The sequence below is a fragment of the Ylistrum balloti genome, unplaced genomic scaffold (genome assembly GCF_031769215.1).
Source record: "Ylistrum balloti isolate Yb309-2 unplaced genomic scaffold, AGI_CSIRO_Ybal_v1 Utg370944, whole genome shotgun sequence".
NCBI classification, from domain to species: Eukaryota; Metazoa; Mollusca; class Bivalvia; order Pectinida; family Pectinidae; genus Ylistrum; species Ylistrum balloti.
Window position 1 is genome coordinate 3,607 of NW_026782532.1, and position 72,089 is coordinate 75,695.

General features: G+C 35.0%; 2 protein-coding genes across 2 annotated transcripts; one reads left to right on the top strand and one right to left on the bottom strand.

Moving 5' to 3' along the window:
- Window positions 1-13,602: 13,602 nt before the first annotated feature.
- On the bottom strand, window positions 13,603-35,798 carry LOC132559582 (testis-expressed protein 9-like). The gene is made up of 13 exons (XM_060224212.1): window positions 35,775-35,798; window positions 35,350-35,469; window positions 33,162-33,259; window positions 32,330-32,393; window positions 31,828-31,895; window positions 30,819-30,858; window positions 29,045-29,196; window positions 24,759-24,958; window positions 23,686-23,768; window positions 22,150-22,323; window positions 18,833-18,967; window positions 18,190-18,324; window positions 13,603-13,856 (listed from the first exon to the last, which is right to left on the bottom strand). The coding sequence occupies exons 1-13, from the start codon at window positions 35,796-35,798 to the stop codon at window positions 13,782-13,784; spliced, it is 1,368 nt and encodes a 455-aa protein (XP_060080195.1). The 3' UTR covers window positions 13,603-13,781.
- A 1,410-nt stretch (window positions 35,799-37,208) lies between these two features.
- Window positions 37,209-51,062, top strand: LOC132559583 (uncharacterized). Its single transcript, XM_060224213.1, has 8 exons — window positions 37,209-37,462; window positions 39,624-39,657; window positions 39,980-40,065; window positions 40,710-40,838; window positions 41,184-41,300; window positions 44,417-44,501; window positions 45,447-45,651; window positions 46,315-51,062. Exons 1-8 carry the CDS (start codon window positions 37,209-37,211, stop codon window positions 51,060-51,062), a joined length of 5,658 nt encoding a protein of 1,885 aa, XP_060080196.1.
- Window positions 51,063-72,089: the final 21,027 nt, after the last annotated feature.

The following is a 72,089-nucleotide window of genomic DNA, read 5'->3' on the forward strand; positions in this document are numbered from 1 at the left end:
CTTATCATAATACTTGTCTGCCGTCCTTGGGTTTTGAGCCATGTGCTTGGCTAGCACCCTCTGCTGATGGCGGCTTCCTCCAGCGTCCCGCAATGTTGAAACCGCCATCTTCCTGCACAACGTGGCCGTGAGGGGTGGCAGATCCTGACCGATGTTGATGGCATGTCTCTGCCACTCCTTCTTGACGGCCTTGGCCATGGTCTAAAAAAATAAAGATATAATCAATTTTTTGAAAACCCAGGTTTACGTTGGAATTAAATCATTTCTACAAATACTGATAATATAATTAAATCTTGTGGTCGTTAAATTTGTAAACCTTTCTCTTAAAACTGCCTTGGTTGATCTGCTTTCTGAAAGTAGAAAGAGAAGCTCCCTCTGAAATATAACTTGTAAACAACACTCACCGTCCCGGAGAGCTTCTTTCCTTTGTCGGTGGTGAAGACCAGCTCCGACGCACCGGCAATGCTCCCCTTGGCCACGTTTGTTCGAAGGTCCTGAAGAAGGGACGGTATCACCAACAACGGGCATTCCTTCCCCGACCCCGACCCCGACCTACAGGTCGAAATTTTGTGATCCGAGTTTTGGGACCGAAAAAAATAGCACTCAAACTAACATATTTTTTTTGTTTCTTGTCAGAATCGTAAGATCTCTTAATACGATGCATAGAATATCATAACGCACGATTTAAGTGCCAGAAAGTGGAGTTCTATACCTTGCTTAAATATCAGGTCGATGCTCACAGGACCGAACTCAAACTTTTGTTTATAGATCACTCAAAACCGGTTCTATCTCCTTCTAATTCTAATAAAACATGCATTGGCCATTAATAAACAACATATCGAACGATTATCAGCTTTGAATTAAAATTGACAAATTCTATAGAAAAATAGTCAAGTCGAAATTTTGTGAGCGGACTTTTTTTTGCCGGACCGAAATAGGTAAAAGTACAATTTCGGTAAAAGTAGGAAAAACAGAGAATTTTTCTATTGCAATTCTTAAAAAAAATTGTTTTCTGCGTGTTTTGACGTATAGTAGAGTTCTGAGGGGTTTCTACTTTTTCTGGAATGGGACTCGACCGGAGGTCCCAATGTGAGCATCGACCCCGCCGGCTTCAACCCAGAAAATCGCCATTTCTCAAGAACTGAACGTTAGAAATTTCTGTAATTTTGGCACATTTCTCACCAGACCCATGACCAAATGTTCCCATAAAATCAACGAAATCAAATGATTAGTTTTTTTAGAAATATGGAATTAAGAAAAGTTGGGAGATTTGGGTTCGGATCCAGGTAGGGTCGACCTGACGGGGTATACCAACTTACCCATCATATTCCCGAAGGTCCACCATGAAATTTAAACGATGAATTAGACCAAAATACATGCCACGAAGCTTAGTTCTATGAGTTTAAATGTTTCAATCTCGATTTCTGAGCTCCTAAAGTTAGTATTTAAGAAATAAAAAAAATGAGTCCTGAGCCCCTATTTCGACCCAAAAGCCGGAAATAGCGGGATTTTGCAGGTTTTACCCTTAGCAATTGGTTTTCCACCTTTTTTGCGCTATTCCAGAGTTTTCAGAAATCTTCGAAACATCGGCTAAGTCCACAGGTCGAAAATGTGTGAGCGGACTTCTTAGGAAGAAAAGAAAAGTAAGCAAACTAAATTTACTCAGTTCTTTAATATATTTACATTTACTCTGCATTGTCAATATATAACACTACCAAGACCAGATCCTTGTTATGAGACCAAACCACGGGCGTAGTGATATGTTAACAATTGATTGTTGACGTCACTTCATTTGAAAACGACGTCACAAAAACGTCTCCGCGGCAACTACCATTCCGTAAAGAAAACAACGCATCCCGGTCAGATACCTCTTATCTTTAGTCTTACAATAATTTCATATATGATGTGCAACTATTGATTGGTTAATTTTTGAAAAGAATATAAGAGTTTTAAGGGATTTTGTCATGCACTACTTTTTTTTGTAGGGAAAGTCACGAGATAAAATTCCATTGGCAATTCCTTTGGCTGTTCTACTTGTGGAACATACATCGAAAATATTGAATTAAAAAGTTTTTTACAACCGGAATTATTCAATTTGTCTGCAATCCTGGTCCGTGTTATAGGACCATAACACGGAACAGAATGCTATTTAATGCTTAATTAAATCACAGAGAATTGTTTCCTATATATGTATATAGCAACAATTCACAGAAAGATATGATATGGATAACAACTAAAAATGTAACCAATGGAACATACTAATTCATGAGACATAACCTATGAAATGTGTGAGTTTGAAGTGTTATGGTAAGTCGATTGAACATATATTCAGGGAGTAATGTCGATCCTTATTATATTGAAGTTATTTAGATATTTTTTTTATATCATTCAAGATACAATTGTGTCTTATTTAGATATATAAGATATCTCAGGATATATATGATATCTCATAAAGTATATAAGAAATTTCATATAATATATATCATATAAGATATCTTATTAGGAATTGCACCTGATGTCATATAAGATATCTGATATCGTACATAACATATCTAATATGCTATATAAGATATCTGAAATAATTCTCTACTTTATAAGATATCTTATATAAATGTGAAGTTTCGTCAGATGTGAAAAGGGAACTCTCCCTCTCAGGGAACCTACATGTATGTAGTCTGTTTCAACAAGACTCTTGATTCGTAATTAAGGTGGCAAAGCGAATTCGTTAACAGAAATTGGAATAAAATTTACGTGTCGGCTTTAAATTTTGATTTCGCATAAAACATGAAAAAGTTTTCTTTAATCACACTTTAGGATCATCAACATGAAACCAGTTTATCCAGACGTAGGAGAGAAAATAGTAACGCCTGTATTTGGGAGCATTCAGTTTGTCCTTTCCGTTGCCACGAAATCTCGTTCTATTTCAGATATCTTATACAGGTATGAGACTTGAGTTTATATAAGATATCTCATATAGTATATAAGATACCTTATATAATATAAAAGAAATCTTGTATAGAAATCAATTAAGATGTCTAATTAAGTATATATCATATAACGTAACAATCTTATGTAATAAATGAGATATTTACCATAACATGCTGAGTTATTTCACGTTGCGCTCATGACATAGACCGTGTATGTTTCCGCTGTTAGGAACAAAGCGAGTGTCCTTTTATAAAGTTTGAAAATTAACTAACTCGAGTTGGATAAACATGATAATCCACAGCCGCAGATATATACGATATCTTATATAATATATGAGATATCTAATATATTATATGAGATATCTATAAAGTACATAAGATATAAGTGGAATAAAATTTTTTGACAAAATCCTATATGACATATGAACGAACACGTTCACGTTTTCTTACACCAAATCAGTCATAAATGTTTTGACGTGCTTCACGGAAGTTGACGTTTTAGATGAGATTTGCTGACGGACTACATTTTTCTGACGATGTAGTTGACGCCGTTAGTCGGCTTTAAATGTGGAAACTCGACTTTTTTTTGTTGATAAGTACATTCATTTGAATGTATCTAAAATTATTTACACAAATTGTCATTGCTTCAGATGATAGAGTCATAAACTTTTATTTGATTAAGTTCCGACAGTAATTATCAAAGTTGTATTTTTCACGTTTAAAATGGTCTTTAAGTTCAACTGGCTTAAGGTATTAAAAGCGACCCCTCTTTTTTTTCTTTTCAGTAAAATCATCTCCTGGTCTTAAAAAGTGAAATTCTCGAATTTTGAAAAAAAGTTGAATTTTACAAAATGTCGAATACCGGATTTTGAATATTTCCAACGATTTACGTCACTAACCCATGTGAAAAACATCATTTTTTTCTTATTTTGTGTTTTGTATCAATACAGGCACTCTATAACATTCACAGCATAAAACAATGTTTGGAATATATAGATAATATCACAGAAAATATGTTATGAATAAAAAAAAGAAGCTAAAAGATGTTATGAAAATCAATTTTTCTGACTTTACACTATTCAGGGGCATAAAGCAGAACATATAATTATGTTGCACAATCAACATATAATTATGAATTTTTGTAAAAGTTTTACAGTTTAAGGTCAATTTCAAAACTCCCAAGTTGGTGTTGCTTTTAATCAATTCAAACACGCAGTTGTTGTTTCCACTATATTTTCTTAGCTTATGTTTGATCAGCACTTAACTATTCCCCAAATCGTGCACTGTGTCTTTTTGGACAAACCCGATAACACAATACGGCCGTCATTATGGATTTTGACAGGGGAAAATCGCAAAAATGTCATATCGTCAAAACGTCACTGCTATGGGCGTGATTCCTATATTGCATTCATATTGACTTAATATTACATCTGGTAATACCTAATTACTTTTCCTGAAATATCACAAACAATAACAAGTAGAGAAAACGAGATCATTTTATTTTATCAGAACAATGTACGAAAAGAGATTAATTCGATATTTTTCAATTTTATGAATTAGTTGTATACGAATTAAATGATACATGTATGGCGTTTGTTAAATGAGAAAGCATTGCAACATTTTTCCTTCATCACTGTACAACTGATTTCCTTTGAATTTCATACATTGATTGAAACTAGTTATAAACCATTAAAGATTTTGTACCTTGATTGTCCATGTTTCTCATGTACGCCACATTGATATTACTAATGAAGCATTCAAGAAAATATAACAACATACAAAATCAGTATTTTATCATATTACACACTGGAAATATCTCAGTTTTTTGTCACATAAACGAAAAGGAAAAAAAATATCAAGGAATTCCATATTAAGGGAACTCACACAATTTAACTAAGAAATGAGAGTGAAGTGAAAAAATGTTATAACAGTCATTCACGGTAACCGAAGGTAGAGAAGCGAAGAAATTCCTTTTCTTCCGGAAAGCGAATGAAGGTTACTTAGATTTCTATATCATTTTTATAAGTCATACCAAAGAACTTTCTTTGATTTCCTATCCTGCAATTGAATATTTCAATTAAATTTATGGAGAAATGTTTTTTCTCCTCTGATTTAATGAAGAATAAACAAATTCACGGAAATTATATCCCCCACTTTCCCTGCATATTGTATATTAACATTCCCAAGGAAGCCAAGTTTGGGGCTGGTTGGCCCGAAGAAACTCACATCCACTTATGTTAACACTGACCTTGACTTTTGACCTCTGATGTTGAGCACTCTTAAGGAGGAACCTAAGATGAAGTTTGATGTTGATCCGTAAAAAAAAATTAAATAAATCAAGTCATTGGAAGAAACTGGTTTTTTTATCTATTAATAGCAACAGTGACCTTGACCTTTGACCTCTGACGCTGTAAAGAAATTCAAGTAATCACTGTTCGAGAGCAACCTGTGTGTTAAGTTTAAGGTTGGTCGGCCCAAGAAAACACGAGTTATTGTGTAGAAATGTTTTAATTTTGAATACAATGACCTTAACCTTTGACCTCCGAAGCTGTAAAGCAATGCCAAGCTAGCACTATTTGTGAAAATCCTGTGTATGAAGTTTGAGCTTGATTGGTCAAAAGAAACGCAGAAGTTATTGCACGGAAACGAAGTGTGACAGACAGATTGACAGACGGAAAGACGGGCAAACTCAGATTAGTATCCCCTGCTTCGTTAAAAGTGGGGGATAATATTTAGATTATCTAACATTTATATTTATGATTCAAACGACTGAACATTTTATACAGTGTATTCCTTTTCTGCAGTGTATGGAGAAAATTATCTTCCAAAGATAGAATGGATATTCAGGTTTCTATATGATATCCATTACCCACACGTTTGATGATAAAACTGCCATAAATTCTTATCTGAACTCAGGGAAACTGTCGTAGAACTTGGACAACTCAAGGAGGCAAAAACATGTGTGAGATACAGGCCTTCTTCCTAAACCAGTGACGTTCACGAAGGAAGCAGTGATCTCCTTTCCTACAAGCAAGTCAGATCCTGTGGAAAAGCGCAAAAATTTACCAAGTGATTCACTGTTAAGTTCTCGCACAAATCTTTTGAGATGATTCGCAGTGGTTTGTTCTTCAGCAACCATTTTCTCTGGAAACTTCAAGATCTTAATAACATGTCTTGGGGTTGGGACGAGGTCACAATAAAGTTGGTTGAGTTGATTTTCTCTCATCTGAAGTTGCTCTAGATAAGGCTTGAAACAGTCAATAATGAACATAGGCGTTTGAACTATTTCTTTATGGGCTATTTCTTCCAGAAGTTTTGTGATGTTGTCAGCTGTTGGACGGTTTTTAGATTCATGAAGGTCAAGGACATCAAGGAGGTCGTCTTGGTCGACGGAGTTGAAATCTGAAATCGCTTTCTTCAGTGTAATAGCTTCATCTTCAGGAATCACCCCAAAGAATGCATCGAGGATTGGTGAAGTTACTTTCTCAAACAAGCACATCTGTAAAAACGGCAGGGAAAGCTGTATTGGGAAATAACCACACGACTTCCATCCAAATATGATTATCTTTGCAACTGACTCCCACTGTGTCTCCCCGAAGTCATGTCGGAGGAAGGGAACTTTGAATTTAGTACCAAGTGTACACTGGTAATCCAAAAGTCCGCCAAGGCATCTCGGGTTACTCCACCACCATCTTCTGCTGCTTCGTACTTACCATCTGGCATGATCATTTGGACAGAGATGATATCTTTTATCGGGTCAATATCTACAAATGCGCTGATAAGTTCCCTTAGTAAATGACCCCGATGAAGTTTTATTGAAACTTCTTTTGCCCTCAAAGGAACTTCTGTTGCCTCATCTGAGCAAGCTGGATCAGGGAGAAAATCTTCCTCTTCTCCCAGTGGAATTTCAGCTATTTCAATTGCCTGAGAGAGCAGATCATTTTGGGTGTCCTTGTGTCCACGATCTTCAGACACGGAAGTTTGGCTGCTAGATGCGACGACGTTGTTGTCTGTGATAGCTGTTGCCAAGTAAAATCTTAATATTGGCATTTTAGTTGTTTCAAGCATTTCGGATACAGTCATATTCTCATCGATTGGACGATCCGAGAAATCCCACAAATTAAATTCAAAGTTATTTTTTGGTCCTTTGGTGGACACGTCATTTGGAAAAAACAATGATATGGTCTCATTCATAATATCTCTTTTGCGCGCTGTTTTGGGAACCTCCAACTTTCGCGTGCCACCTCCTTTCTTTTTTCTTACCTGAGTGCTACGCAAATGCGTCTTGTGTATCCAAGCTCTATTTGTCGCTTTGGCTTGGCGGCATGACGATTTTCGAAAGGACGATTGGGATTGCTCATCTCTTCTTCTGTAGTAGTTGTTTTGGAGCCAGTGTCCCTTCTCGTACCAGATGCCTGATCAAGTTTATGTTGAAGAGTTTTCAGGAGAGTATTTTTTTCTATTTTGAGGCTTTTGCTGTTTTTGTAGGTGAGATCTCAGCCTAAGCCTATCCGTGAAGTTGCAAGTAGTTGGTCAATTCCTCATCGCTCATTAAATTGACTAGATCTGGAGTGATCTGAAACATAAGACCATTAAAGATGTCTTATTGAAAGCTGATTGGTGCTGCAAAGACCAATATATTGGGCTATGATAGGTAAGTTGAATTATATACATACATGAATAAGAAAGGAACTCTTCGTCTTCGTTTTTGTTATTTTGATAAAAGGATAACGGTACGCATGGAAGCCGATTAGTGTCGACTATGTCACCAAAGATTTTATTTTGTTATCTTGTAAATAAGAACGAATATCCCTAAATAACGTCTTTAAATCGCTAATGACAACTGTAAGACCAACATATCATTGTGGCATTTTATCCTGTAGCATCAATGCACTTAATTGCTTTAAATACCAGGTAATCAATAGTTATTCTGAAAAAGACGCCAATTGGCCTGAACGGTCTCCCGAGTTTATATTAACTTTCACTAAATGACCAGGTCTTTTTCGATTAAAGGGCATTGACTTCAACAGAAACTATGGAATAGTTCAGTTTTCAAATCCGTCCCCCATCTTATTAATATAAGGATACCTACAGAGTTTTGGGACAATCGCTTCATCAATACTTGAGTTACTTTGATTACATTTTCGGGTCATCGATGGATACAGTCGACTTGCCATAGAAAATGTCAAATTGTCGTGCAAATTCATTGTGGGTAGTAAGTGGGGCAATGGCATGCGAGTTTTTATTAACTGCTTTAGTTGAATGATAACTGTCTGAATCTACTGGTTGGTGACCATTTTTTCTTTACTTAAAGGTCAACTTTAGTGGTTTGACATGTTGGGTAGAAGTCATTGGTTAGCCTGAAACAGTAACATCGGTGAAAATTTTACGCAAATCGGACCAAGAGTTTTCTCTTTTCAACGCCAAAATTTGTTGTTCACTCAGAAACATGACTTTTGACCGTGTGACGTCATAAGAAGAACACCTAATGATAAAAAATAGGTTATAGTAACAGTTCCCTGTGAATGATTTAACAAAAGACAAACTGTGTGCAAAATTTATTATATGATTATACCCCAGTTTTCAGCGAAAATACAAATTCCGTATTTTCTGTATATGTAACAGTATTACCTAGCTAATTGTGATACCATTTTGGTGGAGAAATGACATCATTGTGTATGTGACGTCACAATGGAAATCAAAGTTGACTTGATCAATCGGCATGCACTTCAGCCAAACATCGTTTCACGGCGTATCAACTGGGAACTCATTCAAGGTCATGCATGTAAGATTTCCCTGTATCAAATGAACATCACCAGTACAATTTTGATTTCCAATAATAGATCACGTGCAATGATATTTACATCAATCGCTTGAGTAATTTTAGAATTAAACCTTTTCTGTTCCTTCTCCTTAGCTCTTCAAAAGTTCATAATTAACATCATATAGGGATTCTTATAACCAAAAGCTTTCATTCATTGAAAATAATAAACAGCAAAAGTGCCAATTTACGTATTAACCACCTCCCTCTCTAACTATACTAATTTTTTTATTACAACTTTCCAAACGGTTTGTGATTTGTTTAGCTTCAAGTTTTGATGCAACATTTTGCTAAATCTTTATTGCATAGAACCCATGTGCTTGTAATTCTCATTTTCCTCTACGATATATTCATAGTTCAATGTACTTGTAACAGAAAGTGCATACTGTTATTCCTTCAAATGTATGGAAATCTCGTAATCTCAACAGCTGACGTTGCACGTTTAAATTTATCCTGACGAACACACCTAACAAGAATCCTGAATCCGTAACTAATCAAATGCAGATTTAAATGTTAATGAAATACATGATTCTAAGGTTGATGATCGCTTAACACTTTAATAATCTTTACCCATATATAATGTTGCTTACCTTCTCGTCCCACATTTTCTCTGCCCCGGCCATGGATATCGACTCGAGAATTTCGTAAAAGTCTTCTTCGTTCATTGTTGTTTGTTCCGAAATACTGTCTCAACGATTGTCCGCGGTTTAAATACTCAAAAATCTGCATTATTATGTGTTTTTTTCGCGTTATTACGAGTTTAAAATCTTCGTTATTTCGTGTTTTTTCGCGTTATTACGAGTTTTAAATTTACGTTATTGCATGATTTTTCGCGTTATAACGAGTATTCAGTTTGCGTAATAACGCGTTTATTCGCATTATAACGCATTTTTGTCGCGTTGTTACGTAAAAAAACACGTTACTTTGAGTTTATTTACGTATTCACATGTTTATTTCGCGTTATTGCATGTTTCCACGTTTTATTTTTTCTGCTTTGACACCCTTAGGCTTTCGTAGTTATTAACATGGCATTGAAAAATAAATTTTACACCACTTGGTGTTAGAACTATACTCACTAAAGCTACTTTCCCGTCGAGATTAAGTGGAGATTGAAAATGTGTTCGGAATTGAAAAGATTTGTTATTTGGAAAATAATCTGCATTTGCATCGCTGTGAATCACCACGTAATGTGACATCTTAGACTTTTGCTGCTTCTTTGATATCTTTCTCCAACACCCACTGATTATATTTAGAGGGCCAACCGTCAAATTTTACAAGCCATTCTGACCTCTTCTTGTACGTTTACAAATCTTTTTCTCTATAAACCATAGAACATCTTCATTTTTGTCGACTTTTTGCAATTTAGACTGATAAAAATTACCCATGATGGGTTCGGTAAAGAAATCGACCAGTTGATATTGAGGTATGCCCTGTCTAAAAAATCGTTTTTGAATTTTAAATATTTTCGACGTCCATTTCTGTTGATAGGCTCGCGTAAACAATTGTTTTGTATGGGAAGTACGGACAAAGCTTCCAATTTTGAAACGAAATTTTGGTTTGTGTAGGATCTTTACTATTCTGGTTGTTTTTTTCTTTTTTAAATACATGTAGGAAAAAGATAGTTTCACATCTGCTGGGGCTATTCCTTTTAAAGATCGGTGAGGTGTTGCATTGTAATTTTTAACAAAATCTTGTAATTTGTCTATGTATCTATAAGTTCTATGTTTGGGTTGTGAAGTAGTGCTCGTCGTTATCTTTACACCATTTTTTTAACCAGCGATTATTAAATTCACTCCCTTTATCAGTTCGTTACCTTTTTGGAACCTTACCTATTGTAAATACTTTCTGAAATGCATTTAATATGTCTTTTCCTGTTTTTGTTTTGACAGGTTCAATCCAGAGAAATCGACTGAAGACGTCAATGACTACAAACAGAAATCTTGCTCCTGCATTCTGTTTGGAAAGTGATGTCATATCAGACAGATCAGCATCGTATTGTTCATATGAACCACTAACCTCGACTCTTGCTCGTTTTAAGGATTGTATAAACTATAGAAAGAAGCCATATCACAACCACGGTTTTAGTATTCACTCTCTGTCCTATTTTTCATAGAATCTGGAGGGTAAGGTAATACCATATGCTCGTTTGTACACTGCACAGAGAAGTTTTCATGCTTCCAATAGTTCAAATTTTTCCACACTTGAAACAGGTAATATTATCACTGATGCCTTCAAAAAAAACCATCACCAGCTAATTGATAAGGACTCTGACGTAGTTTAGTGTTCAACTGGGAAAATGTCATCAAACGGTCTGTGTAACTTGTCATATGCTGATTATAACGTTGACTATCTGCAAGTAAACCAAAATAATATCACTCAGTTTCACTGATACTTTTGATATTCATCAGTTTCACTGATACTCTTGATATTAATCAGTTTCACTGATACTCTTGATATTCATCAGTTTCACTGATACTCTTGATATTTTTACTGACAGGAAATTTCTCAAAAGATGTAACTTTTATCTTAAACCTTGTAGAAAGATAAAATCTAGTTAAGCATGCAAATGTTATGACATGGTATTGATGGCTTTTATAAATGACAGACCAATCATAATGCAATATGATTAGTTTTCCTGTAAAACTTGTCAATATCTTCATTTAAAACACCATAAATTGCCATATGATGACAGTTATATGTATACATTTGTTACACATGTTACTATCTAATGTGCTGTTTCTGGACAACAACTGAAAGTATCTGCTTCAAACAAAAAGCTATTTTGAGTTATGAAATTTGAATTTTGTAACTGAAATATTTGAAAGAAGTACTGAAAGGATCTGCTTCAAACCTGACTATACAGAGTACGAGTTTTAGACAACTATTATTAGGTATTGAAGAAAGCCATCAGTATAAAACCATTGATTTTCGTGAGTGATTTGTTTCTGTGCGACCCTGGATATCCTTAATCCAAGAATTCATATGTCTACAAACTCTTAAAATCAGTGTGAGAACATTTGTTAAACTACTCTTAATCCAAAAAAGTGATTTTTTTAAAAAGCATGAAAACTGAGTTACTAAAATATATGATTTTACTGCAGTTGGCATTTTGGATTTTGAAATGAAGTGTTTCCTGCTGTTTTTGAAACAAAAATCTTCTTGAAACTTCATAGATATGCTCGTTAATGAAGCTGGATTAAATAGATATGATATCGACTTGGTACAAATGTCAATTATATATGAAGTAAATGCATTGGATGCCAATCGAGAGATACATAGGCCTCTCATTCTTGAATGTCAATTCTACATTCAGACAACAATTAAACATTTTGTTCAAAGGGGATGGATTTTGACTGTCAAGTATTGTTACAACCACCATCATCACACTGTTTATAGTTAATCATTTGATTAAATCACTTGTAAAACACTTGAATCTCCTTTGTCCCTTGTTGTTTCAAACCAAGGAAGAGACTGATGAGGAAAACAAAATGGCCAATATAGGTGGCCATCTTGGATTTTTGACAGGTCAGAATTATTATCCTTATTTCTTAAGAAGTATGTTTATTTCATATATTTCCCCATAGTTCATTCAGTTGGATTTTAAGAGGTGAAAACAATATCATTAACAATTATCTCTGTTCGTCAATTTCATCTGTTTGATCAATTATTTCATGATCCATTCCCTTGGCAACATCAATTACAATAAAAGAACCTGAAAGGAAAGAAATAAGAGACCTGACAATAATATTTTTACTAGACAGACAAATAACACATTGTTGGCTTCCATTGCTAATAACATTTCCAGCTCAAATTGCACGAGAGGAACTAAAAGAAAAGTTTAAAATGTTTATTTTTTTAAAGATTATAGCCATATTGTATTTCAGATTGACCCAACAAAACAATATTGGTTTGGACCATCTCGGGACTAATTTGAGGCAAGTTTGAGTAGAATTCCACTGATGGACCCATTAAGTTCAGATTATAAAAATCATGTTACCAAATAGCAACAACATTGAAGATTTAAAACAGTGGAAAAACAATTCTTTATAAGGTTCCCTTTCTTACCCATCAATCATCAGCTCAGTCAATGAATTGGAACATGAGAAGAAGTTTAAAATGTGTTTTTGCTAGATTACAAAAACAAGAGGCCTTAACGGTCATCTGACATAAAATACAAGATTTCAAATTTTGAACTTGATAAGCAGTCGAAAATGTGTTTTCAAGATGGCGGCCATGTTGGATTTCTGACCAACCCAAAATTAACAAAACTTTGGTCAGGATCATGTCACGATCATTGTAGGTAAGTTTCAGCTCAATGAGACATGTAGAACTTGAGAAGAAGTTGAAAATGTTTACGATGTACGACTTACGACGCCAGACAAAAGGCGATCGCAACAGGTAATCAGACCCTTCGGTCAGATGACCTAAAAATAACACTTAGTTTAGATTGTTTCTGGCAAGTTTGAGCTGTATCCAACTGGAACTTTAGGGAAATCAAAATACTAACATGATAAAGTTTATTTATATTTAAAAGTGTGAGTAGAAGTAAATGCTAGTAACACCAGAATAACAAGGATGTCATCAAGAGATTTGTACAAATCATCTCTAGACCTTTGAATTTGTGGTTGCCAACCTCATGTATTAACACGAAAATAAATACCACTCGAAATATGAAATATAACTGATTTACAGAAAAAAAAAAAAATATATAAAAAATTCTTATAAAGAGGAAAGGAAGGACTGCCAAACACATCAATCTTATTTCAATATTCCCAGCAATGATAACATGAAACACGACCATATACTGTTACATTATTAATTTTAATAATTATGACATGACACAAATACAAAATACAGTAAAACTCATATTAACAATATCTTTCCTAGCTCCTTGAACATGTAAAGTTCCACAAACAACTTACCAAATAGTTGAGGTGTATAAATTATCATACATATACATATTTATGAACGATTTTAATTTTTTTTCGTAATGTTTGAATATGATTCCTCCCGACGCCCCCTGAGTTACAGGACTAACTCCCCCACTCTAAAGCCTTTACAAACTCCTCCTCAGAAAATGACAGCATCTTTGCAGCTTCTATATGCATCTGAAATAAAAACATCCAACCATTTAATTGAGATAAACATAAAATTTCATTTTTCAAATTCAAATACATGTTTAAATAGGCAATATACACCCGCAAATGTTTTGTTTTTTTCACAGACTTATCAAATATGGAGAGTTACATAACAGATACTGGGCATAAATTTATCAAAATTACTGAAACAAACCAGAACTGTCATTCCATGGATAAGTAATACCTCCTGCAGACACAAAGACATCTATATACCAAATTCGATCAAAAATAGATGACGATAATTTTCGGCATTCCCTGATGCCTCAATATACAAAATTAGGTACAAATTAGACCATATCTAAATTTCCACTAAGCTGTTTATATATCCTACAGTAGGTTTTAATCAGTTATACTATTCCACTATAGGCAAAAATCAAATCTGTTGAATGACAAAGAAATAAGGGTCATTTATAGTAAAACTTGTTTACAGATATCAGTTACCATGGCAACCAAAATATTGGGAACTATAATATATGTTAAATGGTACTTTTCAATGAAAGTGTGAACTGAATAGCAAGTTTGTGAAATGGTTACTGAAGGTGACATATCTCCATATTTTACAGGCCATTCAAACAAAATTTTAAAAAAAGATCTGTTGCAAACTGAGCGAATGCTTAGGTAGACAATATTGTGTTCATTTATTTTTCTATATAAAAGGGGGATAACTCTCTGGAAAGGAGATAACAATCCAAAATCACTTCAGGAGCATTTCTCTGTATTGTACTGGCCATGTTGTATACTAAATAAATGCATAGCTGGACATTGTTTGTCTATAAAGAGAATGGTTGAAAATGGGATTCCATTATTAACACCCCCTAACTTCAATGCAGGGGGTATAAAAATACAACTGTAAAATAAAATGTAGATCTGGTACTAATACTTCATAGAGACAAATTCTCAGAAATGGAAGGTAATAAACAAAGACTTAAAAAGGGAATTTTTTAAAGAATAAATACTTAATAATACTTAAAGAGTAAGTATATTAGAATTAAAAAAAAACAAAAGTACTGCAACTAGAATTTTTTTAAGTTTAAATAGATGTGTTTAAACATGTATAAAAACAAGTAGACAGAAAATTACCAAGAATGGTCAGTATCAAATATGGCACAAAGTAATTATCAGGTAGGGTCAGGTAAAAGTCTGTATACACAGGTATTATTATATATAGACAGGTACAAGTCTGTATAGACAGGTATTATCATATATAGACAGGTACAAGCCTGTATAGACAGGTACAAGTCTGTATAGACAGGTATTATCATATATAGACAGGTACAAGTCTGTATAGACAGGTATTATCAGTTATACACAGATACAAGTCTGTATAGACAGGTATTATTAGGTATTGACAGGTACAAGTCTGTATAGACAGGTATTATCATATATAGACATGTACAAGTCTGTATAGATAGGTATTATCATATATAGACAGGTACAATTCTGTATAGACAGGTATTATCATATATAGACAGGTACAAGTCTGTATAGACCAGAATTATCATATATAGACAGGTACAATTCTGTATAGACAGGTATTATCATATATAGACAGGTACAAGTCTGTATAGACAGGTATTATCAGGTATAGAGAGGTACAATTCTGTATAGACAGGTATTATCATATATAGACAGGTACAAGTCTGCATAGACAGGTATTATCATATATAGACAGGTACAAGTCTGTATAGATGGGGATTATCATATAAAGACAAGTACAAGTCTGTATAGACCAGAATTATCATATATAGGTAAGCACAAGTCTGTATAGACAGGTATTATCATATATAGCTAGGCACAAGTCTGTATAGACAGGTATTATCATATATAGACATGTACAAGTCTGTATAGACAGGTATTTTCAGGTAGGGAAAGGTACAAGTCTTTTTAGACAGGTATTATCAGAAATAAACAGGTACATGTCTGTATAGATCAGTATTATCAGATATAGACAGGTACAAGTCTGTATAGACAGGTATTATCATATATAGACAGGTACAAGTCTGTATAGACAGGTATTATCATATATAGACAGGTACAAGTCTGTATAGACAGGTATTATCAGGTATAGAGAGGTACAAGTCTGTATAGACCAGAATTATCATATATAGGTAAGCACAAGTCTGTATAGACAGGTGTTATCATATATAGCCAGGTACAAGTCTGTATAGACAGGTATTATCATATAGAGACATGTACAAATCTGTATAGACAGGTATTTTCAGGTAGGGAAAGGTACAAGTCTGTATAGACAGGTATTATCAGAAATAAACAAGTACATGTCTGTATAGATCAGTATTATCAGATATAGACAGGTACAAGTCTGTATAGACAGGTATCATCAGATATAGAGAGGTACAAGTCTGTATAGATAGGTATTATCATATATAGACAGGTACAAGTCTGTATAGATAGGTATTATCATATATAGACAGGTACAAGTCTGTATAGACAGGTATTATCATATATAGCCAGGTACAAGTCTGTATAGACAGGTATTATCATATATAGACATGTACAAGTCTGTATAGACAGGTATTTTCAGGTAGGGAAAGGTACAAGTCTGTATAGACAGGTATTATCAGAAATAAACAGGTACATGTCTGTATAGATCAGTATTATCAGATATAGACAGGTACAAGTCTGTATAGACAGGTATTATCATATATAGACAGGTACAAGCCTGTATAGACAGGTACAAGTCTGTATAGACAGGTATTATCATATATAGACAGGTACAAGTCTGTATAGACAGGTATTACCAGGTATGGACAAGTACAAGTCTGTACAGACAGGTATTATTAGGTATGGACAAGTACAAGTCTGTATAGACGGGTATTATTAGGTATGGACAAGTACAAGTCTGTATAGACAGGTATTATCAGAAATAAACAGGTACATGTCTGTATAGATCAGTATTATCAGATATAGACAGGTACAATTCTGTACAGACAGGTATTATTAGGTATAGGCAGGTACAAGTCTGTATAGACAGGTATTATCATATATAGACAGGTACAAGCCTGTATAGACAGGTACAAGTCTGTATAGACAGGTATTATCATATATAGATAGGTACAAGTCTGTATAGACAGGTATTACCAGGTATGGACAAGTACAAGTCTGTATAGACAGGTATTACCAGGTATGGACAGGTACAAGTCTGTATAGACAGGTATTATTAGGTATGGACAAGTACAAGTCTGTACAGACAGGTATTATCATATATAGACATGTACAAGTCTGTATAGACATATTATCAGTTATACACAGATACAAGTCTGTATAGACAGGTATTATTAGGTATGGACAAGTACAAGTCTGTATAGACAGGTATTATCATATATAGACATGTACAAGTCTGTATAGACAGGTATTATCAGTTATACACAGATACAAGTCTGTATAGACAGGTATTATTAGGTATGGACAAGTACAAGTCTGTATAGACAGGTATTATCATATATAGACAGGTACAAGTCTGTATAGACAGGTATTATTAGGTATACACAGATATAAGTCTGGATAGACAGGTATTATCAGGTAAGGACAGGTACAAGTCTGTAAAGACAGGTATTATAAGGTAAGGACAGGTACAAGTCTGTATAGACAGGTATTATAAGGTAAGGGCAGGTACAAGTCTGTATAGACAGGTATTATCAGGTACGGACTGGTATTATCAGGTATTGTATAAATAGGTTTCAAAATAGATTTTTAATACAGACGCCATATGCTGGAAAGGCCTTTTTGGGTCATTGCCATCACCAAAAATTAGGTGTAGGTTGGTATCATGTATCAGATAGTATGGTATTCTGAAACATTGTGAAATGAGTTTGGGTCAAGTTACCATAATGGTGAAATGACCCCCTCCCCCTTCTATGATAAAGTGAAGGCGCTTTATTTTTAATTGATGTTTCTTCGCTGAATTTTGGATCAGTTTACTTAATTATATTCCTCCATATATAATAAGAAAATAAATAACAATGGTTGGAAAATTTAGGGTGGGGGATTGGGGGAGGAGGGAATTCACTTTACCATAGCTATGGTAATTAACTTTTTTCACCAATTTATTTCTCTTCTAATTACCTCGATTCATCCTTTCAACACATAGATAAGAAATAAATATGTCGTGTGTAAGGGAAATTTAGGATGGGGCAGGGGGTATGCTTTACCATAGTCATGGTAAATTGAATTATTTCACTATTTTCTTGATAATTTTATTTCCTAATCACCCCGATTCATTCTTTTCATTTATTTTTTTTTTACCAAACATGATGTAGCTCGGGAGCATAAAATATGTACAAACCTTTTGTCTTTTAAGAATATCAATGAGTTTAAGTTGTTTTTTAAAGCCAGCCATGAGTTCATTTTTCTGTTTCTCTAGTCGCTTGTTAACTGATATTAACTGGTCTACTCTGTGTTTTTCCTGTTCTGAAGATTCCTGTAAAAGTAAGAAAAAATTCCTATTTCATCATCAACAAAAAAATTCACCATTATTTCTTTTGTTTATTTGATTTTCAATTTGTGTTTGGAAAATAAAATAGCAGATTTAAAAGGTAATTCTGTGTATGATTTAGTTAGCCAATCAGAGTCAGTGTTAGTTGTCTATCAGCCAATCAGAGTCAGTGTTAGTTGTCTATCAGCCAATCAGAGTCAGTGTTAGTTGTCTATCAGCCAATCAGAGTCAGTGTTAGTTGTCTATCAGCCAATCAGAGTCAGTGTTAGTTGTCTATCAGCCAATCAGAGTCAGTGTTAGTTGTCTACCAGCCAATCAGAGTCAGTGTTAGTTGTCTATCAGCCAATCAGTGTCAGTGTTAGCTATCTATCATAGCCAATATCATAAATGCATTGAAGTCTGACATTTCCAGCAATATCTGATGATCAATAAAGAAGTAGAACTTTATACAGGATACCAACTGGTTCCCTAACCAGGGGCATCATTAACTTACTTTAGATGAAGATTTCGACCTTAAAAGTTGCTCTTTCTGTTTCTCGATCTCCTCTAAAGCTCGATTGAGCCGAACTTCAGTGGCAGACTGGGTCGAGGATTGCTGCTTCTGACTTCTCTTTAATTGTTCAAGTTCCTGGAAACAAAAATGAAAATCCAACCATAAAAGATACTTTTTGCGAAAAACTCGGATGACACAAAGCATTTTTGGTCATTCATTTCTGGGGAGATAATATAATGATTTCAAACAAATGATTTCATTTCAATTGCTGGGTACATCACCCTATGAACAACAAGGGTCAATCGGGGCAGAATCTCATTGGTGTAGCTGTTGGCTACCTCACTGAGCAACATACTGGAGGCCCACCACATGTCATCCAGAGCAATTAGGGTAAAACTTCTAGCTAAGGGACACACCTGCAACAGCACAGACCAATCCGTTTCTCAGCTTCCTGAGAATCCCTAAAAGTCTTGGTAGTAAGCATAGAACCACAAACATTTTGTATTCCACGGAGGATACAAAGGTCAATGCCCTATCAACTGAGCTATCATTATTACCCCAATCCCTCCTTTTAAGTAACAGATAACCAACATATCCCCCAATCCCTCCTTGTAAGTAACAGATAACCAACATATCCCCCGTATCCCTCCTTTTAAGTAACAGATAACCAACATATCCCCCAATCCCTCCTTGTAATAACAGATCCCCCCAATCCCTCCTTTTAAGTAACAGATAACCAACATATCCCCCAATCCCTCCTTTTAAGTAACAGATAACCAACATATCCCCAAATCCCTCCTTGTAAGTAACAGATAATCAACATATCCCCCAATCCCTCCTTGTAACAGATAACCAATCCCCTGTATCATTCCTTTTAAGTAACTGATAACCAACATATCCCCCAATCCCTCCTTGTAAGTAACAGATAACCAACATATCCCCCCAATCCCTCCTTGTAAGTAACAGATAACCAACATATCCCCCAATCCCTCCTTGTAAGTAACAGATAACCAACATATCCCCCCAATCCCTCCTTGTAAGTAACAGATAACCAACATATCCCCCGTATCCCTCCTTGTAAGAAACAGATAACCAACATATCCCCCCAATCCCTCCTTGTAGGAAACAGATAACCAACATATCCCCCCGTATCCCTCCTTTTAAGTAATAGATAACCAACATATCCCCCCAATCCCTCCTTGTAAGTAACAGATAACCAACATATCCCCCCAATCCCTCCTTGTAAGTAATAGATAACCAACATATCCCCCAATCCCTCCTTGTAAGTAACAGATAACCAACATATCCCCCAATCCCTCCTTGTAAGTAACAGATAACCAACATAATCCCTCCTTGTAAGTAACAGATAACCAACATATCCCCCCAATCCCTCCTTGTAAGTAACAGATAACCAACATATCCCCCAATCCCTCCTTGTAAGTAACAGATAACCAACATATCCCCCCAATCCCTCCTTGTAAGTAACAGATAACCAACATATCCCCCATATCCCTCCTTTTAAGTAACAGATAACCAACATATCCCCCCAATCCCTCCTTGTAAGTAACAGATAACCAACATATCCTCCCAATCCCTCCTTTTAAGTAACAGATAACCAACATATCCCCCAATCCCTCCTTGTAAGTAACAGATAACCAACATATCCCCCAATCCCTCCTTGTAAGAAACAGATAACCAACATATCCCCCCAATCCCTCCTTGTAAGTAACAGATAACCAACATATCCCCCCAATCCTTCCTTGTAAGTAACAGATAACCAACATATCCCCCAATCCCTCCTTGTAAGTAACAGATAACCAACATATCCCCCCAATCCCTCCTTGTAAGTAACAGATAACCAACATATCCCCCCAATCCCTCCTTGTAAGAAACAGATAACCAACATATCCCCCCAATCCCTCCTTGTAAGTAACAGATAACCAACATATCCCCCAATCCCTCCTTGTAAGTAACAGATAACCAACATATCCCCCCAATCCCTCCTTGTAAGTAACAGATAACCAACATATCCCCCCAATCCCTCCTTGTAAGTAACAGATAACCAACATATCCCCCAATCCCTCCTTGTAAGTAACAGATAACCAACATATCCCCCCAATCCCTCCTTGTAAGAAACAGATAACCAACATATCCCCCGTATCCCTCCTTGTAAGTAACAGATAACCAACATACCAACATATAACCAACATATCCCCCAATCCCTCCTTGTAAGTAACAGATAACCAACATATCCCCCCAATCCCTCCTTGTAAGTAATAGATAACCAACATATCCCCAATCCCTCCTTGTAAGTAACAGATAACCAACATATCCCCCCGTATCCCTCCTTGTAAGTAACAGATAACCAACATATCCCCCAATCCCTCCTTGTAAGTAACAGATAACCAACATATCCCCCAATCCCTCCTTGTAAGTAACAGATAACCAACATATCCCCCGTATCCCTCCTTGTAAGTAACAGATAACCAACATATCCCCCAATCCCTCCTTTTAAGTAACAGATAACCAACATATCCCCAAATCCCTCCTTGTAAGTAACAGATAACCAACATATCCCCCAATCCCTCCTTGTAAGTAACAGATAACCAACATATCCCCCGTATCCCTCCTTTTAAGTAACAGATAACCAACATATCCCCCGTATCCCTCCTTTTAAGTAACAGATAACCAACAATCATAACTAGTAATGATACAGAAAACTGTTATATGGAGACTTCAACACTGAACTATGTCTATCACTACAGAAAAAACATTTTTCTAAGTGTGGGTTATCCCCCCTTAGCACAGCTCTATGATACTGACACCTATATACATATATGACTTAGATTGACCTTTAACCTGAGAATTGATAAAGTCACCCTCCAATAAAGGACAAGAAGTATGTTGAGACTAGTTATCATCCATTTCACAATTTTCTTTTAATCTTACTGATAAATTCTTTTCAGACGAAACTAGAAAATGTCTAGCAGGCAGAAGTTATCAAATGTGACCTTTGACCCTTTAACACTGACTGAGGGGCATCTTAATACATTATGGTGTTTAATTTGAGGTTATGATATTATGGGGTTAAAATAAATATCTGTTGAAAGATTCACAAGATTCGACATTGAATTGGAAAAGGATAGGATAGGAGGTGACACCATGCCACTTGACCCACAAGACGAACATGGGTAACATTATATGTCCTGCCATTAAAAAGGCAATAAACACCATCCAGCTGCCATGATATAATATCTCATTTGAACTCATTGTGAGAATATATGGCATTTGACAATGAGTACTTTAAGAATTCTGACCTTTCTGAGAGCCGCCAGCTGAGATTCAGAACTGTCTGATTTTGTCTTAGCATCCTCAGCCATCCTCTTGTACTTATCTATTTGAGTCTGCTGTGAGGCGTTTGTTCGGTGAAGTCTGCCTCGTTCATCCTCTAGTTCCTTGATGCGACTGCTGATACTGTTGTTTTCTTCATCCTGTGTTGTAGAGAAAGATAGCCATATTACTAGTATATTGAATATATTTAACAAGATCAATACTAATTAGCCTGTCATTTCCAAGCAAACTATTTTTTGTGGTATCTTTTTCCCTGGGGATGCAATGAACTCACAAAACCAGGTACCACGAAAATAAAAAGGAGAAATTGAATTTTTTAAGTAACATAATTTTCTTTCAAACTTGTTAAAGCAGAGAAGAGTGTGGCAAAAAAAATTTACAGTGTCATATTAAATTAATAGTTTTAAAAATTCAATATGGCATGAACAAAAGTTGAATATTCTATTCATCAGATAAGTAATACTCCTTAGAAAATAAAAGAAAACTTAATTTTCTTTTCTTATAGGACAGTTGAACATCAGATCTGGATATGGGGTTTTCTCAGTACAGTATATAGTGCTGTAACAGCAGTTTCTTATGACATCACAATAACATTATCAATTGTGTCCTCTGATATTGATGTAAAGCAGACTACTAATAGCATTAAAACTAAATGAAACACGAGGCCCATGGGCCTTAACGGTCATCTGACATAAAATACAAGATTTCAAATTTTGAACATGAGAAGAAGTCGAAAATGTGTTTTCAAGATGGTGGCCATGTTGGATTTCGGACCAACCCGAAATTAACAAACTTTGGCCAGGATCATGTCACGATCATTTCAACTAAGTTTCAGCTCAATGAGACATGTAGAACTTGAAAAGAAGTTGAAAATGTTTACGGCGGACGACGTACGTCAATGGACAAAAGGCAATCGAAATAGGTCATCACACCCTTCTCTCAGATGACGTAAAAACTGGCCTATAAGTTATACTGGTAAGCATCTGACAGCTTTAAGTGAGGGACACATTTATCTGTTTGGTATTTGTGTAAAAATGATAAAAAAATGTCTTGGAAAGTATGATTACCAAACTTTCTTTTGCGTACAATCTATTTCAACAATTTTGTCAATGGTCACAATTTCTGAAATGCTTATCACTGTGGTTTAAGATAGGCATATGTATCTAACAGTGCTTACAGTAGAACAACAAAATTTCACTAAATTATCGTAAAAAAAATGACAGGAAGCTATTTTTAATGGGTTATAACTTTTTACTACTTCCATGAAGGGATATAAACGTTAAAAAAAGGATTTCTGGCAAAATAAAATCAACAAAAAAGTCTCTTACACAAAAAATGAATCCTCACTGAAACAGGATTTTGGAAAAACCATGAAAATTTCAATCAAAGAAAAAAATATTTTGTAGTGTTCAGTCATGCAGTATATTTTAGATCAAATCTAGGAAAATATTTGTTTTGATAAGATTACATGAAAATTAGTTAAAACCAATCAACATGGTTACCTTCTTGTTACATTCCTGTGCCAGACGGTCTAGCTCCTCCTGCATCACTCGTAACTTGGCCTTCAGGAACCGTATAGTTGCCTCTATTCAATTAAATATGAGAAATATTTTATACATAATATTAGCAGCGAAGAGTTCCAGAGGGATAATGAAACCCCCTAACAGAAAAATCAAAAAGGATATTAACATACTTTATCAAAGATTCCATATCACACCCCCTGTCAGAATGCTACAGAGGGATATTGACACCCTCTATCAAAAACTACAGAGGGATATTGACACCCCTATCACAAATTACAGAGAGATATTGACACCCTCTATCAAAAACTACAGAGGGATATTGACACCCCTATCACAAATTACAGAGGGATATTGACACCCTCTATCAGAAACTATGGAGGGATATTGACACCCTCTATCAGAAACTATGGAGGGATATTGACACCCTCTATCAGAAACTATGGAGGGATATTGACACCCTCTATCAGAAACTACAGAGGGATATTGACACCTTCTATCAAAAACTACAGAGGGATATTGACACCCCTATCACAAATTACAGAGGGATATTGACACCCTCTATCAGAAACTACAGAGGGATATTGACATCCTCTATCAGAAACTACAGAGGGATATTGACACCCTCTATCAGAAACTACAAAGGGATATTGACACCCTCTATCAGAAACTATGGAGGGACACTCAGAAAACCAGAAATCAATTAATTTTATGAAGAAGGGCTTTTTGCTTGTGTTTTGAATGGTGACCTGTCATTATGTTATCAATATTTGCAAAAAAAAAATCAAACAAAAGAGAGATAGGTGAGGTTTTTTTTCTTCAAATATCCAATTTTCACTATCTTCGCTAAAATTACGTCATAAATTTCAGTCCAGAAAGATAACCTTCCCCTAATTAAAGTTGTGACATACAGGTCTTGTCTAATTTTGAAATAAAATTTGATTTAATTTAATAACCCAGACACATATTTGTCTAAAATGTTTAGATTCTTATTTCAAAACACATGGAAGACTTCTATCAGAGTTCTTTTAATAGTAGAATCTGGGTAAACAAACCTGAACCCATATCTGCTGCAGCCTGTGGAATGATATCATCATCCTCATTATCATCCTCGCTTGTGTCCAGTCGTTCTTCTATATTTGTGATGGTATCGAGGATTGTCTGTTTAGAGAATTCTTTACACTCTGTGATAAATGCTTCATCAGGTACAGCGACATTATCAGACACATTGGATTTAGCACTCCGACCCCGAGATCTACATATACCAACATTAAGAAAATGAAGAGATAGGTAAGTTCATTTTGTATATTTAGTCAAATTCTACAATTTCATATTTTGTCTTCAAAGAAGCCATTTATGAGAATTCCTTGTGGGCATGCTTTGACACTACAATCCCTATATGTAAACCTCTACAAGTAATTTCAGGACTGCTGAGACAGCCTAACTAAAATCTAGAGCCTTACATAATGCATGTTAATTACATTACATCTCGTGCTGGTACACATAGAGCCTTACATAATGCATGTTAATTACATTACATCTCGTACTGGTACTTTTAGAGCCTTACATAATGCATGTTAATTACATTACATCTCGTGCTGGTACACATAGAGCCTTACATAATGCATGTTAATTACATTACATCTCGTGCTGGTACACATAGAGCCTTACATAATGCATGTTAATTACATTACATCTCGTGCTGGTACACATAGAGCCTTACATAATGCATGTTAATTACATTACATCTCGTGCTGGTACATATAGAGCCTTACATAATGCATGTTAATTACATTACATCTCGTACTGGTACACATAGAGCCTTACATAATGCATGTTAATTACATTACATCTCGTACTGGTACACTTAGAGCCTTACATAATGCATGTTAATTACATTACATCTCGTGCTGGTACACATAGAGCCTTACATAATGCATGTTAATTCTGTTACATCTCGTGCTGGTACACTTAGAGCCTTACATAATGCATGTTAACTCTGTTACATCTCGTGCTGGTACACATAGAGCCTTACATAATGCATGTTAATTACATTACATCTCGTGCTGGTACACTTAGAGCCTTACATAATGCATGTTAATTCTGTTACATCTCGTACTGGTACACTTAGAGCCTTACATAATGCATGTTAATTACATTACATCTCGTGCTGGTACACATAGAGCCTTACATAATGCATGTTAATTACATTACATCTCGTGCTGGTACACTTAGAGCCTTACATAATGCATGTTAACTCTGTTACATCTCGTGCTGGTACACATAGAGCCTTACATAATGCATGTTAATTACATTACATCTCGTACTGGTACACATAGAGCCTTACATAATGCATGTTAATTACATTACATCTCGTGCTGGTACACTTAGAGCCTTACATAATGCATGTTAACTCTGTTACATCTCGTGCTGGTACACATAGAGCCTTACATAATGCATGTTAACTCTGTTACATCTCGTGCTGGTACACTTAGAGCCTTACATAATGCATGTTAACTCTGTTACATCTCGTGCTGGTACACTTAGAGCCTTACATAATGCATGTTAACTCTGTTACATCTCGTGCTGGTACACATAGAGCCTTACATAATGCATGTTAACTCTGTTACATCTCGTGCTGGTACACTTAGAGCCTTACATAATGCATGTTAATTACATTACATCTCGTGCTGGTACACTTAGAGCCTTACTTAATGCATGTTAATTCCATTACATCTCGTGCTGGTACACATAGAGCCTTACATAATGCATGTTAACTCTGTTACATCTCGTGCTGGTACACATAGAGCCTTACATAATGCATGTTAATTACATTACATCTCGTACTGGTACACATAGAGCCTTACATAATGCATGTTAATTACATTACATCTCGTGCTGGTACACTTAGAGCCTTACATAATGCATGTTAACTCTGTTACATCTCGTGCTGGTACACATAGAGCCTTACATAATGCATGTTAATTCTGTTACATCTCGTGCTGGTACACTTAGAGCCTTACATAATGCATGTTAATTACATTACATCTCGTGCTGGTACACATAGAGCCTTACATAATGCATGTTAACTCTGTTACATCTCGTGCTGGTACACTTAGAGCCTTACATAATGCATGTTAACTCTGTTACATCTCGTGCTGGTACACATAGAGCCTTACATAATGCATGTTAATTCTGTTACATCTCGTGCTGGTACACTTAGAGCCTTACATAATGCATGTTAATTACATTACATCTCGTGTTGGTACACTTAGAGCCTTACATAATGCATGTTAATTCCATTACATCTCGTGTTGGTACACATAGAGCCTTACATAATGCATGTTAACTCTGTTACATCTCGTGCTGGTACACTTAGAGCCTTACATAATGCATGTTAATTACATTACATCTCGTGTTGGTACACTTAGAGCCTTACATAATGCATGTTAATTCCATTACATCTCGTGTTGGTACACTTAGAGCCTTACATAATGCATGTTAACTCTGTTACATCTCGTGCTGGTACACTTAGAGCCTTACATAATGCATGTTAATTACATTACATCTCGTGCTGGTACACTTAGAGCCTTACATAATGCATGTTAATTCTGTTACATCTCGTGCTGGTACACATAGAGCCTTACATAATGCATGTTAATTCTGTTACATCTCGTGCTGGTACACATAGAGCCTTACATAATGCATGTTAATTCTGTTACATCTCGTACTGGTACACTTAGAGCCTTACATAATGCATGTTAATTCTGTTACATCTCGTGCTGGTACACTTAGAGCCTTACATAATGCATGTTAATTCCATTACATCTCGTGTTGGTACAGTTAGAGCCTTACATAATGCTTGTCAATTCCATTACATCTCATGTTGGTACACTTAGAGCCTTACATAGTGCATGTTAATTCTGTTACATCTCGTGCTGGTACACTTAGAGCCTTACATAGTGCATGTTAATTCTGTTACATCTCGTGTTGGTACACATAGAGCCTTACATAATGCATGTTAATTCTGTTACATCTCGTACTGGTACACATAGAGCCTTACATAATGCATGTTAATTCTGTTACATCTTGTGTTGGTACACTTAGAGCCTTACATAATGCATGTTAATTCCATTACATCTCGTAATGGTACACTACCCTTTTTTCATCCTGCCATTTTTTTCCGCCCAAATATAAGCCGCACTGGTATATAAGCCACACACCCGACTCAAAGGTGCTGCTTATAATCAGGAAAATACAGTTGTTTTTCAATTTATTTGTAAAAATTGAAAAAGAATATTAAATTACTGTATAGTTTTTAATATTTGTGAGGATTTAATTTCACTATATTTCCTGTCTGTCATAATAAATAGCCCCAATAATAATTTTTCTGTAATTAATGAAATTTTCAGAAAATGTATAAAGACTGAGCTAATTATTGCTGAAAGGGGCAATTTGCGAAATTGAATCCCTAACAGTAACCACAACAAGAACAAGCACAAAATATCAGCCATGCAAAATTTAACAACTATACAATATTTGAGTAATTATGACTGATGAGAGGAAGAAATTTTTATGATAAAAAAATCTGTATTTATACTGTTTCAAAAGAAAAAAAATCAGAGCAGAAAAAATAACACATACAGTTGATAAAATTTTCTCAATGAGTTATGTACCGGTAACAAAGTCTTCATCAAATCACTGTAAATTTATTGCTGGAGTTTAAAGATCAGTTTATTTGTTGGGTTTATTGCCCTGGGAACAGACAGGGTCATTTTCAAGTGGGTTCTCATTGAAGTACCTGGTGGTTACATCACTGAACAATATACAGGAGGCCCATCACATGCCATCCAGGGCAATTTGGGTAAAGTGTCTCAAACAAAGTGAAACAAACTGCCATCGGTAGGAAGTGTCATACAGCATACCTTAGATCTTCACCTCAGGTCACGTCGACCAACACTCTAACAAACACAGCAGCTTTTAAAGGGATATACTCATTCTGACTTCACATTATTTTTATATTTCTTTTCTCATGATCTTAACAAATTGAAATACCTATAAGAACATAAAGCCTTTTCAAGCCATTAAGTTACCGACAACAGGATTGTAAAATAAAAACACTAATACCGCATATTCCCTTTATGGAAATGACCCTAAAATATGTAGCTGTTATATTTTAAACATATATCTTGACAGTGCTGCAAATTTTAAAACCTTATTTTTAATGTCTTACCCATAATTTCTATAAGATCTTCCTTGTTGTTAATTAAATCCATAGATTTACAGGAAATGCTTAAACAAGATGGACACCAACAATTAATAAGGGGAAGCATAGGCCTACCTGGCAGAACCAGTTTTCTTTGTTTTTGATTGAGGTCTACTTTTTAAGCCTGAATTAGGTCTGCTCTGATTGGCTGAAATTGGTCTGTTTTGACTTGCTGAAGTTGAGGAACGATTCTGATTGGTCAGTTTGGAAACTGGTCTGGATTGTGGCTACAAGAAAAGTGGAGAATAATTAATACGATCATCTATTGATAAAGATTTCCTGTAAATGCAGAAAAAAAAATAAGATTACAAGTAAATAGATTAAACCAGCAATACACCAACAAGTCCTATACCTCTCGTTTACCAAACTGTTTTGTTGTGGAACTTGATGAAACAGTATGCCAGCACCTGTTTATTCCATGACAAACGAATGGAACATACCTGTACCGAATGTTGGATATATCATATGAGAAGTTCAAAATACAGAGTTTCTAAAAATTACCACATCTACTTATTAGCTCAATGTTCTAGGAACCAATAATCAAATATGTTCAATTTTAATCTATACTATCATAACATTTCCAGAAATATCTATGTACACCAACACTATTTTAAGTGGAAACTTTGAAAATTTCATATCTAGCCATTAGATTTGTGTGGGTGTGGTTTGTGTGGTTGTGGTTTGTATGTGTGTGGTTTGTGTGGTTGTGGTTTGTATGGGTGTGGTTTGTGTGGGTGTGTTTGTGGTTTGTATGGGTGTGGTTTGTATGGGTGTGTTTGTGTGGGTGTGGTTTGTATGGGTGTGTTTGTATGGGTGTGTTTGTATGGGTGTGTTTGTGGTTTGTATGGGTGTGGTTTGTATGGGTGTGTTTGTGTGGGTGTGGTTTGTATGGGTGTGTTTGTGTGGGTGTGGTTTGTATGGGTGTGTTTGTGTGGGTGTGGTTTGTGGGTGTGGTGTGTTTGTATGTGGTGTGTTTGTGTGGGTGTGTGTGGGTGTGTTGTGTGTGGTGTGGTTTGTGTGGGTGTGTTTGTGTGGGTGTGGTTTGTATGGGTGTGTTTGTGTGGGTGTGGTTTGTATGGGTGTGTTTGTATGGGTGTGTTTGTGGTTTGTATGGGTGTGTTTGTATGGGTGTGTTTGTGGTTTGTATGGGTGTGTTTGTGTGGGTGTGGTTTGTATGGGTGTGTTTGTGTGGGTGTGGTTTGTATGCGTTTGTGTGGGTGTGGGTATGGGTGTGTTTGTGTGGGTGTGTGTTGTGTTCTCTTAAAGGTTCTGATTGTCCATCTGTTTCAACTTTTAAATGAAAGCAACCTTATGTCTGTGCTGTGCTTACAGCATAACTGTAACAGTTTGTTTTGTTGTGTCTGTACAAACCAAGAGCACTTCAGGTTAGAGTTGGCCTTTGAAGTATCTATGTATTGAATAATACACAACACAGATGAAATACCATATGTTGGTTATTCCATTGAAAAACAATATTTCTGGGAAGGATTATTACCAGACATGAGCTTATTACCAATTTATCTACCGATGTTTGACATTTCTATGGCATAACCTTACCAAAGTTTGTTGTGTAATACATAACACATGGCCTGCCAAAGGTGTAGGTTAGGTATATTGTGATGTTTCGATGACTACACTGTCACCTTCCTCAGATGAATGACCAGAATGAATGTTATTTGAGTGTTAACACTGTAGGAGATATTAATGAATGACACATTTTTTCATTCTCCATAATAATATAAGATCATCTTTTCTAACTATAATGAATATTGCGTCACCTAAAAGTTTCTATCCAAACTGAAATATAACATATACCAACTTGACAAGTGCAGAAAACTCTCAAACATACCGTGGGTGATGGTCTGTCATCTATCTCTTCATCGTAGTCACTATAAACAGAAACAAGGAATTAATATAATAATATCAAAATAGATACTTCTAAGGCACAAGCAAAGCAATTTAATTGGTTTCAGGAGAAAATACTGACCAATCACAGGCTTCCATAGGAGTGACTCCCAACTTCAAAGTCATTACAATATACCGTTATGTGACCTCTACATTCGTTTGATGTACAACAAAGGATCAAACTAGTCTTTTTGTCTTGTCCACAAAGTGTTACACATGGAACCTTCAATTTTGCCATGACATATGTTCCAGTGATTAAGAGAACGAAAGCAATTGTTATCCCTGGAATATGTTTGAGGATGTTCTAAGACTCTTCTAAGGATATGGAGTAAAAACAATTAATTATTTGCATTTTTAACAACAAATATTGATTCTTTATTGAAGCTTTCATAGGAACATTTTTCAGAAAAACCTTTTGCAATCTGAATGAATGTGTGTAAACAGATATTCCATTCATACAAAGTTTCTACAGACATGCCACAAGGTGGGATGTTGTCATTGCTCTTCAAATCATTATCAAGTGGGTGGACTAAATAGGGTTTTTTATCATCATTGAGAAATGAAAAGAAACATCTTATGAATTGGAAATGTGTATTTTGTATGTAAACAATGAAAAATTAATTATTCTATTTTAAGTGATGAAACATAATGTATTAATTGTGAAATAAATCAAATATTCAAAATCAATGTGTTGAAAAAAATACACATAGGGATTTTAATTTCACTGATGTGATGGTCAGTTAGCTGTATCTAAATTAATGTACATGAATTTTCTTATAACTTTCTTATAACATCCATAAGTCATCCAAAGGCTAATGTATGACCAGTCCAGTGAATCTCATAATCTTTTAAAAAGTGTCCAAGCCAACAGCCAAGTAACAAATAACATATATTAGATATTCATTTCCATCTGAATCTTAAATATAAATAAACTTCTGTAACTTATTTCTTACCCCAGGAATTCTTCTGTGTTGATGTTATCAAGTAGGCTGGGATGAGAAAACACGGCATCTTGCTCTCTCTGGAGAAAAAACAAAGCAATCAATAAATACATTTACAATATAGATTTTGATATATTTACTATTCAGCAGAATCATTTTGAAGACAAGGGATGGGAAATCATCAATTTATTAACCAATGTTTTGATATATATTGATAGAGGAAAATGACTAGGAGTTCAGAACCTCCTAGCACAAGGAAAGTTGACTTATAGACCTTTCCATAAATTTTAATTACACAACATAGATCGTGTTATTCATTCTGATGAACAATTGTATATCTTAAATCACTGCTCGATATAGATGACCCACTGGTGATGTAATATGTTTAATTGAGGCAAAATATCAAAAGCCTTTATCTGAAACGGAGAGAATTTGAAAATACCAGAGAAAAAAATGTCTAATTGTAGTTTAACGATTAAAATTAGTATTGATTCCATTTTTCAATTTTTCTCACCAGTACTTCCTCTGCTTCTTTAACTAGGTTGGCTGTTTTGGCCTCCAGTTCAGCATTCAGTCTCCTTAAATACAAAAACTTGAATACAGAATAGGGGAGAGGATTTGACATCTTGTTTCTTTGCAGTGTTGTGTTAGATCTATTGTCTAGTCTTCAGTATCTTTAAGTATATAGGTGTATAGAATATGACTTGGGTAATTCTGCTTTACATTTAACTATATCTATTCATTGTGATTGCACCTCTACGTTAAAAACACCAATAATCTTTTATCAAAGTGAATTGATCAAAATTTCTGACTATAATATGAAATATTCAAGAGGTTTTAAGCAGAGCCTGCAAAATTAAGAAAATTGTATATTTCATTAAGGTCTTTAATTAGAACTACAGCAATAACTTTAAAAAAGTTATACTATTCTGTCTTTTTTTAATACAGAGTTATCTGCTCTTTTGAGCAGGTATTGATTGTTATGTCAGTTGTTTGTGAAAGTAACACTTTCACAAACAACTGACATAACAATCAAAAGAGCAGATAACTCTGCATAACAAAAAGATGAAATTACTGTTTTAAAATTTACACCTAAAAGTAGGATCACACTATAACATGTGACTTCTAAACTTACTTGCTTTTTTAACTGATGCAAACATTTTAATGATCAAGACAACATACACACAACATTAAAAAGTGTCCTCACACAGGAGAGCTCTCGTACTTACACACATCATTCACACTTCTCACACACACTGTTAGTCTGATATGTTCATATTTCCAACCAAATAGTGAATTTCAAGCATGTTCCTGACTAATTAACTACAATGTCAGCCATTACTTACTTATATTCTTCCTCTTTACTTAGTATGCTAGACCCGTTTCCGCCCGATGTCAGGTTGGTATTTTTCACACCACTGCCTGACCTCCGCCCTGACTTTGTCTACAGATGAAAAAATATGTAATATCTCAAGCAGCGATAAATTTTATACAAAAAATTGATATACAGGTAAACAATCACCCATGGGTTTGAAAAAAAAATTGCCCTCATACAAAGAATTCAATTTTCTACCAAATGTTACATTTGTTCCTGCTTAATGTCCATGCACATGTCATTTTCATTCTTTTTGGAAAAGTTTAAAAAGAGAGAAAATTAAAACTGCAACAGCAATCTCCCTGTATTAAGTTACTGTACATCAAAACCTATAAACGATGATAACCATACAAATGGTTTTGTTGACAATATTTTGGTTCCTTTCACCATTTCAGATTTATAAACCTCTCAAGGCCCTTTCAAGAACAAATAAGATTTCATCATGCAGTGATAAATTTGCATGCAAGTCCTAAGTCCTGAACTCATGAAATTTTATACATAAATACATAGTTTTATTCTGACAAGGTACAGAAAATATGAACAGGAATAACAATCGTTTGATAGTCAGCTTTGACAATTTGTATTAAAATAAAGTTCACAGCTTAATTTTTTCTTTAAAACAATACTTCTTTAGCTGGTTTTTCCAATGTTCATATAAATTACATTCAAACTGTTTAACTGTCGTTGCATTTACAACAATAAATGGGATTTTGGAAGGACACGTAGAATTCCTAGAAATAGTTATATTTTACATGGTAAGGTCCAAGGTTTTTAGCTATAAAGTTAATAAGGAGTCATGTAAATAAATTGTACATTGGTCACTGGTCATCATATCTATCACCAATGAATTTTCATCTGGGTACGTTCACACTAAATGATATCTTACAATTCCACTAAATTGTTGTTTTCTCTGTCTATATTCTAAAAACATTTATTTTACAACAATCTCACAACAGATATAATTTTATATCTGTAACTGGAAATGTGATCAAACCCATCCCCTGGCTTAAAACCCTCACTTCGTATGTGTTTGTCACCAAACTCAACTTCTCCAGTTCAAACTAAGTAAATGAACTAGTCTTCTCTACTTTGCACATGGTATGGACTACACAACCAAATTTAACAGGAATTAAGTTGTACCTCTGCAACACAGAGCTGAAACATTTAAGACATTTAGGCCTAACATTAATCAAAGCCGACCATGCAGAGAACATTTTCCTCTGTGCTACAACGTTCTACTGACCGAGAACAAGGAAATTGTCCTTAACCGAATCAAACATCAACTGATCATTAGAACAAGTGTGGGGGTAAAGAGGATGAGTGTGAGGAAAGTAGGGCGAAGTTATTTTAATGAAAGGCAATCCTTCTAATTCTACTTCTACTTCTAAATGATAATGATCAACTTCAACAAGTTGAAGATGTCATGAGAGAAGAAGATTTACCTTAAAGAAAAATAAAGAATATATGTATATAAATATTTCATTTTAAAGGTACAGTGAGCGGAGAGAAGTTTTGAAGGATTCAGTGGTAAGACAGGATGAGATGATATCTGATGGGATCTTATTCCACGCAGATATAGTAAGAGGGAAAAATGATTGTTGTTCTAGTCTGAGTTCTGCAGTGAGGAATTTGGAAGGATTTGTGATGGGCATGCCTTGATTGCCTGGACACTGGTATTAATCTATTGTAGGCTGATAGACAACTAGTTATTTACAACTTCAAACATTATGCAACAGCTTATTTCTCTGCGTCTATCAGCTAGGGGCGCCATTTTAGGTGGTTTATCATATCAGAGACGCTAGATGTTCTATGAGAATAGATGTTTTTATTTAGTGAATAACGAGCTGCCCTGCGTTGTACCATTTCTATCTTGTTGATGTTATCTTGGGTGTTTGGGTCTCAAACAGGACATGCATACTCTAGGGATGGAAAAACTAAAGATTTGTATGCCTGTGCCTTGATGTTGAACTTATTTTTAGATTATGATGGAGGAAGCCACGAGTAGAGTTTGCGTTGTTGGTAATGCTGTTGATATGGGAATCCCATTGTAGGTTAGACTGAATTGTAACACCCAGGTATTTTGCTTGGTCTACATGTTCCAGTGTATGCCCATGGAGTGTATAATTATGGAGAACTGGGTTTTTCGTCCCCCTATTTACAGACAACACTTTGTATTTACTTGTGTGGAAAGCCATTTTCCATGTATTTTCCCAGAGTGCCAGTTTGTCCAAGTCTTGCTGTAAACTTACAGCATCACTGCTTGACTTGACAACTAGTGTCTGTGAACAGAAGGATGGTAGCAGGGTGATGAAATAAAGAAATAAACTTGGTCCGAGGACACACCAGAATGGACATCAACGAAGCCAGACATCCCCCCCATCAACCACTACAGACTGTTTTCCACCAAGAAGGAAATTCTCAATCCAGTTAACAACATTTCCCTTTATACCATAATGTTTCAACATGTGGATAAGGAGGGAATGGCTGACCTTGTCAAAAGCCTTGGCGAAGTCCATAATAAGGATATCAGTCTGGTTGCCTTTGTCAAGGTTCTTATATATATGAATTCAATCAACTGACTTACATGATCGATATTTGAGAAAGCCATGTTGGAACGGATACAGGATGTTGTTTGTATCGGCATGATTCATGATGATATGTTCAATGACTTTACTACAAATACATGCCAGAGAAATTTTCAGGATTAGATTTCTGTCCCTTTTTGTATATTGGAGAAATATTTGCCAGTTTCCAATCAGTAGGGACTAGACCTGTAGACAAAGTCTTGCTAAATATTAGAGATAGGATGGTGGCTACTTCATTGGCAAGTTCTTTCAGGACTTTTGGTTTGATGTCATCTGGTCCTGCAGCCTTATACAGATTTAATCCTTTAATGAGTTTTATTATACCATTTACATTAATCTCAATATCAGGCATGATTGGAAATTGATGGTCAGGAGGCATGTTACATCTGGAAATAAACTGTTGATCATTGAAAGTTTCAGGTAAGGTAAAAACAGATTGAAACTGTGTGTTAAGCACTTGTGCTTTGCCAACAGGATTATGTAGGAGTTTGCCCTTTTGTTTCATTGGAGAGATGCCACAGTGATCCGATCGTTTGGCTTTAATATATGACCAGAAGCGTTTCATACCAGAGCACTGGTTATCAGAATTTAAGATATCAGGGTTTACTATATCATCAATATGCTGCCAATAACATGTACGTAGTTTCTTTAGGACAAGATGTTTTATGTCTTTAAATTTTGATTTTAACGAGGAATCCGCAGATTGTTTAGCTTTAACATAAAGCCTATCTCGTTTTCTTATGAGCTTTTTTATCTCAGGGGTAACCCATGGTAGGTTAGTTTTGGACTTTATGGTTTTCTGTGGAATATGTTCCTGGACAGTTTTCATAAGTTCACTTTTAGAATATTCCCACACTGAATTTGCATCCCACTCATTATTTGTTAACAGACAGTTATAAATATCCCCCAAATGTAATTTGATAGAATTCCAATCAGCATTTTTGTATAATGGGACTTTTCTTGGATGTTTGTAATCCACAACATTACACGATAACGTCGATACATAAGAAGCCCAGAATTCCATTAACAATACTCACAGAACTGTTTCGTCCTGAATCAGCCATAGTGGATGATGTGCTGAATCTTCTCAAGTCGGCTGGCGAGAAAATATGTGAAGCGATTGTGGAAGTGGTTGCGATCGTAAACAATATATGTCGTAAAATATTAGTGAGTTAAAAACCGTAAATATGATTATACTTAGGGATAATATATTTAATCGTCTTAATTAAAACAACATGCACTATTTTTCAAAGATTTTTAGGATAAAATTGTTATTTTTTTTCAAATTTTATTTTACGACAATGAGGACTTGCGCCAAATGACGCATGCGTAAATTGGATTATGTTTGTGTATTTCAGAAAATATTTTGACGAACATGGCGCCATGTGCTTTGTTAGTGTTTATATCACCTGGATTTTTTTCTCGAAACTAGTATGAATCAGCATTATATCGTGTCAGAAAATGTAAGATTTGATGTAGCGAACAACAATAAGGGAGGATCGCTTAAAAATGCCAGAATCGGACACTTGGCTGTTCTTCCAAACGATGTCAATCTCACTCTTGCTAATGTTTACATCGCTGAAAATGACAGATCTGAACTGATAAATGGAGATAGTCGTGGTGGAAGGGAGTCGCAGACCAAAGGTCGGTACAGTAATATCGAGGAGGGACTGGAGTCTTCCGTAAGGTAAGAACAAAAGTCAAAGTTTGAAAAGCAAGGCATTCGGGTGAAAATCGTTGCTTGAAAATTGACCCAATCAATATTGACAAAATTTACACTACAAAATTTAATAAAAATGTTAATTTTGGTAAAAGAGCAATCATGAATTTCCATAACGTTATATTAATTTATTTCGTTTTTGTTGTTGTCATCACGTTTTTTGGCTGGTTTTGTGTATATTTCGCTTAGAATTTATCAAAACATTGGTGTGACCTACTGCTGTCCTCATCGCCAAGTTTAATCGTGGAATCTGGGTCACGAGGTCATGTCTCTATCAGGCAATACTGGTAGCTTTAGGGGTAGGATTAATACGTCCTATAATAAGATTTTGTCATTTACCCGCTATCACTTGGCTACCTGTAGTTAGTTTAAGGAAAACGTTTTCTTGTATTTTTTTCATGAAAAATATGTGATATTAAATACTTTTTGTTTAAATTTTGGTGTCATCTGAAATCCATTTTGCCTCATACAATTTCCCTAGTTTGCAAAAGAGAAGTGAGATATTCTTTCTCATCATTATTGGCAAGTTAATAAATGTGTTAAATGTTTGGTGACATATTTCTTAAGGAAAATTGTTCCTTTTATTCAATTCAGTTATAAACAAGTGATAGATACAAATTCCATTATAAATCCTTGAGGCACATCTTTTCAATCTTATATATTTTTAATGGGAAAATGTGATGTAAAGAAATTTAGTAATATGTATGTACATAGTTTATATTGAGTAAGTTGTGCAATCAGAATAATTTTACTTTTCTGACCTCCTTTGGATTAAGGTCAAATCTGGTATTAAATGCTATAATGAATTGTGTATAGCAAATCAAAATGTTGCATTCAATATGGCTTAGAAATCAGAACATGAGATACTGATGGACGTTTCTAGTTTGCGAAAGCTAAAAACAAAATTTTTTCATGGCTTGAGGACAGAAAACAGCAAAATTGCATCTCATAATACTGATTGTATTGCATTTGCTTGATAAGGCATCTTGCCTGTTTCATATATTACACTTCTGATGTGTTGAAATATTATTCACTATGGAGGGAATAATGCACTATTTTTATGATTTACCAGAGATTGATCATAAATTTGCAGTGAATATAATCTGTGCAGAGAAAGAAGTATATCTTATCCAAAATCTGAAATTATTTGAGACTGAAGATAGGTGCTTTATAAATCAAACAGTAGACATTCAATTATTGACATTTACCACATGTTTCGCTCAAAAGAAGATTGAAATTTATTCATCATTCTTCTTTTTCATCCATCCATTTCAAAACATATGTTCATAATGTTATAAAAATTCATTGATATTTTTTAATGCTTCCCAAAAGTTTTCAGGAGAGCATAGTCACTGCAATGTCCATCTGTCTATTCTTTCGTGTTCGGAGAATAACTTTGCCCACAGTTAAGAAAGGATCAAGGAAGTAAAATTGGTGTATACATTGTTCTCATTAAGAGAAAGAGCAGTATCAGAATTTCAGGACCTGCAACACCAATATTACAGAATTGATGCTCTTTGTTACAATTTTATGTCAGAAGCATTCAAACTAGGATAATGAAACCTAGTGGAAACATTGAACATACTAAAACAAAGTGCTGTGGCAAATCAGGGCCCTTCATCCCTCAGTTACATATTTATTGCCATTTTTATGCCCCTGCCATTTATGGCCGGGGGCATATAGCGTTGCCCATGTCCATCTGTCCCGTCGCATCTCAAATCAGTATATATACCACCTAACAACTTCATTCGGACCTTTCACTGTTAATTCACATGGGGGGGGGGGGGGAGCATTCATGTCTTACAGACATTTTCTAGTTTAAAGATATATTGTCAAGTGCATTACTTTGCTTGCATTTTAGATAGGATAGTAAAACTTGGTGTATACATTGATCATACAAAAACATTGTGGAGTGTACCAATGTTATTGGCCCATAACCCCTTAATGAGAGTTGCCACAATCGTTAAAATGTTATGCCCAGAGCATTACTTTGTGTGCATTTAAACTGGGATATTGAAATGTGATGTATATATCAATCTTACAAAATCAAGGTGCAGTAGGGTAGCAAAGTCAGGGAAGCATTCATCACTTTTTTTACTGATACTCCTGTTTTTTTCTCTCTTTTAAGCAATGAAGCTAAAAACAGAATTAACAGGATTGTGGTATGTATTATTTTATTATCGACATAAATCAACTTGGTTAGAAATAATTATTTAAGTCACTCACCTAAATAAGGTATTTAAATATTACGAGTTGATAATGTTACTCATTTTCCAATGATTTAAATAATCCGATATATTTATGAATAATTCTAAAGATTTACAATTTCACTTGAAAATATGTACTATGGTTGGTTCTTTCTAATTTCTTCTGAAAGTAATTATTCATGTATTAGAAAGAAGGGATACATGCCATACCACATGTACATTGGGAACTCGGATAGATAAAGGATAGTGTATGTTAATACATTGTATTTGCTTATAGGGAGATGTGAAGAGCCTGTCTGATGTGGAAAAGTTACTACTGTACTTACGACTACCTACAGGCGACACCAGCAAGGATCTCCGACAGTATGCAGTCATAAGTCTCCTTTATATTAAAAATATTGTTATATTTATTTTTTGGAAGCAAGATTGATCAAATTCTTGTTGATTTTTTTCCCAGCTAAATGGCAGAAAATTGCAAGTGCTAAAAATGGAAATTATGGTCTGAATATGTACCTGTATAGAAAAATCTTGCATTCAAATTGGTTAACTCAAGTTCTATGTATTTTCAATTTCTAACAGAAACCATGTTTAAACACACTGAATAGGTTAATTTCTTATATATGTACCTAACCTACACCTGAATAAGGTAAACAGGAGATCAGGTTTTTGTCTGTTGTTGATTATATTTAAATGCATCTGTGATACTAACCCTTTTTTGTATCAAAATTAAACAAAGACTTGTAGATACAATCTAAATTTTCGAAACCCCTCTCCCAAATTTTCAAAAATATCCTCTCATTCTATTATTCTTGATTGATAAAATGAGGCAGACATTATTCAAATTTCGGGCTGTTAGTTGGATTTTAAGATGTAGTGAAGGTAATGGTATATTGATTCATTAATTTAAATTTTGAAAATAAACAAAAGCTAAGTTTAAAGTTTGCAATCTATTTATAATTTTAAAAAAGCAATCAAACAAGTTTCTGTATCGATCACATTACTTTCAGAACCCCAACATCATGTTTGCAAACACCAAATCGAACAGAACAGGCACAGGCGTATACCTGGATAAGGTCTCATCTAGAGGAGGATGTGGAGATCTGTCTCCCCAAACAGGAAGTCTATGATGATTACAGGTAGGACAGGTAGTATTGTAGAGATGTCTCCACAGACAGGAAGTCTTCTTTAATTCAAGGTAGGAGAGATGTTATTATAGATATCTGTCTCCACAGACAGGAAGTGGGTATGTGTTGGGAAACAAGAAATCTAAGCTGGTATAGGACAGGCTTTGTTGTATTTAGGTAGAAATGTTATGATGTGAAAGGAAGTGGATAGAGGGGCAGAACAATAAGATATATCTTAACACTGGTAGGTATAATTCTAATAAAGTCAGAAAATTTTCTGTCAGTGAAAGTTGATTGTATCTTTACAGGGAATCAACGTTATTGATGTTACAAAGCTTGTTCTTGGTTTTCTTTCAGAGTGTATTGTGAGAACCATGGTATCCGTCCGCTGAGTACCGCTGACTTTGGCAAGTTGATGAAATGTGTGTTCCCAAATGTGAAACCCCGACGTCTTGGCCAGCGTGGACAGTCCAGATATCCTTTTATGACTGTTATTTCACACTTTCCATACTTTTGATGTGTGTGAAATTGCCACCATATACTCTTCCGACAATTTATAGAGCACATGGTGAGACTGCGTCAATTACAGAATGATTTACAGCTGTGTTAGTTGTGTCAGCATTATTTTCTGGTATTTATTATATGAATTAAGGAGGAATATTTGTAATATCTGTAAGAAAATACAACAAAAATGAGAATGAGAGAAACTGAAAGTAAGACTGTTTATCCACTCACTGTACCACTTAATGTAAGTTATCACTCAATTGCCCCCTTGATCAAAACCAATGTAAGTTATCACTCAATTGCCCCTCGATCAAAACCAATGTAAGTTATCACTCAATTGCCCCTCGATCAAAACCAATGTAAGTTATCACTCAATTGCCCCTCGATCAAAACCAATGTAAGTTATCACTCAATTGCCCCTCGATCAAAACCAATGTAAGTTATCACTCAATTGCCCCTCGATCATAACCAATGTAAGTTATCACTCAATTGCCCCTCGATCAAAACCAATGTAAGTTATCACTCAATTGCCCCTCGATCAAAACCAATGTAAGTTATCACTCAATTGCCCCTCGATCAAAACCAATGTAAGTTATCACTCAATTGCCCCTCGATCAAAACCAATGTAAGTTATCACTCAATTGCCCCTCGATCAAAACCAATGTTAGTTATCACTCAATTGCCCCTCGATCAAAACCAATGTAAGTTATCACTCAATTGCCCCTCGATCAAAACCAATGTAAGTTATCACTCAATTGCCCCTCCATCAAAACCAATGTTAGTTATCACTCAATTGCCCCTCGATCAAAACCAATGTAAGTTATCACTCAATTGCCCCTCGATCATAACCAATATAAGTTATCACTCAATTGCCCCCTTGATCATAACCAATATAAGTTATCACTCAATTGCCCCCTTGATCATAACCAATATAAGTTATCACTCAATTGCCCCTCGATCAAAACCAATGTAAGTTATCACTCAATTGCCCCTCGATCAAAACCAATGTAAGTTATCACTCAATTTGCTCTTGATCAAAACCAATGTAAGTTATCACTCAATTGCCCCTGGATCAAAACCAATGTAAGTTATCACTCAATTGCCCCTCGATCAAAACCAATGTAAGTTATCACTTAATTGCCCCCTTGATCAAAACCAATGTAAGTTATCACTCAATTGCCCCCTTGATCATAACCAATATAAGTTATCACTCAATTGCCCCTCGATCAAAACCAATGTAAGTTATCACTCAATTGCCCCTCGATCAAAACCAATGTAAGTTATCACTCAATTGGCTCTTGATCAAAACCAATGTAAGTTATCACTCAATTGCCCCTTGATCAAAACCAATGTAAGTTATCACTCAATTGCCCCTCGATCAAAACCAATGTAAGTTATCACTCAATTGCCCCTGGATCAAAACCAATGTAAGTTATCACTCAATTGCCCCTCGATCAAAACCAATGTAAGTTATCACTTAATTGCCCCCTTGATCAAAACCAATGTAAGTTATCACTCAATTGCCCCTCGATCAAAACCAATGTAAGTTATCACTCAATTGCCCCCTTGATCAAAACCAATGTAAGTTATCACTCAATTGCCCCCTTGATCAAAACCAATGTAAGTTATCACTCAATTGCCCCTCGATCAAAACCAATGTAAGTTATCACTTAATTGCCCCCTTGATCAAAACCAATGTAAGTTATCACTCAATTGCCCCTCGATCAAAACCAATGTAAGTTATCACTCAATTGCCCCCTTGATCAAAACCAATGTAAGTTATCACTCAATTGCCCCTCGATCAAAACCAATGTAAGTTATCACTTAATTGCCCCCTTGATCAAAACCAATGTAAGTTATCACTCAATTGCCCCTCGATCAAAACCAATGTAAGTTATCACTCAATTGCCCCCTTGATCAAAACCAATGTAAGTTATCACTCAATTGCCCCCTTGATCTAAACCAATGTAAGTTATCACTCAATTGCCCCTTGATCAAAACCAATGTAAGTTATCACTTAATTGCCCCCTTGATCAAAACCAATGTAAGTTATCACTCAATTGCCCCTCGATCAAAACCAATGTAAGTTATCACTCAATTGCCCCCTTGATCAAAACCAATGTAAGTTATCACTCAATTGCCCCTCGATCAAAACCAATGTAAGTTATCACTCAATTGCCCCTCGATCAAAACCAATCTTAATATAGTCTTGGTTAACTCTGTTGATAATTTAAGCATAACAACAAATTCAAGTAAGTGATGTCATATTTACTAATAAGAACAAGGTTCATTAAGGTAAGATTAACAGGTGCAAAACACTTCATATCGTATATATTAGAAAGTTATGATGAGCGTTAATTTTTTTCCATAGTTTTTATCAACATACATCTCTCAAAATTCTATGTGGTGAGTTTATCTGTCAGCTACAAACATCTGACACAAAAATTGTGATATTAGGAACAAGCCCTAGAATATCAAATCAAAAGTGACCTGGATGTTTCTATCCAAAAATGGAATATTTGCAATAGGAAAATTGAAATCATTATACTTACCATACTGCTTGCTTGAAAGCTGTGCCTGTTCTAGATTTCAGTTATTCATAGAAAGACAAAACAGCTGTTATGATGCTAATGATAAACAATGTAAAATTTATTGTTTGGCTCTACTGTATCTAATTTGGAATTTAAGGGGTAAGAGGCAATCACAACAAGCTCAGGATTCTGAAATTGTTATTTCAGGTCCTGAAGAAGCCCATGTGTTATGGGTGAAACCGGAAGACGAAGAATGATAAATAACAATTTTAGAATCCGGAGTTTGTTGTGATTGCTTCTTATGTCTTAATTCCTTACTACTCTTCAATGGCCCTGCATACCTGGAGGTATCCAAGATAGGGACCACGGAACCTACTTAAACTTTACTAGAAGTAGGGCATTGGCTCTACACCCTTTCAGATAATTTTGAATTCGTATTAATAGGTAGTCTTCTAGGTTGTATTTTTGATATGTTGTTTTCAACACTGTCTTTGCATTTTTTATGCGTAATTTTTTTACATTTTCCATTTAATACTTATCCTTAACACAACTTACATACTGTTATGGAGGACTGAGGAAGAAGTTAGACATTGAGGCTCCAAACCTACCAGACCTAGAGATCAGTCCTCACAAACAGCAGGTTCGTTTTGTTGTTAAACTTTCCCTTATCTGTAAGGGATAATTAATGCAAATCACTTATATTTTGTCTGGGATGTATTTTTGCAGCAATATACAAGGAGAGTCGGATGCAAATTTGAATCCCTCGCAATTATCTGTACAAAAATAACTCTGGTTGGTATCCATTTTGGCTTGGTTACCAACATCAGAGTCTCGCAGAGTCTGTGTCACTGATAGCCCAGGATTGACAAATTTTAAAAGTGATTTCTAATCAATGTTCATGAAATAATGTATTCAGAAATATGTCTGAAGTCTGCAAAATAACGTATCTGCAAAATCTTAGCGATTTACAGGTGTTTTTTTTTTTATTTCAAAGATATGTATACCACTATGTATGATTCAATGGTCTGATCCCTGTTTTCTTATAAAGTTTAGTTGACCATCATTTAACAAGATTACTTATTCATATTCTTGAAAATCACAAAGTGATTTCAAATGTGAGTTTATTCATTATAAACATTTTTCCAAAAATTGAGGGGTGTAAATCCATGTAATAAATTTATATTATATTTCATTTGGTTTCACACCAAATAGACAACGTTAATTTAGGTAAGATAACAATTTTCTCAAGAACCAAAAGAAACTATGTTGTAGGGAATTTGATAATGACATTTGAGAAAATCTTGAAGTTGTCATGGTTAAATAAATGTTTACTTTTCTTACCGGAGTTTCATTTACACTAACTACTTGTGACAATCTCTCTCATTTTACATTTCTCTGGAAATAAAGGATCTTAGTAATGTTTAACAAAAAGATAAGGATATCATCTGCTTTGATATAAAATTTTGCTAGTATTGTTTTAGAGTGTGGTGTTCATGTAGTGATTTGAACTTTGGGTTACAAATTATGATATTACGCTCGGCTTATACCACTACAAACACAAATCTATTACATTGATATATTGTAGGATACAGGATCGGAGGATGACGAGTTGTACTCAGCTTCTTGTCAGCTGGTTTGTGAGTGGGCCCAGAAACTCCTGGAACAGAACTTCCCAAGTGTACGGGAACTGGCCGAGCATTTGGTCAGTCATCTGTATGTCAACAGCAAGTCTGTGTCAGCGTTCACTGTTGTTGCCGGAATGCAGGACTCGGGAATACAGAATATGAAAGGTAGGGGAAGATAAATTACTATATCTATACAGCATTAACCCTGTACCTGGATATAAGCCCATGAATATGTAAGCACTTGATTTCATTGTCCTTAATTCATGGTTAATATGTTTGGTAGACTTGACCTAACACTGGATAAATGTAATTGATCAATTTTGAAATAATTTCCAATATGGAATTAGTAGTGTCCTTCAACTGATTATGACCATTTCACAAAATATGTTAATTAGTTTTTATGACTGATATGAGGTGACCATCTTTTCTTTCTCAAACATTTACTCAATAAAATGAAATAATGAACTAAATTCTATGTAAATTATGTGTGATTTCATGTTTTTCATAAAACATTAAGATTTAAACTCCCTTCGGAAGACAAGATAAACTTGATTTTGTTAATTTGGAATTGAGTGTGCCTACATAAAACATGAAAATATTTTGAATACATACTATTGATTGTCACACCTCCTTTAACTATCAAAAGAAATCCAATTTTAACAGTTTCAGCAAAATTCTGAAAAATATTTGAATGTAAATTGTTTTAACAAGATTTTTTAAACTTACCAATAAAGGGTAGACTGTTAATGAAATGATGAATTCCAAAATTTAAGATTAAAATTTAAATCAGAACTTTCTTTGACTAACCATGTTACTGTTTATTTTTAGTGTCGTCCATGTTTTCCAACACCACAGGAGGAGATAGACATCGAGAGACACAACTACAGCTTCAAAGGAAACTCCATGAACGAGAACAGCTACGTGAACACAAGAAAAAGCTCCAGTTGCAGAAAGAGGAAAATGAGCAAAAAGCAAAAGAGGCACAGGATCGCATGACTCCATCGCTTACCTCCCCTACACTGCTCAGGGCACTCACTTCTCCTGCCAGGAGAATCTTTGACAGGAAAGAAGATGAACCCAGTTTGTCACGCAGTAAATCTGTGTTGAGCGGTAACACAGGAAAGGCAAAACAAACCGTTGTGGAGTCTCTGAGAAGCAAATCATCGCTAGCTAAGGAGAAAATGTCCCAGAAGCAGGACATGGATGTTGATGGGTCAAGGTCACCACCCAAATGTCAAGGTCAAATAAACTGCCAAATAGAGGCAATGGATACAAGTCATGATGTAGATACACAAAGTCATCTTATTGTTACAAACCCAGATAAGGCAAAAGAGCAGACTGAAAAAAAGAAGACTTTCACAAAGATGAAGTCCTCCGTAAATAATACTGGAAAGATTTCGGGGGAAGGCTGGAATGTTACTTCAATGGAAAGAGTTCATTCAGCTCAACAAGTGAGAGACAGTTGGAACATTGGAGAGGAATCACCAGGCAGAGCATTCCACACAATAATGAAACCTTCTGCTGTGTCTCGGCATCAAGCTCCTAAGTCCGAAAGGGATATAAAGATAGTTAAAATTGTAAGCAGGACGGAAGAATCTAGGGAAACGAGTCTGTCACCAGATGTTGTTGAAGATAAGGTCACGGAAAGCCAGATAGATAGCTCACAGGAAATAGATCCAAAACTTGAAGCCATGGAAACTGTGGAGATTCTTGGGAATTCTGAAGAGTGTCTTCATTTGTCAGCATCTCCATCTGTCTCGTCATCAATGTCTTCATCTGTATCATCTAGAAGTGCGTTTGTGCCTTTTTCGCAAATGGGTACGCGTAAAGAAAGTGACATGCTCTCTATGCGAATTCCGTCCTCCACATCAAGTCAGATTAATTCTGTTGTAACGGAGTCTGATGTTGATCCACAAACCAGTGTCTCAGATAATCATCAAAGGTCATCAAGATCGATACAATCAAATACATCATCTAACATACCACAAATTCCGTCCATTCCTTCCCACGAATCTCAGAACATTGCCTCTGTAGATGTCATTGTGAAGCCTCCTGGAAGTTTAAGTTTAAATCTAAATTCTCCAGGAAGCAGCAACGTTCCGTATTCTACATGTACGACAGTTGGAATCCTAGGTGCTATGTCTACTACATCAGATGTTCCAACCTCACAAGCATTACCACAAACATCTCCGTCAACACCAAAAAAGACCAAATCACGATTTACTCCAATCCGTCCAAAGGCTTCTCCTTCGAAAACTGTCTCGAATATACTCAAGGAAAAAAGTGCAGAGAATTCCATTTATAACAAGTCAAAACCTGTTGCCACACTTCTCAAAGAAAAACGTGCTCGAGAAGCAGAAGTTTTGGCACAAACTCATATGAGTGGTGGTGTAACTCTCTCACCAGGAGGAATTAATCAGGCGAACTCGGGTGTTCAGATTCAAAACATTCAAAACATCACTGCATCAACATTACCAAAATCATTAGAGTTAAATAAACCAGGAGAATTTTTCATCATTCTGAATCCCACTCTCCCTGCTACACCAATCAGTAAAATGTCTGTGGTAAGTCCTGTCTCTACTGTCACTCAATCATTTCTATCAAACTCAAGTACCGTGACAACCAGTTCCAAAGGAAAACCAGAAACAAATAAAAGTCAGAGATCAGCTAATTCAAGTCGTAGTCGTACAAACTCTTCATCTGAGTCTGAAATTGAAAGCATCTTCCCGTTTGGCAAAGAGAGTGCTGGTACAATATCTGATTCAGCTGAGGAAAGTTTCACAGATTTTAATATGGATGAAACTCCTTCAAAATTGGTAAAAATTGATGGTGACCAAGGTGTTTCATCGCGGCCCGGGAGCCGTTGTTCTGTTGACAGAGAAACACCATCATTTGGACGGAAACGGAAATTCTACACCTGTGGAAATGTTTCTTACCATAAAAGGATAAATTCAACTGATGATACAGATGACGAAGTTGTCATTATTGAACAAAAAGAGGGTTGGAAGGACTCGAGACGGGCCATGTCTTGTTCATTGGACCAACAAGAAAAAGACGAGACCATATCCCCTGTTCACAAAGAAAACCTCAATAACACTATAGACAATCTACATTGTCCCGATATTTCAATTCTTGAAATTGATGCGCTGTCAGATAGCGGATTGGATTCCGAGCAACTTCAGCTCTTGTCGGTTTCTAGTACACCAAAATCAGTAACTCAGACACAATCAGCTGCAGTAGGAGTCAATTCCCGATCGCTACAACGACGAGAATTACTGAAGCAGAAAGAGATGCTTGATGAGCGTATGAGGTCTTACTGGAACAAGGAGAGTAGAGTACACATTTATGACAAGTCTGACGTTGTCAATATGGAAGTCCATAGTGAACTTCCTCAGGATGTAGCAGACTTTATCACCGATGCCCTGACTGGTATTGCCAACACCAATATAAATGAACATGAGGATACCCAGAAAATAGGAAACCGAGAAAACGAGATAGAACATTCCAGAATGCAGACTTTGAGTCGGGAACTGAAGTGTAATGGTCCAGTTGTTACCAGTCAAAGCTTCATTCAACCCTCAGCCTCTTCCCCTTTAACAACTGTGTCTATCAAGTCACAGAGGAAAAAGGATTCTGTTCAGGACACTAGTCTAGAAAAAGGACAGAGCCAGGAGGTTTCAACAAAAAATTCTACTATGAACAATTTTGTGAGTCCACAAAGACCAGTACGTCGCCAAAGAACGCCATCTATTGAAAGACTTCTTGGACCAACTGTCACCTCAGATCGACATGTACAGCTGCAGTCTCCTCTAGACAGGGGACCTACCTGTCACAACGAGAGGGGCAATCAGTATGTCACAGAGCAAGGGAAAGCTGTAACACCAACCAGCTTTGCTAGTCCTGTTCATCCAGTAATACAAAGGAAAAGAGAATTATCAGTGGACCGTATAGCCAGCAACCAGACACCATTTTCTGATGCTGGATATGGTAGTATTGGAGCAAGTCCTATTTTAACATCTACTCCAGTTTCCGGTCTGGGAGGTGTCTGTGATACGGCAATGAATTCAACTTCCAGTGCTGGATTGCTTATGAGTCGGCCCGATTCAGTTCAGAGCCTAGCAAGTGACACTGTCATGCAGAGCCCAGTGCCCCCATTCTCACCACGTAATTACACATCAACACCACTTTCAGTTCGTTCACCATGTTCCACACAAAACAGTAATCCTGTACAAAGTCCCCTTGGAATGGGCCCTCCTACCCGTGCCTTTATGCCAATCCAAAGTTCCTCTACGCAGAAACTAGAGACCACTGTCACACTGATAAAACCGACTGTAACCATTGCTAGTGGTAATGGGGGTGAAGGGAAAGAAATCCACAAAGATCTGATCGGGATAGGAAGTATTCAACCAGAAGTACACCAACAGAACCGACCTCCACCCTCTTACAAAGCAGCTGTACAATCACTCACATACTTACAGGGTGATAGCCCTGAGAATTCTGGTGCATTCAACCGTCCACCCAGTGCACCAGTTGATTTTCCAATGGCTGAGGTGGTCTCGGCTACTAAACATCAATCTGTTATTGGCATGATGGGAAAAAGTAATGACGTTCTTCAAGACATAAATCTGCAGCTGAATGCAGGGAATGATTCAGGACAGCAAGATAAAAATATTGCAGAAGTCTACCCCTGTTCATTCCAGCTGGCCCTGATGTCACACAAGTCGCGGGAAGACGGCAAGGAAGCTGCAACAGGACCAACATTGTATAAGTCAGGACAGAAGAGTACTAAGACTAACTCATCTGGAACACGCATGTTCAGTTCCTCGGAGTCTCATTCATTAGATAGTCAGAGTACTGGTAGAGGCGCAGAACCAATGGTTTTAGGAAATTCACCGTCTCATATTTTTGAAGGACATAAAAGTGATCATCTGGGACAGTCACCTATACAACAATCACAGGGACCAAATGGTCAATATCTTGAGGCAATGATTTTGGGAAGGTCTACTTCTCATCATTCTAATGCAGATTGTCACAGAAGGGGCCAATTTGAAACTAGTTCTGTACAAGGCATGTCCTCCAAGGTTTACAAGCAGTCCAATTCCCAAAAATCTGACCATTCTAGCCGTGACGTATTCAGCCCAGAAATCCATGGCAGAGATTTCGTGACAGGAGGTGTAGCTGTACAGAATTCAAAAGAAAAGGACATTGAAAGTATCTTAAACATCCTAAAAGATCCGAACCAGCACCCTAAACAAGCAGAGAAAAGTAGACATGGAGGTATTGTCAAGAAAGTTCAACCAGTGCTGCCTAATGCCAACTATAAGGGCAATGCTCCCAATGTGAACTTGACAAACCCTCGCATTTCTGAAAAAATGCGTCCATATGTTATGGATAAAGTGATGACCTCAGTCATGGACGACATAGAGTTCTCCGCACGAAGGAATTTGATGCCGGATCTTATGGAGGAACCAAGTACTGAAATCAACGAAGAGGAATTAATGTCAACACTTGAAGATTTACGATCTGTTGATGAAAAATATTTTGTCCAGGATGATTTTAATTCAAAAAGACTTTGAGCTGATAGGAATGCTTTGTGAGCATATGATTAAATTTTTTCTTATATTTAAACAAAATTTTGGTAATTTATGTAAATTTAGAGATACTAAATTTTCCATCTGTAGTTAAAGTTTTCGTTAAGTTTACCATCAATAAGATGCATGTATAGATGGTTGATTTCAGCTGTGGCATGAGTTTGTAACTTTTGCTATTTAAGTGTTTGAAAGTTATTTCTGTTGTATACAAAACCATAATATTAATCAAGACGTTTGCAATGGTATTTATTGTGTGTAAAATATCAACTTTTTTTTTTTAATCTTCAGCTTTTAGGTAAGAAAGATAATTATCCTGATGATCATTGTTAAGGTTTTCATGACAATAGTAAAACTACACCATAAGTTTGAGTAGAATTTTGATATTTGTACATGTATATGCAATTAATTATGAATGATCAATTTATATTTTGCTGTTTAATTTTCTAACTTATGAGCAGGGTATATACAGACAACATCTCTTTTTGATCATACCAAAATTACCAATTTTTGACAGTGGAAAAACACACTAGCAAACTTACATATTTTAATATATAATTTTTTTCATATTTTTTAATTCTGGCCCTCAGAAAGCATCATTTTAATTAGCATTTTTGATCTAATTTAAATTTACGCAAGTCATGTTATTACCATGCAATCTTTTAACTTTTGGAGTCTTCTGTCACCTTTACACATTTGTAGAATGCTTAAGGTGGAATTCAAGAAAAATTGTCATTAGATGTATATTTCAAAAGAATGTTGGTTGGATACAGGTTTCTGTTTCCGTGACTTCTCTCACCATTGTCTCACGACAAATGTCATTGTCCCGGTGACATCATCACAAGAAGGTAACATACCACCAACGTAGATTTGTCTTTTCATAGGGTCATAGGGTTGCAAGTACATCTGATCATCGTAGTTAATGAAAGTTCTGTTATAATTTTCCATTATACAAAGTGGATAATAATTTGGAGTCTGTTTATCAAAGAATTTTTTAAATAGTTTACCGAATAATGCTGTAGACTAGACCAACAGAGGACTTTTTATAACCTGCATTGTAGCATGTGTGAAATACACAGAAATCTATATAAGTATTAAGTAGGTGCTTCAATGTCAAACATTGTAAATGAAGGCATTTTTTATACAAATCATTCTAGAAATAATTTTTAATATTATGCTGCCTTACCTTAAGCTTTTAAAAGAATTTTAATACTCAAAGTATTTTTTACCCCTAGCTGTAGCGAACAACAATTTTTTATATTTCAATGTCAGCAACTTCTTTTACCAGTTATATATTTTTAGATGTCTTCACAATTTGAGTGTTTGCTTATTTATTACTTTGATAGTAAGTTTGCTAGTCAATTTTTTTCTGACTAGAGAAGAAAAAAATCCCTGTTAGTTTAAACTGTGGATCAGTGTAGTAGCATTTCTAGTTCCATGTTAACTTCTAATCAAAGGTTTTGAGAAAATCACCTTTTATACAAAACTAAATAATTTTCTATACTGGTACTAATTTGTACCATCTTGTACTTATTCTTAAGCATTATTGATAAGTCTTTTTGTACAAAACTAACAAAAGAAATATTTATATAGATATCAACTGTCTTCATCTACAATATGTTCAATCTACTTGTTTTAATAATTCCAATCAGAGTTTTACTTTGAACCAAATATCAATAAATTATCAGTTTTGTTTCCTTTTATCACATTTGAGAATTATAAATTCAGATTTCCTCCCAAATAGGAAGATATAATTACCTCCTATTTTGAAAGTTAAACATGAAATTATTTTCATTGTTTAAATATATTTGTCATCAGGGGAGATAACCTTTTTTTCCTGGCATTAGTAGATGTAATGGAAATCACTGACGATCTTGGAATATAAATGTAAGATGAGGTTGCTCAGGATAGATATTCTTATGATCACAGCCAGAGGAGAATCCGTGTGTGACATATCAATGACTACATTGTCACCTTTACCAGACATGATGAGTGTGATGGACATTTACACATTGAAACGTCACACACAATTTCCTTACTGGTTGTTATATAAGAAAGTAAATGTGGAACAGTAAATCACTGGTATGACTTTTCAAACGTGACTTTTATTAAATTATGTAACTGATGTTTTGATTTTTAATCTGTTGGTATAAATGATATCTTACTTGAGATTCAGTGTTTGAAAATGAAGTGAATGATTTCTCAGTAACCTGATCATGGCATACCATCGAAAAGTAGCATCTTTTAATTTCATTTCCAGTAAGCTAAAACCAAAATGCTCACAAAACATCGCAAACTGAATATCCATATGTTTATGTTTGGATTTATGAATGTTAGTTTTTTTCTGGATTGAAATCTTTTTTTAGAACAATTTCATCTTGAGTTTCAGATTAATGTAAATATTTCATTGTTTTTTTCTGTTTTCATATTTCCGTTTAAGGAAAAGTTGGAAACATGAAAAAGAACATGTGATATCCTTGACTCTTTTTTTTTTCTTGACTTTCTGAAATGCTCTAGAGAACTCTCCAAGTAACACTACATGAAATATTTTTTTTCATCAGTTTTATTAATTTGTTAGATGAACCTTGACTGTCTTAACATCTAAGTAAATAGTTGCTGAAAGGAAGTAATTTCAAAATATCAAAACCTACTTAATATATATGGTAAAAACATGTGGAATGGTGGGATACTTTTTAATTCAGCACATTTGTGTGGAATGGTGGGATACTTTTTAATTCAGCACATTTGTGGGTTCTGTTGAATCATCATAACTCATCAATTTTCATTCAATTCCAATATCATTTTTTCATTATGTGTTAATCGAGTAATTCTAGTTTAAAAACTGATTTTGAGTAATTGAGACAATTGAATGATAGTGTGTAATTTATTTATTTTGGGTGAATAATGAATTACTTCCCTTTTCATGAAATCATGGTCACAACATTGTACTGTGTTCAGTGTTATTTTAACTGGTACAGTAGAAGTACAATCTGATCCCTCGCTGAATTTTATCTGTATATAACAAGAATATATTCATAACTGAAATTGTATTTTCATAAAATTGAACTGTAAATGTAAAAAGCAGTGCTTGTATCAGATGTGTTGTATCTCTGTATCATAAGTGCTATTTAACATATTTTTTACCTGTACATACAACAACACCTGTAGACCTTTATCAGCAAACAATACAAGAAGCTGAACTTCGAAATCATTGATTTAGACATAAGTATTGTGTTGTTAGATCTCCACTGAAAAAACTCTGCTAGTAACATCATTTTAAGAGCAAATTTAGTATGTATTTACTAAAAGACTCTTTCTGACAATATAACTCTCTATAACTGTTAACAGAATTACCAAAAATTTTCTTCGTTGCCCTGTAATAAGCCCATCCTTGGACTTGTGAGTCGGGTTTAATATGTGGGCCGGTTGGGCTTATTTTCATAGGTACATGTGAACATGAGTATAATTTTCTCTGTGAAATATGCATAATTTCAACAGCACAGGAAAAAAGCAACTTGCATAGTAGCCTTAAAATTGTATAAAAGTGTAATTGATAAAGAATCTATTTTTTCTCAACCAACTCGAGTGAGGAAACCCTGGTTCTGTGTCAGACATAACAAAATCTTTCTGATGTGTACATATAAAAGGTTTTTTACAGCAGCCAATGATTTGTGTAATGAAATGCGTTGGTTGGGATTTTTGTATCAAGACTTGATTAATGGCTACCAAAGGAGTTACAATTTGAAATGGTGCATATGATTTACTTTTCTCTTACTGACCATATTTTATGAAAAAAAATTTCATTCCTGTCCACAAGTACCTGTGGTATTGTAACTTCATTAAGTGTTGAGAGTGCTGGGAAGCTACAGGTGTTGTTGTGTGTGTAGCATGATGTGTCCTTCAACAGGATTCCATGTAAATAATGTAGACATTTTTATATATGCAAATTTATGTACATAGCTCTTGTTTAAAAACTGGTATGCAAACAATGAATTGTCATTTTGACACACATGGTGTACGAGGTATACAATATTTGTCTAATCGAAGCAGTCCTCTATCTTATTCATAAATTGTAGACTACACGCAGGTCCTTAGTTTTGTACTGATTTTTTAATTGATCATTTTAGTGCAGTTTTGCTTGTTGTGTTTCTTACACAAAGATCAAATATAATTGCATTTGATATCTTGAAAAACATTACTTTTTTTTCATATTTCATGGATCCAAAATGTCGAAAGTCATCAAGCACATGTGATACTTTGCAAATATGTAAATCAGAATTGAATCATTCATGTTAAATGGAAAACAATCTGAACAGCTACCTTGCTTCGTAATGTATTCAAGTGACACCAAGAAAGAGTGATGTTAATTCCATTCTCCATTCTTTGAGAGAATTCAAAATATATTTTTTGTGCAATTGTATATAATTTCTGATGTATATTTCTCTCAGAAATCTTAGCTGTGCGGTTTTTTTAATATTTTTTTTTTCAAATTTTCTTCCTTGAGTTTTCTAGATATCTCGGTAAAATGCCCATGTGACGTTCTGTTTTACTGATGAAATACTGGAAAACTGTGAAAACAAAAAAGCATTCCTTCTCAGATTATTTCTTACTTCTAATTGGAATAGGCTATAGGTTTGATAGATGTGTCAGATTTTGTAGAATTTACAACATGAAGAATTACAGTTAACAACATTGTACAGATGATGACTCATGAAAATTGTGAAAATCGTAATTAATTTGGTTTCTGTTTTCAAATTTTGAAATATCTTGTTAATTTAGAAATTTTCTGAGCTTGAATTTATATAGATAAAAAAATATCATGAATTCAATTTCAAATTCTTGTGTGGAATTTTGTTTACATTCATGATTAGTAATGTCATAATTAAATTTTCTTCATAATATTTTGATAATTATCTTTCAATATGAATCAAACCTAAATTTTGAAAAAATCAATGATTTTTTTAACTTCTACCAATGTTGTGTATAATTTTAATATTATTTTGATTTGTGTTTATTTTATCTTTTTTTTTTCTTTTGTACATAATTTTTTTTTTTCATTTTCTTTCTTAGATGACTATTTCTTTATCCGTCCCCCAATTTCGAACTCATATTTATTATTTTTAATATATTCTCTTCCATAATTTAAACCAATAAGTTATTTCCAACACAAATTTGTTTAATTTTTATTTATAAGAATTCATTGTATTGAGATTTATTAAAAAAGATATTTAGAATTATTATGATGGAATCATACATTTTAATTGTGTTTAAATTATTTAATATACAGCAGAGGACTTTTCTCATTGCAAAACATCAGTTATCCATTAAAAATCATATGTTTAATGCTCATGGCTTAAGAAAATGATCAAAGTTCATGTATTTGGGATTTTGTCATAATTTACAATGTGATTATTGAGGTTTTGAAATTTTGAAAAATTCATTCAGGCTTGAGACTGTTTTGACGGACGTAAACATTTCTACCCTAACCAAACTCTTTTCAGATGTTCCAACCTACTCTAACGATAAATCAAATTAGCCATCTTTTTTGGGGTTTTCGCTGGATTTTATTAACACAATTTTTAGCCGTATGTTGATAGTGTTTTTGTTAATTTGATATGACTGTGCAAAATTGTATATCACCCATTTAATATTGAATAAAAATTCAGGTTTGTTAATTAAATTATTAAGTAAGTATGGCATGATTTTTTAATTCCTAGTTGCATTTGAAAAAAATATAATTTTCCAAGAACATATATAATATGTATTAATTGTTCAAATTTCAGTGGCCTTAATTTATAGATTTGATTTATTCTGCTTTTAATCAATATGTACTAAGCTTGCCTTTTTTCCCTTTAGAATTCTACCTTGGTTCTCAAACTAGTGTGAAATATGTTTTAACATGAGAATAATTGCTGAAGCATCAACGTTAATAATTTGGTTGGAAATATTTCTGGTACCATTCCAGCATGCACCTCTGTACGATGCAGGATTTTTCATGAAATACAGTCAAACCTGTCCATAAAGGCCATTCAATGGGTAAGGGAATAAGTGGTCCATATACACATGTGGCCATTATAGACAGACTCAGTTCTATTTTGTATAGCAGAAATGAGAGGCCTGTATAGAAAGTTGTTTGTTATAGGGAGATGGTCTCTATGGACAGGTATTTGTTTAGTGGTTTTTTTTAAAAAGTATTTGTTATAAGGGATGACCTTAATAGACAGGTATTTTTTTATATTTGGTGGGCTTTGTAGACAGGTATTTGTTATTTAGTATGAAACAATGATTTGTTGTATTGGGTGGTCTTTTGGACAGGTAGTTATAGTAGGGAGTGGCCTTTATAGACAGGTATATGTTATTCATGGTTATCTAGGCAAGTGAACCATTGCTTGAAATTTTTATTTCAAATGATCATTTTTTGCTCATTTATTTTGCTCATGGATGACTTTCATTAAGTTATATGCTTCAACAACCAGACATATCTACATGATTTGCTTCATTCCATTTTACAAATCCCATTTCCAAAAATCCAGTTTTGTTGAGTTAACTCACTTAATATTTATGATATTTAGTATGGGTATCTCTAACTTTTTGATCTCATCAAATTTACCACAGTATTTAAAAATATGCAAAATTAGCCTCAACTTTATTATAATTTTTAATTATCGTTAATTTGTGAATGTCTATGATGCGGAAACCAAACATTACATGTTTCACAAGTGTTACCTTAGTCATACATTAGATTACAGAAAAGGTATTTTTCATGATGGCTTTCATATTTATTCAATTTCATATCATTAGCTGTTTTGCTTTATGAAGTTTTGAAGTGTTAGTCTCCTTGTCGTACTGATGTGACGTCGCCCAATATTGAAAACAATATTGGACTTTTTGTAATGTTTCTACGGTTATACATAGTAAATCCGTGCCTTGTGTTTTTATTTTCTTTTTCCAACATAATGAATCCATTTATACCTGCATTTCCCGGAGAATACATTGTGTGTTAATCGATGGTTACCATGACGATCTGTATTGATGTCAAGTTGTGAAATATCATTATAGATATATATATTAACATTATTTTGCCCATTTTGATAAAAAAAAAGTAGAAAAAAATGCCAGGTAACTAAATTTCATTAATAAACTTTTTTTATATTAATTTCATTTTCAACACAGCATTACGCCTACTGGGTGTGTTTTTATTGTGGCCATTCAATTACTTAACTTTGAATACATGCAGGTCAGTATAGGCCCATACATCTAACACAGGGGTTAGACTGTAGGTAATATGCCAGTTACTTCATACGTGTTCAGGTGTGTATGTCCTGTGTTCTAATAAAATTAATGGACTAGTGTATGTGAGAGTTGTGTTTTTTGTTTATCATTGAATATTTGGAAATAATAACTTATGTCACTTAATTCTATGTGCAGTGTAAATTTTGGAAACTGTTCTTCCGGTTTTATAGATGGTGTTTTAATTTAAGGTCAGTTAAGGTGATTTGAAGACATCAGTGGATGCATTTACATTTACAGTGCCATCACACTGAAATGTCAAAGCCTCAACAGGGTACCACAACATTACACCTGGTCACACTATACTGACAATGGACTAACCAGTTCATGTGTATCCTATACAGTTCAGAGTGTCAATTTGGCAGCACGAAGGAGGACACAATGTATTTTCTCATGCATCACATGAGAGTCCCATTTTGCTAGGGCAAGGGTAATTTTATCTAACATTTCACCGGTGGATTCAGGAAAATTTACATTTTCTTATCAATTGTTATTTTATGTAGCTTAACTGTTCCAAATTGATGTCGCCCCTTTTGACACTCATTGATAGTGATGAAAATATAAAGCTTTCACAACTCACAATATGTCACTGCATTTTTATGGCCCTCCTATGAAATACAGGTGGGCTATATAGTGTTGCTTATGTCCATACCATCCCATCCTGTCCCGATTCAATATAAATAACTATAAACTCGATTTTAAGACAGATTTTGTTCAAACTTCCAACAATGCTGTGTTCCAGGAAGCACAGATTGTCTCAATTTATGATATAATCTGTGAAATACTGCTCATGAATGGAAGGATTTTTTAATGGAAAATTTCATATTTGAGTGCAATTTCTTTTAGTTCACATGTTACGGGTTAAAAGTCTTAGTATGGAATGGAAGTTAATGTTATGTACAGGTTACATTAACATTACATATACAATGTAGTACAAAATATATTGCTTTATTAACAGAATTATTTCTATGACATGTTACAAAAATAATACATTGTAACTCAGGTGACAGTGATGGCCATTTAGGCCTCTTGTTTATGGTTAAGGAAATCTGAGTAAGAGAAAAATAATCATTCAATCTCTTTATATAGGGAATCTCAGCTCTCGGGGAAAGATTATTAAGTTGACAACACTCTACAAGCCTCGTATTCAACAATTTAATAATCTCCCCCTCGCGTTGAGATCCTTCTATCAAGAGGATGAAAGACTATTAGTCTCAACCTTTGAGGAGGGATATTCCCCTATCATGACGTCACAATAACAACTCATTGACGTCATGTCAACAATTATATCACGTCAACGATACGAAGCACTGGGACAACCATAACATGTATGAGTACCTAATAAAGGCAGTAGGGCAAGAGAAAAAAATATTATTATCTCCCTTGGTGAGATGGGGAATCTCAACCCTCTGGAAAAGATGTTTAAGTTCCGAACCCTATGCAAGGCTCGTGTTGGCATACTTAATCATCTTTCCCTATTATTTCACCTATGTCACAAGGGTTGAAAGATTATGTTATTCTCAGACACTAGACAGTTGTTTATACAGTTTTAATGGGTAAAGATTTCCGTGTTTTGTCTTAAGGTTTAGATACGGAAATCAAACCTTCATAATAATGGTGTTATGTAATTAACGCCAAGCATTGGGGCGACAATAATATATATATCAAAAGGGCCAGCAGGGTAAAAGAAACATGCATTCACCCCCTTGTCAGTGAAATCCCTCCAGGGATTTTGATTAAGTTACAAACATTTAGCATGTCTCGTGTTTGAGATCTTAAATATCTTTCCTTTCGTATAGCGATTTCCCATCTCACACAGGGCCGGGACATGAGAAATGTCATATGTGCTTTGACGTCAATGGAAAAACATAATATCTTACTCAAAGACGAGATGGGCTTTTTACAGGATTCCAGGTGGCAAACACATAATATCTTACACAAAGACAGGGATCGGGCTTTTTTTAGGACGGGGCAACACACAATGTCATTCTCAAAGACAAGAGGTGGGCTTATTTCATGACAGGAAAATCGCGTAAGCTTGCATTTAAACTTGGGAGATGTATTATTAGACATGGGTTTGATATCTGATAAACCTGGTAATATCAACGAAGGCCCAAATGCCTTATCAGCTATCCGGATATATTCCTATATTTGATACACTGGAACAAGCAGTAAGTCATGGCTGCTGCACTGAACTTTCAACAAGACAGATAAAATAATAACACTTTGTCGACTTCATTTCTTTAATATGCTCACCAGTTTCAACTCAATGGCAACAGTTGAACTTTAGAAGTTTCAAAGGAGGAGTGCCAGTTTGGGCTTTCTGGTGGCCATGACGAATACTTTTTTTTATTTTTTGTCTATTAAAAACTTGAGGTCAGGCGGTAATGACATAACATTAATCTAAGGTCAGCTCAATGCCGTTCAGTTGTTATACGGGGGATGAGTGGGGGATCAAATTCATAATTATTGCAATAATTATCAAACTAAAATATTTTTTTCCTTTTTTTTCTCTTAAATGTCATTTGATATATTTCAAAACAGAAAAAATGACCAAAAAATATGCCATTATTGAAAAGTAGGTCACGGTAATTAAGCGCCCTAGTTACTAATTAAGTCACACCTGAGCACCGTTTTTTGTTTTAATGCATCTATAAACAATACGTTTATCACGTGCAGTATATTTATTTGAAGTATTTTTTGGAAAGATGGATGATATTAAAATGGCAAAATCAATTTAGCACCGGGTTTCAAAGGATCATAAATTACCTTTTTCTATTACTTGCGGGATTGTATTTTTGTTTACTGCTTTAGTAAAGGGAATTGTGGTGTTGGGATATTAATTTAGGAGTCACTGTCGCTGTCACAATCTGACCAGTTCTCCACCGTCATTGCGTCATCAACAAAACTAAGGAAACTTGAGGAGGCAGTTGTTTGTGCAGTATCAGACTTGTTTCGGTCATAAGAAAGATACCATATCACAGATGCAATGTGGGCACAGCAGCCGACTACTCTGGCGCCAACCTTACATTGACAATACCAGCCTGATATTGGGGTCAGTCCATTAGAATATTCAATTCAAAGATTGTACACCTTCGAAGCAACATGTCGTGAACGAATCTGAACTTTGATCAAGTCAGGTTTCTCCCTGAATAGCAAAAGTTCATACTGACCATCTTCAGCTAAGTGCACTTTGGTGTAGGATTTTGCCTGTTTCAGCTGATATACCCCCATGGTAAGTATACTCAACTCTGGTTCTGATAACTTTGGGAAATCAGGCAAACTGGCCTCATCAAGCTTTACCCAAATAGACCGCTTCCTTGTTAACCCTTCTGCCTCAATAAGAGTTTGATGTAAGTTAGGTGTTTTGGACAATGCCATCATTCTCTCGGCAATTACAGTGTCATTGGGAGAATTCGACGCATGGAGGGCGAAAGGCATTGCAATTTGCACACACAATTCGTACAAAATCTCCTACAACGGGAATTAGTGTGTTTGGCAGTACATGTCCCAACGTCTTCCACTGCTTAATCCGTCCATTGGCTGACTCAACAACCCACCTTACCTTTGTAACAAGACGGGATTCATTTGCTTCTTTGACGGTATGCTGCTTCTGACCCTTAGGTAGAAAAAATGGCATTTCTGTTTTGATACCAGAATCCCTCAAAAATCTGTCACATCTCTAAAGCCTGTCAACAACAAGGACATCATCATCTTGAAACAAATCATTGATGTTCCCAGTTTTAGTTTTGAGCATGTGCTTTGTGATATTGGCATCATTGTTTCGACCATCTGCTAAATATACGGACCAAGAATAGACAAGATATAACCATCAGAAGCTACAAGAAGCATTGGCTTCACGTCCCTTGTGCATTGAGAAACGTTGGAATGTGTAATTACTGGATATGTCAATATATATATAAGTGCCATCAGCAACAACCACAGCGACATCCTCACATGAGGCAAACATTGTCTTTGCAAACACTGTAGTATGGTTTTGGATAACTTGTTCTCTTGTGATGTGATGCAAGCCAATGTGGGAAGGAACAAAGTGATTCATTAATGCTTTTCGAGCAGAGTGTATACATTTTCAAAAGCGTTCGCTTTTTCATATTGAAGAACATAGCTAAAATTGCTAAGGACATGCCCGTTTTCAACTTAACAACAAGAACAGCTAATGCAGTCCTTGCACTTCTGTTTAGTGACGAATACTGAGATGTGTTAATATCACCATCTTAATCAGTTAACATATATGAGAAGCAGTGATCTCATTTCTGCACCTAGATGTGTTTGAAGAACATCGGAATGAATATCACCATCCACTATATGAGAAGCACAGCACCTAGATGTGTTTGGAATCAAGACACCTGTCTTAATGAAAATCTTAACTCTTATTTCCGTGCATGGTTTCACCATTTTACTTTTTTTCATCTCTGGACTTTCCACAAACGAAACATCGCGATTCAGTAAGCGTAACTCGTGGAATATCAAGTTTGATTTTTTAAGAGTCTCATTCTGATGGTTTAAACCACTGTGAGAATGCTCTACTGGTTCATGGTGTTTGTAGAATCTCCTTCTGCATTTCTTACATACAGGGTCACCTAAACATAAATATTTATTGATGTTATCTTTCAAGAAAGACAGAACATCTGCCTGATTCAGACAATATATTCTGACTTTATAATCTGCTTTGCATTAAGCACACTGCTTGTGTACCGGCATTTTACAAAAATAACAAAAAGTTAATAAAAACTAAACAAAATACTATAATACTATTATATATATGTCACACTTGTATGAATGAAATTATATTTAACGGTTTAATGATACACAAGATATGTGCATAAGTCAATGCATGTACGAACTGCACAGAACAAAGTATACTTATATATCTGGATATACCAGGTGTTACATACACTGCATTGTAGATTACTATTGGTGTCCCTTAATCAGTAACAGTATATCGATTTGTTATTGGTGTCCCTTAATCAGTAACAGTATACCGATTTGTTATTGGTGTCCCTTAATCAGTAACAGTATATCGATTTGTTATTGGTGTCCCTTAATCAGTAACAGTATACCGATTTGTTATTGGTGTCCCTTAATCAAGTGCCGTAACAGTATATCGATTTGTTATTGGTGTCCCTTAATCAGTAACAGTATATCGATTTGTTATTGGTGTCCCTTAATCAGTAACAGTATATCGATTTGTTATTGGTGTCCCAGTAACAGTATATCGATTTGTTATTGGTGTCCCTTAATCAGTAACAGTATACCGATTTGTTATTGGTGTCCCTTAATCAAGTGCCGTAACAGTATACCGATTTGTTATTGGTGTCCCTTAATCAGTAACAGTATATCGATTTGTTATTGGTGTCAGTATATCGATTTGTTATTGGTGTCCTTTATCAGTAACAGTATATCGATTTGTTATTGGTGTCCCTTAATCAAGTGCCGTAACAGTATATCGATTTGTTATTGGTGTCCCTTAATCAGTAACAGTATATCGATTTGTTATTGGTGTCCCTTAATCAGTAACAGTATACCGATTTGTTATTGGTGTCCCTTAATCAGTAACAGTATATCGATTTGTTATTGGTGTCCCTTAATCAAGTGCCGTAACAGTATATCGATTTGTTATTGGTGTCCCTTAATCAGTAACAGTATATCGATTTGTTATTGGTGTAATATGGTGTCCCTTAATTTGTTATTGGTGTCCCAGTATATCGATTTGTTATTGGTGTCCCTTAATCAGTAACAGTATATCGATTTGTTATTGGTGTCCCTTAATCAGTAACAGTATATCGATTTGTTATTGGTGTCCCTTAATCAGTAACAGTTATATCGATTTGTTATTGGTGTCCCTTAATCAGTAACAGTATATCGATTTGTTATTGGTGTCCCTTAATCAGTAACAGTATATCGATTTGTTATTGGTGTCCCTTAATCAGTAACAGTATATCGATTTGTTATTGGTGTCCCTTAATCAGTAACAGTATCGATTTGTTATTGGTGTCCCTTAATCAGTAACAGTATATCGATTTGTTATTGGTGTCTTAATCAAGTAACAGTATAATCGATTTGTTATTGGTGTCCCTTAATCAGTAACAGTATATCGATTTGTTATTGGTGTCCCTTAATCAGTAACAGTATATCGATTTGTTATTGGTGTCCCTTAATCAGTAACAGTATATCGATTTGTTATTGGTGTCCCTTAATCAGTAACAGTATATCGATTTGTTATTGGTGTCCCTTAATCAGTAACAGTATATCGATTTGTTATTGGTGTCCCTTAATCAGTAACAGTATATCGATTTGTTTTGTTATCAGTAACAGTATATCGATTTGTTATTGGTGTCCCTTAATCAGTAACAGTATATCGATTTGTTATTGGTGTCCCTTAATCAGTAACAGTATATCGATTTGTTATTGGTGTCCCTTAATCAGTAACAGTATACCGATTTGTTATTGGTGTCCCTTAATCAGTAACAGTATATCGATTTGTTATTGGTGTCCCTTAATCAGTATATCGATTTGTTATTGGTGTCCCTTAATCAGTAACAGTATATCGATTTGTTATTGGTGTCCCTTAATCAAGTGCCGTAACAGTATATCGATTTGTTATTGGTGTCCCTTAATCAAGTGCCGTAACAGTATATCGATTTGTTATTGGTGTCCCTTAATCAGTAACAGTATATCGATTTGTTATTGGTGTCCCTTAATCAGTAACAGTATATCGATTTGTTATTGGTGTCCCTTAATCAGTAACAGTATATCGATTTGTTATTGGTGTCCCTTAATCAGTAACAGTATATCGATTTGTTATTGGTGTCCCTTAATCAGTATACGATTTGTTATTGGTGTCCCTTAATAGTAACAGTATATCGATTTGTTATTGGTGTCCCTTCAATCAGTAACAGTATATCGATTTGTTATTGGTGTCCCTTAATCAGTAACAGTATATCGATTTGTTATTGGTGTCCCTTAATAATCAGTAACAGTATATCATTTGTTATTGGTGTCCCTTAATCAGTAACAGTATATCGATTAGTTATTGGTGTCCCTTAATCAGTAACAGTATATCGATTAGTTATTGGTGTCCCTTAATCAGTAACAGTATACCGATTTGTTATTGGTGTCCCTTAATCAGTAACAGTATATCGATTTGTTATTGGTGTCCCTTAATCAGTAACAGTATATCGATTTGTTATTGGTGTCCCTTAATCAAGTGCCGTAACAGTATATCGATTTGTTATTGGTGTCCCTTAATCAGTAACAGTATATCGATTTGTTATTGGTGTCCCTTAATCAGTAACAGTATATCGATTTGTTATTGGTGTCCCTTAATCAGTAACAGTATATCGATTTGTTATTGGTGTCCCTTAATCAGTAACAGTATATCGATTTGTTATTGGTGTCCCTTAATCAGTAACAGTATATCGATTTGTTATTGGTGTCCCTTAATCAGTAACAGTATATCGATTTGTTATTGGTGTCCCTTAATCGATTTGTCCCTTAATTAACAGTGCCAGTATACAGTATATCGATTTGTTATTGGTGTACCTTAATCAGTAACAGTATATCGATTTGTTATTGGTGTCCCTTAATCAGTAACAGTATATCGATTTGTTATTGGTGTCCCTTAATCAGTAACAGTATATCGATTTGTTATTGGTGTCCCTTAATCAGTAACAGTATATCGATTTGTTATTGGTGTCCCTTAATCAGTAACAGTATATCGATTTGTTATTGGTGTCCCTTAATCAGTAACAGTATATCGATTTGTTATTGGTGTCCCTTAATCAGTAACAGTATATCGATTTGTTATTGGTGTCCCTTAATCAGTAACAGTATATCGATTTGTTATTGGTGTCCCTTAATCAGTAACAGTATATCGATTTGTTATTGGTGTCCCTTAATCAGTAACAGTATATCGATTTGTTATTGGTGTCCCTTAATCAGTTACAGTATATCGATTTGTTATTGGTGTGCCGTAACAGTATATCGATTTGTTATTGGTGTCCCTTAATCAGTAACAGTATATCGATTTGTTATTGGTGTCCCTTAATCAGTAACAGTATATCGATTTGTTATTGGTGTCCCTTAATCAGTAACAGTATATCGATTTGTTATTGGTGTCCCTTAATCAGTAACAGTATATCGATTTGTTATTGGTGTCCCTTAATCAGTAACAGTATATCGATTTGTTATTGGTGTCCCTTAATCAGTAACAGTATATCGATTTGATTTGTTATTGGTGTCCCTTAATCAGAAACAGTATAACCAAGTGTAAATGTTGTCCCTTAATCAGTAACAGTATATCGATTTGTTATTGGTGTCCCTTCCCAGTAACAGTATCGATTTGTTATTGGTGTCCCTTAATCAGTAACAGTATATCGATTTGTTATTGGTGTCCCTTAATCAGTAACAGTATACAGATTTGTTATTGGTGTCCCTGGTGACCCTTAATCAGTAACAGTATATCGATTTGTTATTGGTGTCCCTTAATCAGTAACAGTATATCGATTTGTTATTGGTGTCCCCTAACAGTATATCTAACAGTAATCATTTGTTATTGGTGCTTAATCAGTAACAGTATATCGATTTGTTATTGGTGTCCCTTAATCAGTAACAGTATATCGATTTGTTATTGGTGTCCCTTAATCAGTAACAGTATATCGATTTGTTATTGGTGTCCCTTAATCAGTAACAGTATATCGATTTGTTATTGGTGTCCCTTAATCAGTAACAGTATATCGATTTGTTATTGGTGTCCCCCTTATCGATTTGTTATTGGTGTCCTTAATCAGTAACAGTATATCAGTAACAGTATATCGATTTGTTATTGGTGTCCCTTAATCACGTTCAGTAACACTATATCGATTTGTTATTGGTTTCCCTAAATATTCAGTAACAGTATATCGATTTGTTATTGGTGTCCCTTAATCAGTAACAGTATATCGATTTGTTATTGGTGTCCCTTAACAGTAACAGTATATCGATTTGTTATTGGTGTCCCTTAATCAGTAACAGTATATCGATTTGTTATTGGTGTCCCTTAATCAGTAACAGTATATCGATTTGTTATTGGTGTCCCTTAATCAAGTGCCGTAACAGTATATCGATTTGTTATTGGTATCCCTTAATCAGTAATAGTATATCGATTTGTTATTGGTGTCCCTTAATCAGTAACAGTATATCGATTTGTTATTGGTGTCCCTTAATCAGTAACAGTATATCGATTTGTTATTGGTGTCCCTTAATCAGTAACAGTATATCGATTTGTTATTGGTGTCCCTTAATCAAGTGCCGTAACAGTATATCGATTTGTTATTGGTGTCCCTTAATCAGTAACAGTATACCGATTTGTTATTGGTGTCCCTTAATCAGTAACAGTATATCGATTTGTTATTGGTGTCCCTTAATCAGTAACAGTATATCGATTTGTTATTGGTGTCCCTTAATCAGTAACAGTATATCGATTTGTTATTGGTGTCCCTTAATCAGTAACAGTATATCGATTTGTTATTGGTGTCCCTTAATCAGTAACAGTATACCGATTTGTTATTGGTGTCCCTTAATCAAGTGCCGTAACAGTATATCGATTTGTTATTGGTGTCCCTTAATCAGTAACAGTATATCGATTTGTTATTGGTGTCCCTTAATCAGTAACAGTATATCGATTTGTTATTGGTGTCCCTTAATCAGTAACAGTATATCGATTTGTTATTGGTGTCCCTTAATCAGTAACAGTATACCGATTTGTTATTGGTGTCCCTTAATCAGTAACAGTATATCGATTTGTTATTGGTGTCCCTTAATCAGTAACAGTATATCGATTTGTTATTGGTGTCCCTTAATCAGTAACAGTATACCGATTTGTTATTGGTGTCCCTTAATCAGTAACAGTATACCGATTTGTTATTGGTGTCCCTTAATCAGTAACAGTATACCGATTTGTTATTGGTGTCCCTTAATCAGTAACAGTATATCGATTTGTTATTGGTGTCCCTTAATCAGTAACAGTATAATTATCCTAAATTATCACGGTGATTGTATAAGGGAATAACAAAAGCGCCGTGTCTCACATAAAATCCATTTTTGGATAAAAATACCTGTACTGATGCCCATTATCATCAGGCCATCTCCTAGGTGCTTTTTTAAAGGCTCTAAACATATTAGATTTAACGTGTCCACATTTAATATATGGTACAGTGTTTGATTGTATGACAAGCTTAAATATATGACCAGCTAAGGTAACACAATAGCAGAAAATATCAAAGAAACAAATAATGAATTGAACAGGATATGGAGAATGACAAACAATGTGAAATTAATGGCACAATCATGTCAGATCGATGTATCTAAGGTGCATGTTTGCAGTGGCTACCTGCCAATTGTTACAGTAACGTTATTCCACCGATTAAAACCTGTCACAAGGCGCATGTCGTAGTTTATCGCCGTCTATTCCTCTAACATTGTTGAGAAAACGCCGAACCTTTGAGTTCAATCAATGTAGCTAGTAAATGTGCGTGGAAACTTTTTTTCTGACCCTAGAGAAACACACGTCCATAAAACTTATACTTAATACTAAGTGCTTTACGTTTTAATGTGCCGGCAGAAATATTCATGATATTTCATGTTTAATGGCTCTTTTACAGGCCGGTTCTCCCTCTAGGGTCTTTAAGTTACTTATATGTCCATCTTAACCCTCCCCCCACCCTCCCCCTCCTCTTCCCCGCCTTTCATGCGTCTAACAGCATCGTCCGCAAATTCTTTGAGGTTAAGAAACCAACCCTTATTGTAAATGCATGCTTTCGTACTTTGATATCACTCTTTTGCAATTCTTAACTTTTTGGGAAAATCACTACAATCGCAAATATACCATTAAAAGGTCGAAACAAATGTTATATGCTGAAGCACCGGTGTTCGATTCCAAGACCGGAAGTGAAAAGGCATGTATTGGGTCACCTGCCTGACGACATGAATATTCGCAGGTAAGTAAGTAAAGAAGGGTAAGTTCATTGTAACACAGTAACATTTTAGGATATTTAAACTGTTCAAAGTGAAGAAGTGCGATGCAAGGAATACGAGACCACATATATATACACAATGATGTATAAATTTATTATATTTTCATTAAATAGTCACTGTAGTCGCTACACTATTTTGTTTGTTTATCACAGTAGCTTTGTCAATTAAGTTTATTTTATTATTTTAAAAAGTATGAAGGGAAATCTACAAAAGTGGTAAACCGCATTTATATTTTTATGTTTGATTTGTTCTTTTGCAAAAAATAGTTCAACATTTTTCAGATCAAATTATGCTAATAATAAAAGTGATATAAATGATCAATTTATGAAGTTAATGGTGTGTTGCCCTTTAGTCATCTGTGAGAGGCTAGCTCAGAGGCAAGTTGATGAAAAGTATGGGGAATTTTTTTGGTGGCCAAAGTGATCTAATTGAGAAATATTCTGTTTTTTTGTTTTTTTGTTTTTTTTGTTTTTTTTTTTTTTGTTTGTTTTTTGTTTTGTTTTTGGTTTTTTTTGCAACATGAAGCTGGACATATTTGAGGTTCATTGGTTTGCTTGTTGGTTCCGTTGTTATATACCTTGTTCTGATTTGAGAACCTGACATTACTTGGATTGGCCATTGTTTACAAGGCGGGTGTCGCGGATGAAGCAGAGGACGCGTACTCTTCCGGAACAACTGGTCTTAATCTTCTTTTTTTTCCAGAGTCGCCGTGTAAATTCTTTCATATTTTGTCCCAGTTTTATGGAATTTGAGTTTGAACTATGATTTTATAGTCATGCTTGTATTTTCGTTGTTTTTTAGAGTAAAGATGTAGCGAATCATTTGCACAGCATTGATAGAATATTATCAACACAACAGTTCAGCAGAGTGGTCAGTATACCTGTGCATTTATAGTTATATCTATCATGGGTTGCTGCATCTGTATTGACAGACCTTCTCGCTCTTGCCTGGGTACCCGTGGATTGTGTAGCAGGAACCAGTTCGTATATGCCGTTTTCCAGATCTGTTTCGTGGTGGGACATGACAAGTCCATTAATCTTAGAGAATATAGGGTTTTCCCGCTGCTTAACATGCAGGTCATATCTGCTTGATCACCGGAAGTCAAATCACTCGACGCCACAGGAAGTGATAGCGAGTGAACTGGATGAAGACTGAGACGTTGATTATACGCTGTTTATAGTTAAAACTGACCGGTTATTCTACCATCAAGACAGCCACACGACTGGTAGAGGTAGTGAGATAAAATGTTTTGAATAGTTGATCTAACATGGCAAAGAATTTGGTATACATTGGTTATCTTCCTATCATACAAGTATTCGACATTTGAATGCGTGCCAAGTGTGTGAGAGACTACGACATATTCGTGCACACCTACATGTAATAGTGGGTAACTTATGCCGACTTCATATAGATAACATTATAGGTACTTATACCGCTGAATACACCCATAAGGACACCCATTATGTCACATTACGTTAACAAAGGAAACAACCAATCACCCAAAGGTTATGACAACGAGTTACCATCCAACAAAAAGCTGGGACACACCTTACAGTGTCAAATATAGTGTTCTGACGATTTTCATGTAAGAGAAAGTTTTATGACGTCATAGGAGGTGAGCTCTATACTTTTTGAGATAATTCTAATAGTTTCATTTCAGTAGTTGCAATGGTTGTGTTACAAAAAGCAAATATCTAATATGAATACACTTTGTAAGATCGTTCATTTTAAAGAATTATAAAAATATAAGAGGGCAATGACCCTTCACGGTAATCGACGAATGGATGAACCAAACAACAGGATTCGCTGATCGAGGTCTGACAAACCTGATTTATTCAAATTCTGAAGATTCCTTGAAAAACTATTGTATCAGAAACTCATAAAATGTGGGTTCTTATCAGTTGCACAGACATGTTACAAAATGGCTGCTGTGGGTATCATTTTGACGTTTTAATCAGAATGAAAAATATCAACAAATGATCTCTTACTTTTCCTTAACAGAGGGAACTCCAAATATTTTTCTCATTTGTGTGAATGGAACTTTAGAAGTAGTTCAGACAATTTGATCTAAATGAGTTATATCAGGTTTTAGAACAAAACGAAAAATTAATATTTGGTCAGGACAATCTAAGGATCAGCTCATGCATATTTGATATCGTTGTCTCTCCCTGATAATGCTTCAACCAAATTTGGTTGAAATTTACCAAATAAGAAGTAGTCTATTGGAGCAAAACTTTGTCTAAGTTTCCCAAATTCCAAAAGTCGAATCGACTTTTTGAATTTAAGAGATGATTTTCAACCCACAATGATGTTTTGTGCCACATTTGGTTGAATTTCATTCCAGCTTTGCATTTTTGACTAACATTCCTTTTTGTGGCCCTGCTCACCCTCTGGCCCTTAGACGACGAATAAACGTTTTGAATTTCAGAAACGTTCCCCTCTCTCAATATTGTTTCAGACCAATTTTGGTTGAAATCTACTTTAGAATTAAAAAAAAGAGTAGCATTTTGAAACAAAATATTGGCAAATGTCTAGGGGTCGAATCAACTTTCTGAATATAAGAAATGATTCTCCACTCTTAATAACAAATGAATATTAAACGAAATTCGATTGAAATCTGTTCAAGCATTAAGATAGTAGCATCTGGGGCTCATGCCCACTTCCTGGTCCCTATGGGTCAATTCAACTGTC

Coding starts and splice junctions, on each gene's coding strand:
- LOC132559582 (XM_060224212.1), bottom strand. CDS start 35,798: ATGGCTTTCTCAAATATCGATCAT. Junction 23,769..24,758: donor TGCAGCAGATATGGGTTCAG/GTTTGTTTACCC, acceptor TTAATTGAATAG/AGGCAACTATACGGTTCCTG. Junction 13,857..18,189: donor ATATTCTTAAAAGACAAAAG/GTTTGTACATAT, acceptor TTTTTATTTCAG/ATGCATATAGAAGCTGCAAA.
- LOC132559583 (XM_060224213.1), top strand. CDS start 37,209: ATGAATCAGCATTATATCGTGTCAGAAAATGTAAGATTTGATGTAGCG. Junction 39,658..39,979: donor ACAGAATTAACAGGATTGTG/GTATGTATTATT, acceptor ATTTGCTTATAG/GGAGATGTGAAGAGCCTGTC. Junction 40,839..41,183: donor GAAGTCTATGATGATTACAG/GTAGGACAGGTA, acceptor GTTTTCTTTCAG/AGTGTATTGTGAGAACCATG.